The 72,089-nt window shown below is 45.5% G+C and overlaps 2 protein-coding genes across 2 annotated transcripts in view; both read right to left on the bottom strand.

Moving 5' to 3' along the window:
- Positions 1–32,375: 32,375 nt before the first annotated feature.
- Positions 32,376–42,603, bottom strand: LOC311244552 (lens fiber major intrinsic protein-like; the record flags this gene model as incomplete). Its single annotated transcript, XM_084334126.1, has 4 exons — positions 32,376–32,561; positions 40,239–40,319; positions 40,637–40,801; positions 42,244–42,603. The coding sequence occupies 4 exons, from the start codon at positions 42,601–42,603 to the stop codon at positions 32,376–32,378; spliced, it is 792 nt and encodes a 263-aa protein (XP_084190252.1).
- Positions 42,604–66,479: 23,876 nt separating this feature from the next.
- LOC311244227 (aquaporin) overlaps positions 66,480–72,089 on the bottom strand; it is a gene marked incomplete at both ends in the record, with an annotated part of 30,954 nt that continues 25,344 nt past the window's right edge. The window contains 3 exons of the mRNA XM_084333633.1: positions 66,480–66,695; positions 68,370–68,450; positions 70,968–71,132. Of these exons, the coding sequence (XP_084189759.1) occupies positions 66,480–66,695; positions 68,370–68,450; positions 70,968–71,132 (462 nt within the window). The remainder of the gene's footprint in view (positions 66,696–68,369; positions 68,451–70,967; positions 71,133–72,089) is intronic.

Here is a 72,089-nt window from a genome sequence, read left to right as displayed (position 1 = left end):
GCTACTCTGGTGACCAGACTACCAACCTTTTCCTGTTCCTCCCGCAGGTTGTTGGTGCAGTGTGGATGATAATATGGCCTGGTGTGCCAAACTCGGGGTGCACAAGGATCTGCAGTGCATCCTCTAATGTGGGGCACCAGATTTTGGACACTTTTGTGTTGGGAAAAGTTTTTTCTCTCTCTCCACCTCCTCTCAATTCAATTCAATTCAATTCAAATGGGCTTTATTGACATGGGAAACATACGTTTACATTGCCAAAGCCAAACAAAACAAAACAATCAAACAGAGAAAACAAAATAAATCAGTACATTACAGACGGAATTTCTTGTACAGTCTTTATGGTGGTTGCATTCCGCTGGATGTCCTTTTCTTGTCACAGCAGCTCACAAAACTTGCTGTTGTGTTTGCACATTGCTTGTATTTCTCCCAGTAGGTATGGGAGTTTTGAGTATTGTCCATGTTTTCAAAGTCTCTTTGGGTGTTTGCAATTTGTGGGAAGTATTATGTCTCTGAGTCTTGGTATAGTGGGCAGGTTGTTAAGAAGTGGAGCTCGGTTTCCACCTCATCTTGTGTGCAGTGGGTGCATAGTCTGTAGGTATGTGGAAGAGTGAGAGATGGAGAGAGAGAGAGAGAGGGAGAGAGGGGGAGAGAGAGAAATAAAGAGAGGGAGAGAGGGGGAGAGAGAAATAAAGAGAGGGAGAGAGAGAGGGGGGGGGGCGAGAGAGGGAGAGAGGAGGGGGAGAGAGAAATAAAGAGAGGGAGAGAGAGAGAGGGGGGAAAGAGAGAGAGGGAGAGAGAGAGGGGGGGGAGAGAGAGAGGTCGGGAGGAGACCTCGAGTCGAGGGTCGAGATCTCGCGAGTCTCTCTCTCACCCTCTCTCTTCTCTCTCTCTCTCTCTCTCTCTCTCTCTCTCTCTCTCTCTCTCTCTCTCTCTCTCTCTCTCTCTCTCCTCTCTCTCTCTATCTCTCTCGCCCAGAGGCCCACAGAACACTGGAAGTTTACTCGACATAATAATAATAATAATAATAATAATAATAATAATAATAATAATAATAATAATAATAATAATAATAATAATAATAATAATAATAAAATAATAATAATAATTAATAATAATAATAATAATAATAATAATAATAATAATAATACTAATAATAATACTAATAATAATACTAATAATAATATAATAATAATAATAATAATAATAATAATAATAATAATAATAATAATAATAATAATAATATAATAATAATAATAATAATAATAATAATAATAATAATAATAATAAACTATGGGCGGAGCCAGTAGCGGCTGCTGGTTCTCTCTCCACTAGGGGCGCTTATACCAAAAACATTTTGCAAACATGTACAGTACCACGCAACCGACTCATGGCAAGACGTGAGCGATTCGACTCACGCTCACGGCAATGATCGGCTCTTATGAACGAGTCGCTCAGCTGTTACTACAACAACACACAACCAGTCAAATAAAGTATAGTCTAATTCACAACTTGAAACACAATATATAAATAGAAAAGTTAGAAACAAAACTCGCTCCGTCTCCAAACACACGCAGATCTCTCCCTCTCTCTCCTTCTCTCTCTCACCACACAGCGCACGTGGAATCGATTCATTACACAATCAGACCTACCGAGAATAACTTCAGTATGAGTACAGGGCTGTACACATATTTTGGCATATCGTTTTAAACGAGCCAAGGCTAGCTATTAAACTATCGATATGAATCTAAAATCTGGGACCCTGATGTAAACAAGACAAACGTCTTTCTCTGTGCCCTATTCCCCGTACCTGGTTCAACTAAGTCGATCAAGAGTCACATTATCCAGATTCAGTTAACCCGATGTTTGAAGCCGGGATTTTTCCTGTTCCTCGAAGGTGGATTCAGTCTCGTTAACTCAAACCAGACTTGAGACCCAGGATAAATGCGCGCGAGCCCGCCTTCAGTTGAAAAGCCAGCACGTATCGATAGCAGAGATCCTGATTCTCTAGCGGCATTGATTGATTAATTGATTTAAAACTTTATTAACATATTGCAGTACGGCTCAATCGCCTCGCCGACAAGTTAAATGCGTTATCTATAGGCTAATTTTAAGTCCCTCATTACCTCAATCAATCAGATTATATTCCTTTAAACTTGCCTGCTGGATTGAATAATCAAATGAGATCTTGCTAGCGAAAATAATTAGTTAAACTGTTATACAGAATAACGATACGGCTCTCTTACCCATTGATTGATGTATGGTCGATCTTTTACTTATCTCCACTGTGGTGTAACGGGTTCTTCTTTTGACTTTCACGCAGACGACCGGGGTTCGAAACCTAGTCTTTTCCTTCTCTTTGCAATGTAGGAATAATTCAATTTGGTGCACGTTGAGAGCTATATAAAGAATGACATCCTCAATGCATGTAGATTTATAATATTTTAACTTAAAACTAGGCTACTTCTGCGTATAATCATTAATATTATATTCCAAAAAATTATATTGGAAACACGGGGTTTCGAACACCGGTCGCCGGGTTGCCAGGATTGAGCACTACCGCTACGCCACTGTGCCAGATAGGATAAATTCATTGTTTATACATTAATGAACGAGAGACCCGTGTTTAGAATATTCTTTATTTTGAATGAAGTTTCATCTCTTTATTCTCATTCATTAATGTGACGTCAACGGCTCATTCAATTTCTCAAATCCGTCAAACAGCGGGATTCACATTTGCAATGCTGCGCGTTGTTAAAATAACCACATAATGTGTACATCGCACCGAGCGAGCGCCACGGTATATAACGTGCATTATTTAGGACAAAGTGAATTTAGTATCAGCATTTTGGGTCTATTTTACATTTCAAAAGCCCCCTCTGGAAGAATGGAGCACAAAAACGTAATTCAGAATGGTATAATGCAGATCCTAGACTGTGGGAATAATTTCAGGAAACGCGCTGTCACTTCTTTGCGGGGGCGTGGCGATGGTTCATCCGGCTAACTTGAACTTAAACCCTGCTCTCGACCAGGCTCAAACTTTTTGATCTGTTGTCATGGTGATTTAGACAATCCAGCTTCGGGGAACGGGAAAGTCCGGCTTAAGTCAGACTTCACCGAAAGTTATCCGGCTAACTCAGTTATCCAGGTACGGGGAACGGGGCCCATGGTCTGCATCCCCTTAACAATTGTGTGTATTGAGCCGTACTGTATTGTACCCATTCTGCAATCTGTTAATAAAGTTTTCATTCATTCATTCATTCAAACATAGACGATATTGAACAAGCCATAATCCACGTATTTTCAATCCAAAAGAAAAAGAGAGAGAGAGAGAGAAGCGTTATCTGAGTGGCTGAGAGAGAGAGAGAGAGAGAGAGAGAGAGAGAGAGAAAGAGCATTTTAGTAACGTTACATTTTCAACAAGATTGCTGCTATTTAAACACTTCATGGAAACGGGGTAACGTTAACCTTATGTCGACTGTAGTATTGTATGACCTCGACATAACGTTTAAACGTTAACGTTACTCCGTTTCCATGCAGTAATTATAAAAGTGGCCAGCTAAGCTAACGGAGCTAACAGCTAGCAGTAGCTAACGTTAGCTGAAAGCTGTAACGTTACAACGAATCAGCTGTTGATATTATGCGGCATCAGTAGACAACGTATCATGTATTAAACTAGAGTTAAGATCGCTAATCTACCTTGTTGTTGGCTTGTTGATAAAGTATATCCACTCCATGGCATTGTCCATCCAGCCTGTGTTGATGTCCATCCATTGTCCATGCATGTCCCTCCACACTGCATCCATAATATAGCTTGTTAATAGCCAACAAGTACTGTGAGTGCCTTTGTCCATGTCCGCCTCGAACAGCCTGCAAACTACCTGGTGTTCTATCGCCATGCTCTAAGACAAACTCTAACCTTAACCAACTTTGAAAGAGTGCCTAAGCCTAACCGTTGAAAGAACTTGCCATCACGCTCCAAGACAAATATCTGCATCACATAACACAACAACAGCATAAACTCATGTTGCAAACTGCGGTTACGGAAAGTACCGCGTCGGCCAATCAGAGAGCTTTTAGACGCTCGGCTGCTTGCTAGGTCGTTTCAAACCAGCGCCCGAGTTCCATCATAATACATCATATTCAACGCAAAGCGCGTGGCTGCGACGGATACAGCGATGAACCAGTGCACGGCGGGGAGAAAGGCGAGGAGAAATGCCTGCGGCTACGTAATGAAAAGGTCTATATCAGACAGAATCGTCACTTCCTGTTCAGGAAAACTATTATTAATCTTTGTAAAATTAAGTAATATTGTGCATTGGAAACACAAACATACTTAAAATGAGTAAATATTATTCATTTTAAACATGTTTATATTATTTATAGGGCTATAAAACAAAAAACAAAAACGTTTTTTTTTCTTCTTCTCTCAATTAACAAGTGGGTCGGCGCCCTAGCGCCCCCGGTGGCGAGCCGCCACTGGGCGGAGCCCAGCCTCAAAATGGCTTAAAGTTTTTAGGTAGAAAATGCAGTTTTTGAGTACTTGATTAAAAATACAAAACAATGATTTTTTTTGAAAAAAACATACAGATGTGTTCCATAAACTCACAGGAATTGTGTAAAATATCCCAAATAGTGAAAGAAATAGTAAAATAGTTCCCCTTTAAAAAAAAAAGTAATACAACATTTTATCATTTTTTTTAGAACCGAAATGCAAACATCTTTGGAACCAGAAGTTAGGAACCGGTTCCTATTGGAACCGGTTCTCGTGCCCAACCCTACCAGTGACACAACTGAGGACCATTGAACTTCAAAAAACCTGTGATGAAAACCAACCTGAAAATAATGTGTGTCTCCTCTTGCGGAGCCACCCTGTGGAATGGGCTACAGGATGAACTAAAATATTGTGAAAACATAATAAATCAATTCAAATCTAGACTAAACAAATCTATTTTTCGATAGATACAAAAGGGAAGAAGGGCTTTAATTGCATATTAATAAAAAAAATACATATGATACTGTATTGTACGTTATATCATATTACATTATATAATCTTATATAAAAATAGGGAAACAATGTCCAGGCACGCACTCCAGGTTTTTCCAAATTTATTGGCAGCCTGTAATAAGATAAGATAAGATAAGATATTCCTTTATTGATCCCCTTGGGGAAATTCAGGCATCATAGCAGCATGGGGGGGAGGGGGGAGGGGTACAGGTAGTAAAACAACACAGTATACAGGTAGTAAAAGACAACACAGGCAGTGTAAACAATTTGATCAATATGGTCAATATAATTTACTATCTGACTAGCTGAGGAATATTCACATTATTCACAGTGTCACATAAGGTGCAGTATCATGTAATGTAAGTAATGTAAGTAATCATGACGCTTGCAAGCCATTCTGAAGAAGGTGTGTTCACACCGAAACGTCATGATTACAGGCAGGGCCGCCTGGGAGAAATGCGAGGCCCTGTGCGATATTTTTTTTTTTATTTATATTTTTTTAATACAGTCAACATATTCTTAAATAATAGCGCTGCCCGAGGCGGGGCATGATACAGTCAACATATAGCAAGAGAGAGAGCGAGAGAGAGCTCCCGTTCTACAGTCAATATACAGTGTACAGAGAGAGAGAGAGAGAGAGAGACACATTGGAAAGAAATTGAAATGCTATTTGGCCCTAAACAGAGAGTACACAGTGGCAGAATACCTGAGCACTGTGACTGAAGATCCTTGACTATGTACAGACTCAGCGAGCACAGCCTAGCCATCGAGAAAGGCCGCCATAGGCAGACTGTGTGTGTTAGAAAGAGAGAGAGAGAGAGAGAGAGCATGTGTGTTTGTCATGTGTGTGTGTGTTAGAGAGAGAGCATGTATGAGAGATCCAAAAGGACAAAGATCAACACTTAAATCCAAAGAGAGAGAGAGAGAGACACATTGGAAAGAAATTGAAATGCTATTTGGCCCTAAACAGAGAGTACACAGTGGCAGAATACCTAAGCACTGTGACTGAAGATCCTTGACTATGTACAGACTCAGCGAGCACAGCCTAGCCATCGAGAAAGGCCGCCATAGGCAGACTGTGTGTGTTAGAAAGAGAGAGAGAGAGAGAGCATGTGTGTTAGAGAGAGAGCATGTATGAGAGAGAGAGAGAGAGAGAGAGAGAGAGAGAGAGCATGTGTGTTTGTCATGTGTGTTAGAGAGAGAGCATGTATGAGAGATCCAAAAGGACAAAGATCAACACTTAAATCCAAAGAGAAGAGGGTCTATACCAGAGAAACCAAAGCAGCAAGGAGCCAATGGCTGACATCAGCTAAATAGGCTAGCCAGGTACTGTGACACCAGGCCACACACAGCTTTGGCCAACGGCCCAACGCTACCCAAGCTACACAAACGACCAAGACATTCACACACAGCACATGTCGTATCTCCAAATGTTGTGAAGTAGCATATGTTTTGCCTGGAAAAAAACATCGTTATTAACAAAACATTCGGGAGGGGAAGGAAGGAAGAGTGGGGTAATGTCATGACATTTTCATTAATCTTACCTGCACCAAGGAACGCAGGGCGAAAGGCCGCAACACAGGTCTCCACGTTGACGAAAGGCCTCTCGCTGGCGGGACAAAATAAGCCAGAACCCCCTGCTATTCTCACGGCTAATGTCAATGGTCGACTCGTAGCACAAGCTAACAGCTAACTCTAGCCTAGGCTAACTGATAGCATCAAAGTAACGTGCGCAGCCGGCAGCTAGCCGGCAGCTAGCTACGACGTTAGCTGCTGGCTGCGCACGTTACTTTGATGCTATCAGTTAGCCAGTTAGCTCAACCCGGCTATCGCTAACCATTAGCTAACGCACTACCACTGAAACTACAACATGAGAAAAGCAATACAGGCGCTGACACCAGGCCACACACCGTTAGCTACTAACTCCATACTACAACAGGCTACAGCTAGTCGACCAGTTTGGCTCCAGAGAGAGAGAGAGAGAGAGAGAGAGATCCACGGCGGGAATATAATAATAGGTTGCATGAACTCACCATAACGCAGTATCAATGCCAATGGTAAAGTTGGAAGGAGACTTTCTTGGCCCACGGTGTAATTTCTTCTGATCCATGCTGCTTTTGAAAAGACATCCACTCGCTCCTCTGAATAGCGCTGAATTAGATCATCCCTCTACCTCGTGTGTCTTCTTCTTCTTCTTCTTCTTCTTCTATTTGGTGTATTACGGCGGACGGGAGAAGAGCCCGGAAACACTATCCTAAAATCTGTAGAGCAGCAAAGCCGCAGAAACCGGAACACTGCAGTCTGCAGAGCCGCAGAGGCAGGAACAAGTCAGACACATTCTACAAACGTGTCTAATGTGAAATATATAAGCATATAAGCAAAACTAGATTTTAGGTCTGTGATGAAAAAGGGCCTCGCGGGAAGGGGGGCCTCGCAAAAAATAAATAATTTTTTTTTTTTTTTTTTTTTTTTGCGAGGCCCCCCTTCCCGCGAGGCCCTGTGCGACCGCACTTCTCGCACACCCCCTGAGGCGGCCCTGATTACAGGCTGTTACAGGCTGCCAATAAATTTGGAAAAACCTGGAGTGCGTGCCTGGACATTGTTTCCCTATTTTTATGTATGATATCAGAGGTTACAGCACCCAGTGTCAAGTCTAGTGAGGTGAGCGCGTTCTACTACTATTTTCATTATATAATCTTATTACATGGCGTTTTCACATTCACCGAAATGCTTGCTTGTGATTGGTCAATAGCGCTCGTCAGAGGTCCGATATTACTCGATAACGGACCTCTGCCGAACAATAATGACCGCTGTGCGCAGCTGGACCAATCAAGCCCACTACACACACTGTATCAGTGCTGCTCAGCATATGCACAGCTGCACTCAGTCATGCAATCAGACCAGAGACCTGCCGGCTGCCGATAATAAGAATCACTTTATTTGGGCTGACAGAGCCACAGAACAACTGCGTCTGCATTTTATCTCGTCTTGTCGATGAATTAGGTATATTGTTAGTAAGTTAGCCATGTAATAAGCGGGATAATGTATAGCCTATACTCGGTCATTGTCGCAAAATAATTGACCTTCACTGACGTTCTAAACTCCGTGTCGGTCAATTCTTTTGCGACAATGACCTCGTAGCTATACATTATCCCTTACATATTATAATTAATTTGTATATTATATTAAACTATATTTACACTATATACTGTTATATTATGGTACTATATTGTATTGTATATATCATGTACTATATATCTCATATCACAATATATATGTGTTGTATACACTATTATATACTGATATGATATAATACTGTAATGATGTTGGATATCAGACCGATAGCAGGCTAAAACATTTAGTAATTGGTGTCACCGAATTTCTCAGATACTAAAACCTGCTAACCAGGAGAGCCATGATACTAAAACCTGCTACCAGGAGAGCCATGATACTAAAACATGCTAACCAGGAGAGCCATGATACTAAAACATGCTACCAGGAGAGCCACGATACTAAAACCTGCTAACCAGGAGAGCCATGATACTAAAACCTGCTACCAGGAGAGACATGATACTAAAACCTGCTAACCAGGAGAGCCATGATACTAAAACATGCTACCAGGAGAGCCACGATACTAAAACCTGCTAACCAGGAGAGCCATGATACTAAAACCTGCTACCAGGAGAGACATGATACTAAAACCTGCTACCAGGAGAGCCACAATACTAAAACCTGCTATCAGGAGAGACATGATACTAAAACCTGCTACCAGGAGAGCCATGATACTAAAACCTGCTACCAGGAGAGCCATGATACTAAAACCTGCTACCAGGAGAGACATGATACTAAAACCTGCTACCAGGAGAGCCATGATACTAAAACCTGCTAACCAGGAGAGCCATGATACTAAAACCTGCTACCAGGAGAGCCATGATACTAAAACCTGCTAACCAGGAGAGCCATGATACTAAAACCTGCTACCAGGAGAGCCATGATACTAAAACCTGCTACCAGGAGAGACACGATACTAAAACCTGCTAACCAGGAGAGCCATGATACTAAAACCTGCTACTAGGAGAGCCATGATACTAAAACCTGCTACCAGGAGAGCCACGATACTAAAACCTGCTACAAGGAGAGCCACGATACTAAAACCTGCTACCAGGAGAGCCACGATACTAAAACCTGCTACCAGGAGAGCCACGATACTAAAACCTGCTACCAGGAGAGCCATGATACTAAAACCTGCTACCAGGAGAGACATGATACTAAAACCTGCTACCAGGAGAGCCACGATACTAAAACCTGCTATCAGGAGAGACATGATACTAAAACCTGCTACCAGGAGAGCCATGATACTAAAACCTGCTACCAGGAGAGCCATGATACTAAAACCTGCTACCAGGAGAGACATGATACTAAAACCTGCTACCAGGAGAGCCATGATACTAAAACCTGCTAACCAGGAGAGCCATGATACTAAAACCTGCTACCAGGAGAGCCATGATACTAAAACCTGCTAACCAGGAGAGCCATGATACTAAAACCTGCTACCAGGAGAGCCATGATACTAAAACCTGCTACCAGGAGAGACACGATACTAAAACCTGCTAACCAGGAGAGCCATGATACTAAAACCTGCTACTAGGAGAGCCATGATACTAAAACCTGCTACCAGGAGAGACACAATACTAAAACCTGCTAACCAGGAGAGCCATGATACTAAAACCTGCTACCAGGAGAGCCATGATACTAAAACCTGCTACCAGGAGAGCCATGATACTAAAACCTGCTAACCAGGAGAGCCATGATACTAAAACCTGCTACCAGGAGAGCCATGATACTAAAACCTGCTACCAGGAGAGACACGATACTAAAACCTGCTACCAGGAGAGCCACGATACTAAAACCTGCTACCAGGAGAGCCACGATACTAAAACCTGCTACCAGGAGAGCCACGATACTAAAACCTGCTACCAGGAGAGCCACGATACTAAAACCTGCTACCAGGAGAGCCACGATACTAAAACCTGCTACCAGGAGAGACATGATACTAAAACCTGCTACCAGGAGAGCCACGATACTAAAACCTGCTATCAGGAGAGACATGATACTAAAACCTGCTACCAGGAGAGCCATGATACTAAAACCTGCTACCAGGAGAGACACGATACTAAAACCTGCTACCAGGAGAGCCATGATACTAAAACCTGCTACCAGGAGAGACACGATACTAAAACCTGCTAACCAGGAGAGCCATGATACTAAAACCTGCTACTAGGAGAGCCATGATACTAAAACCTGCTACCAGGAGAGCCACGATACTAAAACCTGCTACAAGGAGAGCCACGATACTAAAACCTGCTACCAGGAGAGCCACGATACTAAAACCTGCTACCAGGAGAGCCACGATACTAAAACCTGCTACCAGGAGAGCCATGATACTAAAACCTGCTACCAGGAGAGACATGATACTAAAACCTGCTACCAGGAGAGCCACGATACTAAAACCTGCTATCAGGAGAGACATGATACTAAAACCTGCTACCAGGAGAGCCATGATACTAAAACCTGCTACCAGGAGAGCCATGATACTAAAACCTGCTACCAGGAGAGACATGATACTAAAACCTGCTACCAGGAGAGCCATGATACTAAAACCTGCTAACCAGGAGAGCCATGATACTAAAACCTGCTACCAGGAGAGCCATGATACTAAAACCTGCTAACCAGGAGAGCCATGATACTAAAACCTGCTACCAGGAGAGCCATGATACTAAAACCTGCTACCAGGAGAGACACGATACTAAAACCTGCTAACCAGGAGAGCCATGATACTAAAACCTGCTACTAGGAGAGCCATGATACTAAAACCTGCTACCAGGAGAGACACAATACTAAAACCTGCTAACCAGGAGAGCCATGATACTAAAACCTGCTACCAGGAGAGCCATGATACTAAAACCTGCTACCAGGAGAGCCATGATACTAAAACCTGCTAACCAGGAGAGCCATGATACTAAAACCTGCTACCAGGAGAGCCATGATACTAAAACCTGCTACCAGGAGAGACACGATACTAAAACCTGCTACCAGGAGAGCCACGATACTAAAACCTGCTACCAGGAGAGCCACGATACTAAAACCTGCTACCAGGAGAGCCACGATACTAAAACCTGCTACCAGGAGAGCCACGATACTAAAACCTGCTACCAGGAGAGCCACGATACTAAAACCTGCTACCAGGAGAGACATGATACTAAAACCTGCTACCAGGAGAGCCACGATACTAAAACCTGCTATCAGGAGAGACATGATACTAAAACCTGCTACCAGGAGAGCCATGATACTAAAACCTGCTACCAGGAGAGACACGATACTAAAACCTGCTACCAGGAGAGACACGATACTAAAACCTGCTACCAGGAGAGACACGATACTAAAACCTGCTACCAGGAGAGACATGATACTAAAACCTGCTACCAGGAGAGCCATGATACTAAAACCTGCTACCAGGAGAGACATGATACTAAAACCTGCTACCAGGAGAGCCATGATACTAAAACCTGCTAACCAGGAGAGCCATGATACTAAAACCTGCTACCAGGAGAGCCATGATACTAAAACCTGCTAACCAGGAGAGCCATGATACTAAAACCTGCTACCAGGAGAGACACGATACTAAAACCTGCTACCAGGAGAGACACGATACTAAAACCTGCTACCAGGAGAGACACGATACTAAAACCTGCTACCAGGAGAGACACGATACTAAAACCTGCTACCAGGAGAGACACGATACTAAAACCTGCTACCAGGAGAGACATGATACTAAAACCTGCTACCAGGAGAGCCATGATACTAAAACCTGCTAACCAGGAGAGCCATGATACTAAAACCTGCTACCAGGAGAGCCATGATACTAAAACCTGCTAACCAGGAGAGCCATGATACTAAAACCTGCTACCAGGAGAGCCATGATACTAAAACCTGCTACCAGGAGAGACACGATACTAAAACCTGCTAACCAGGAGAGCCATGATACTAAAACCTGCTACTAGGAGAGCCATGATACTAAAACCTGCTACCAGGAGAGACACGATACTAAAACCTGCTACCAGGAGAGCCACGATACTAAAACCTGCTACCAGGAGAGCCACGATACTAAAACCTGCTACCAGGAGAGCCACGATACTAAAACCTGCTACCAGGAGAGCCACGATACTAAAACCTGCTACCAGGAGAGCCACGATACTAAAACCTGCTACCAGGAGAGCCATGATACTAAAACCTGCTACCAGGAGGCCTATTCTTTAATCCCAGCCGAAGAGTGCTGCCGAGTGCTTCAGCGTTTTCCCTGATTGGCTGCGACACGCCCCGCGGCAGCGCGGCAGCCGCAGAGCGGAGCGTCAGAGCTTGCGGCATTATGTAGCCGTAATCCCTGCTGTTTTTCCATCGACGCTTAGCTCAACTGGTACGCCGCCGTGCTGTGGAGCCTGTGGTGCGGTTGGTCACAAGTTCGAATCACTTAAACTTTTTTTTCTTTCTTTTTTACGTTTAACATCTCTCGCTATAAACGTGCATTCTTTCGCTGGTTAAGTTTAGGCATTCTTTCGGAGTTGGTTAAGGTTAGGGTTAAGTTAAGGTTAGGGTTAAGATTAGGCATTATTTCGGAGTTGGTTAAGGTTAGGGTTAAGTTAAGGTTAGGGTTAAGGTTAGGCATTCTTTCGGAGTTGGTTAAGGTTAGGGTTTGTCACAGAGAATGCCTGTCTGTCTTTCTTGACGTGGAGGATGCAGCCTATTTCCGCACTGCCGCTCTCTCGCGCTGCCGCGGTCACATGGCCGTCATGGCCAATCAGAGAAACGCGACGCACTCTTCGGCTGTGATAAATATAGACGCCCCCCGCCCCCCCCCCCCCCCCTCTCTCTCTCTCTCTCTCTCTCTCTCTCTCTCTCTCTCTCTCTCTCTCTCTCTCTCTCTCTCTCACACACACACTCTCCCAGCTCTCTTTCTCTCTTGCCCCTTCCTCATCTCTCACCCCCCCTCTCTCTCTATCTCACACACACACACACACACACACACACACACACACACACACACACACACACACACACACACACACACACACACACACACACACACACACACACACACACACACACACACACACACACACACACACACACACACACACACACTCACTTTGAATTGAGTCAGAAATATAAATAGGGTATAAATATGTATGTATCTAGGGTATAAATAAATATGTATCTATGGTATAAATATGTATGTATCTAGGGTATAAATAGGTATGCATCTAGGGTATAAATATGTATGTATCTAGGGTATAAATAGGTATGTATCTAGGGTATACATATGTATGTATCTAGGGTATAAATAGGTATGTATCTATGGTATAAATATGTATGTATCTAGGGTATAAATAGGTATGTATCTAGGGTATAAATATGTGATTATCTAGGGTATAAATAGGTATGTATCTAGGGTATACATATGTATGTATCTAGGGTATAAATAGGTATGTATCTATGGTATAAATAGGTATGTATCTAGGGTATAAATATGTATGTATCTAGGGTATAAATATGTATGTATCTAGGGTATAAATTAGGGCTGTCAGTTTATCGCGTTAATTAGATTAATTAATTACACAGCAAATAATCGCGTTATGAAAATTAACTCAAAATTAATTACATTTTTTTTTATTTTTATTTTTTTTATAATAATATTTTTTTTGTATCTCATTCATTCCATAATCATGTAGAATACACATTTACAGATTTCTTTTTAATATGGTCCATTTGCATTTTCTTGGTATCTGATTCTAGGGACATCTATGAATCTCAGGGAATGTATTCCCAGTGTCAGAAATACTGTGGGCTAGATCCACAAAGAATGGATTGCACGGTGCAAGTTGCACCCTTACTTACAATTCATTAGGAATTGAAAATGGGGGGCCCTGATGTAAACAAGACGAAAGTCTTTCTCTGGTCTGCATTCCCTTAACAATTGTGTGTATTGAGCCGTACTGTATTGTACCCATTCTGCAATCTGTTAATAACATTTTCATTCAATCAATCAATCTGCGCGGTGATTGATTGAATGAAAATTTTATTTTGAGTAAATTGTAATGAACCAAATGAGAATATCAATACAAAAAAATTATCTTTGACTGTGAATAACACCATGCTCAAATTGACCAGACCTGAAAAATCTAAGCAAATTAATAGATGGAAGATGATTAAACAGAAGGTTTTGTAGATACAGTACTGAATTCTGCCATCCGGACACATGCAATTTGAAATATGATTATAGAATATAGAATATGAGGCATAAAATGGTAATGCGATTAAAATGCGATTAATTAGATTAATTAATTACAAATCCTGTAATTAATTAGATTAATTTTTTTAATCGCCTGACAGCACTAGTATAAATAGGTATGTATCTAGGGTATAAATATGTATGTATCTAGGGTATAAATATGTGATTATCTAGGGCAGGGGTGGCCAACCAGTCAGAGACTAAGAGCCACAAAAATGACTGTGGTACCACAAAGAGCCACACCATATACCAGCGTTTCTCAAGCTTTTTTTTCAGTCACGGCACCCTTCATGTGTTTATAGGTCTCACCCTCTGGCCTCTGAAGTTGCTAATGTCTTTTTTATGTGGGCCTCACAGGGTTAAAAGTACCCTGTGAGACCCACGGTTGCAAAATTACAAAATCACTTTTAGCCATTTAAAAAAAGAATGTTTATTTAAAAAATGTTAAAGGGGAACTATTTGACTATTTCTTTCACTATTTGGGCACTTTTACACAATTCCTGTGAGTCTATGGAACACCTAGGTTTAAAAAAAAAAAACGCATTGTTTTGTATTTCTAATCAAGTACTAAAAACCGCATTTTTCTACCTCAAGATCTTAAGCCGTTTTGAGGCTGGGCGCCAACCACTGTGTGGCCTGGTGCCAACTGCCACATCAACTGCCACATTATTATGCAGCTGAGAAATCTCTGACATCACAGATATGCACATTTTCAGATGACTCAGTTCAGTGAGGGTGAATATTGTGAGAGGAGAATTGGAAGAATGCGCCAATATTAGAATTAGAGACATATATCCTATTAATATAAGTCCACATAGCTAAGAAACAATGGTAAACACTGAAAAAGGCCATTTATAAGATAGTTCCCCTTTAAGCACATGTATAGTCAAGTGGTCCTGTTGTTCAGCCTCACAATGCTATTTTATATTATACAACGGCATGCAAATTTCTCGATTCTGATTGGCCATTCACACGTCTTTATTGGCAACAATCCACGGTCCTGGGCTCAGGACCCGCCCACAACCGAATCACATAACCCTCCCCGGCTCACTCCGGGAGAAAACAAGATCGCGGACAACAAATGGTTATGTTGAAAGCACCATAACGACTAAATATGAAGCGATTCTGTCAAGGGGAATGTGTTAGTCCTTTAAACAATGTTGGATGATGTAATTGATGGGTCTTGGGTCAATCTAGAACAAAAGAAAAATCGCGGTTTGATTGATAGATTAATTGATTGATTTAAATTTCTACTTCCTTCTTTCTACTGACTGCAGCGTTCTCTCTCACACTGTCCGACGCTGGCGTACCCACAAACACACACACACACATACACACACACACACACACACACACACACACACACACACACATACACACACACACGCACGCACACACACACACACACTGTGACACACACACACACACACACACACGCACACACACACACACACACACTCCTGTCTGCAACAGCGGGGGAGTCAGACTGAGAGAGAAGCAGCGCTGTTTTAAGTGAGCATGGTCTATTGAATTGATTGATTGGTTGATTGCTAATTTTATTACTGTACCCCTGGTTTCCAACTGGTTAAGTTTAGGCTAAAAGAAATAAATAAAAAAATAGGGCGAAGAAAACGTTTTTTTCCTATAGGGCAAAGAAAACGTTTTAATTTGTTTTACCTACTTTATATAGAAGCATCTAAGAATGAAGTTCTATGGAAAGTAGGTCTGCATTCCCTTAACAATTGTGTGTATTGAGCCGTACTGTATTGTACCCATTCTGCATCTGGTAATAAAATTTTCAATCAATCATTCCAATAATACACAGTTGGATGTGTTAGTTGGTTGGATGCACTTCAAGCTGCTTCCACATGAGGCAACTTCTCTCAATCATTCCAATAATACACAGTTGGATGTGTTAGTTTGGTTGGATGCACTTCAAGCTGCTTCCACATGGAGGCAACTTGTCTTTTTTGTAGTTGTGGGAACTACTTTTTCTGGCGGATGGTTTTTTCAATAAATCTTCGATTAATGTGTGTTTATTGTATAGAAATAAGGTTGGATGAATCTGGCAGTTGTATAAAAGCTTTACACCACGTGCAGTCGTGGTTTGTGACCAATAAACCATGCCTAGGGGGGTCTAACGACCCTCGGCTGCGCCTCGGGCCTAACGACCACCCCTAGGCATGGTTTATTGGTCACAAACCACTCCTGCGTGTGATGTAATGCTTAAGTAAATGTGTTTATATGTCCCACCCTCTGGCCTCTGAAGTTGCTAATTTCTTTTTAATTTGGGCCTCACAGGGTTAACCTCTTAAGCCCGAGATATACAGTAAAAGTGTATATTTTCAGCATTACGTTTGTTTACCAATTATTTTAACTGTTATTAGTGAAATATAAGATTATAGAAATCTCAGGGCATTGAGTCGGAAACCGGTGCATATTGACAGGAGGAAGTGGCACAGCCAAAAGTGAGTGTAGTCTTTTGAAGGAAGAGACTCAGGGCTTTCAAATTTCGAAAAACTACCCTACCCAGCTCACACCAGCTTCTGTCAATCATCTGACTTCTGGATTAACTTTTTAATTTCTCTTATTTTTTCGGATTATCTCCCACAAACCTGAACGTTATTGCCATAAAACAGAACACAGTTAGTTTCTCTACCTTTCTGTGAACGTCTTGCAAAAAACGGTGTTGCAATATGATGAAAAATGGTGGAGAAATTTACATTATAAAAAAGATGGCAGAATTCAGTACTGTATCTACAAAACCTTCTGTTTAATCATCTTCCCTTTATTCATTTGCTTAGATTTTTCAGGTCTGGTCAATTTTAGCATGGTGTTATTCACAGTCAAAGATAATTTTTTTTTAAATAGAATTGATATTCTCCTTTGGTTCATTACAATTTACTCAAGCCTAGTAACAGACACACTATTTCTGACACTGATCCATATATGTCCCTAGATTCAGATACCAAGAACATGCAAATGGACCATTTAAAAAAAATTGTAAATGTTTATTCTACGTCCTTATGGAATGAGTGACATAAAAAAAAAAGCAAAAAAAAAAAAAAAAAAAGTAAAAATAAAAATATTAAAAAAAAATATTTTTTTTAAATTTTTTTTAATTTTTTTTTATGGATGGAAGAGCCGCACATTGACGGGCAAAGAGCCGCATGCGGCTCGCGAGCCGCGGGTTGGCCACCCCTGATCTAGGGTATAAATATGTATGTATCTATGGTATAAATAGGTATGTATCTAGGGTATAAATATGTATGTATCTAGGGTATAAATATGTATGTATCTAGGGTATAAATATGTATGTATTTATGGTATAAATAGGTATCTATGGTATAAATATGTGATTATCTAGGGTATAAATATGTTATGTACGTATCTAGGGTATAAATATGTATGTATCTATGGTATAAATATGTATGTATCTAGGTATAAATATGTATCTAGGTATAAATATGTATATCTAGGTATGTATATAGGTCTATCGGTATGTACTGTATAATGTAAGTTTATAGGAGAGGATACCTCTCTCGCTCTCTCTCTAAAATCTCTTAGCTGGCACTTTACGAGGAGTTTTAGTGGGACTTGTGTGTGTGTGTGTGTGTGTGTGTGTGTGTGTGTGTGTGTGTGTGTGTGTGTGTGTGTGTGTGTGTGTGTGTGTGTGTGTGTGTGTGTGTGTGTGTGTGTGTGTGTGTGTGTGTGTGTGTGTGTGTGTGCGTGTGTGTGTGCGTGTGTGTGTGTGTGTGTGTGTGTGGGGCATTGTGTCAAGGTCAGCACTCGGAGGGGGCCAAAAACTCCCCACGCCAGCGGGTTCCACTGTGCCCCCCCTCCCAGCCCACACAGGAGGGCTTAGCTCCACAAAGGCATGGATAACGGTGCCTGTGGAGGGGGGGGGGGGGGGGGGGGGGGGGGGAAGGTCGTCCACCATAATGGGGCATGCTAACTCCTAACAGCTGTACCCCAAACATCTCTACATCCTAACAGCTGTACCCCAAACATCTCTACATCCTAACAGCTGTACCCCAAACATCTCTACATCCTAACACCTGTACCCCCAAACATCTCTACATCCTAACACCTGTACCCCAAACATCTCTACATCCTAACACCTGTACCCCCAAACATCTCTACATCCTAACACCTGTACCCCCAAACATCTCTACATCCTAACAGCTGTACCCCAAACATCTCTACATCCTAACAGCTGTACCCCAAACATCTCTACATCCTAACAGCTGTACCCCAAACATCTCTACATCCTAACACCTGTACCCCAAACATCTCTACATCCTAACACCTGTACCCCCAAACATCTCTACATCCTAACAGCTGTACCCCAAACATCTCTACATCCTAACACCTGTACCCCGAACATCTCTACATCCTAACACCTGTACCCCAAACATCTCTACATCCTAACAGCTGTACCCCGAACATCTCTACATCCTAACAGCTGTACCCCCAAACATCTCTACATCCTAACAGCTGTACCCCCAAACATCTCTACATCCTAACAGCTGTACCCCCAAACATCTCTACATCCTAACAGCTGTACCCCCAAACATCTCTACATCCTAACAGCTGTACCCCAAACATCTCTACATCCTAACAGCTGTACCCCAAACATCTCTACATCCTAACAGCTGTACCCCAAACATCTCTACATCCTAACACCTGTACCCCAAACATCTCTACATCCTAACAGCTGTACCCCCAAACATCTCTACATCCTAACAGCTGTACCCCAAACATCTCTACATCCTAACACCTGTACCCCCAACATCTCTACATCCTAACAGCTGTACCCCAAACATCTCTACATCCTAACACCTGTACCCCCAACATCTCTACATCCTAACAGCTGTACCCCAAACATCTCTACATCCTAACAGCTGTACCCTAAACATCTCTACATCCTAACAGCTGTACCCCAAACATCTCTACATCCTAACACCTGTACCCCAAACATCTCTACATCCTAACAGCTGTACCCCAAACATCTCTACATCCTAACAGCTGTACCCCAAACATCTCTACATCCTAACAGCTGTACCCCAAACATCTCTACATCCTAACACCTGTACCCCAAACATCTCTACATCCTAACAGCTGTACCCCAAAACATCTCTACATCCTAACAGCTGTACCCCAAACATCTCTACATCCTAACAGCTGTACCCCAAACATCTCTACATCCTAACAGCTGTACCCCAAACATCTCTACATCCTAACAGCTGTACCCCAAACATCTCTACATCCTAACAGCTGTACCCCAAACATCTCTACATCCTAACAGCTGTACCCCAAACACCTCTACATCCTAACAGCTGTACCCCAAACACCTCTACATCCTAACAGCTGTACCCCAAACATCTCTACATCCTAACACCTGTACCCCCAAACATCTCTACATACTAACACCTGTACCCCCAAACATCTCTACATCCTAACAGCTGTACCCCAAACATCTCTACATCCTAACAGCTGTACCCCAAACACCTCTACATCCTAACAGCTGTACCCCCAAACATCTCTACATCCTAACACCTGTACCCCAAACATCTCTACATCCTAACAGCTGTACCCCCAAACATCTACATCCTAACAGCTGTACCCCAAACATCTCTACATCCTAACAGCTGTACCCCAAACATCTCTACATCCTAACACCTGTACCCCAAACATCTCTACATCCTAACAGCTGTACCCCAAACACCTCTACATCCTAACAGCTGTACCCCCAAACATCTCTACATCCTAACACCTGTACCCCAAACATCTCTACATCCTAACAGCTGTACCCCCAAACATCTACATCCTAACAGCTGTACCCCAAACATCTCCACGTCCTAACAGCTGTACCCCAAACATCTCTACATACTAACAGCTGTACCCCAAACATCTCTACATCCTAACAGCTGTACCCCAAACACCTCTACATCCTAACAGCTGTACCCCAAACATCTCTACATCCTAACAGCTGTACCCCAAACATCTCTACATCCTAACACCTGTACCCCAAACATCTCTACATCCTAACAGCTGTACCCCAAATATCTCTACATCCTAACAGCTGTACCCCAAACATCTCTACATCCTAACAGCTGTACCCCAAACATCTCTACATCCTAACACCTGTACCCCAAACACCTCTACATCCTAACACCTGTACCCCAAACATCTCTACATCCTAACACCTGTACCCCAAACATCTCTACATCCTAACAGCTGTACCCCAAACATCTACATCCTAACAGCTGTACCCCAAACATCTACATCCTAACAGCTGTACCCCAAACATCTCCACGTCCTAACAGCTGTACCCCAAACATCTCTACATCCTAACAGCTGTACCCCAAACATCTCTACATCCTAACAGCTGTACCCCAAACATCTCTACATCCTAACAGCTGTACCCCAAACATCTCCACGTCCTAACAGCTGTACCCCAAACATCTCTACATCCTAACACCTGTACCCCAAACATCTCTACATCCTAACAGCTGTACCCCCAAACATCTCTACATACTAACAGCTGTACCCCAAACATCTCTACATCCTAACAGCTGTACCCCAAACACCTCTACATCCTAACAGCTGTACCCCCAAACATCTCTACATCCTAACAGCTGTACCCCAAACATCTCTACATCCTAACAGCTGTACCCCAAACATCTCTACATCCTAACAGCTGTACCCCAAACATCTCTACATCCTAACAGCTGTACCCCCAAACATCTCTACATCCTAACACCTGTACCCCAAACATCTCTACATCCTAACAGCTGTACCCCCAAACATCTACATCCTAACAGCTGTACCCCAAACATCTCTAACTCCTAACAGCTGTACCCCAAACATCTCTACATCCTAACACCTGTACCCCCAAACATCTCTACATCCTAACAGCTGTACCCCAAACATCTCTACATCCTAACACCTGTACCCCAAACATCTATACATCCTAACACCTGTACCCCCAAACATCTCTACATCCTAACACCTGTACCCCCAAACATCTCTACATCCTAACAGCTGTACCCCAAACATCTCTACATCCTAACAGCTGTACCCCAAACATCTCTACATCCTAACAGCTGTACCCCAAACATCTCTACATCCTAACACCTGTACCCCAAACATCTCTACATCCTAACACCTGTACCCCCAAACATCTCTACATCCTAACAGCTGTACCCCAAACATCTCTACATCCTAACACCTGTACCCCGAACATCTCTACATCCTAACACCTGTACCCCAAACATCTCTACATCCTAACAGCTGTACCCCGAACATCTCTACATCCTAACAGCTGTACCCCCAAACATCTCTACATCCTAACAGCTGTACCCCCAAACATCTCTACATCCTAACAGCTGTACCCCCAAACATCTCTACATCCTAACAGCTGTACCCCCAAACATCTCTACATCCTAACAGCTGTACCCCAAACATCTCTACATCCTAACAGCTGTACCCCAAACATCTCTACATCCTAACAGCTGTACCCCAAACATCTCTACATCCTAACACCTGTACCCCAAACATCTCTACATCCTAACAGCTGTACCCCCAAACATCTCTACATCCTAACAGCTGTACCCCAAACATCTCTACATCCTAACACCTGTACCCCCAACATCTCTACATCCTAACAGCTGTACCCCAAACATCTCTACATCCTAACACCTGTACCCCCAACATCTCTACATCCTAACAGCTGTACCCCAAACATCTCTACATCCTAACAGCTGTACCCTAAACATCTCTACATCCTAACAGCTGTACCCCAAACATCTCTACATCCTAACACCTGTACCCCAAACATCTCTACATCCTAACAGCTGTACCCCAAACATCTCTACATCCTAACAGCTGTACCCCAAACATCTCTACATCCTAACAGCTGTACCCCAAACATCTCTACATCCTAACACCTGTACCCCAAACATCTCTACATCCTAACAGCTGTACCCCCAAACATCTCTACATCCTAACAGCTGTACCCCAAACATCTCTACATCCTAACAGCTGTACCCCAAACATCTCTACATCCTAACAGCTGTACCCCAAACATCTCTACATCCTAACAGCTGTACCCCAAACATCTCTACATCCTAACAGCTGTACCCCAAACATCTCTACATCCTAACAGCTGTACCCCAAACACCTCTACATCCTAACAGCTGTACCCCAAACACCTCTACATCCTAACAGCTGTACCCCAAACATCTCTACATCCTAACACCTGTACCCCCAAACATCTCTACATACTAACACCTGTACCCCCAAACATCTCTACATCCTAACAGCTGTACCCCAAACATCTCTACATCCTAACAGCTGTACCCCAAACACCTCTACATCCTAACAGCTGTACCCCCAAACATCTCTACATCCTAACACCTGTACCCCAAACATCTCTACATCCTAACAGCTGTACCCCCAAACATCTACATCCTAACAGCTGTACCCCAAACATCTCCACGTTCTAACAGCTGTACCCCAAACATCTCTACATCCTAACAGCTGTACCCCAAACATCTCTACATCCTAACACCTGTACCCCAAACATCTCTACATCCTAACAGCTGTACCCCAAACACCTCTACATCCTAACAGCTGTACCCCCAAACATCTCTACATCCTAACACCTGTACCCCAAACATCTCTACATCCTAACAGCTGTACCCCCAAACATCTACATCCTAACAGCTGTACCCCAAACATCTCCACGTCCTAACAGCTGTACCCCAAACATCTCTACATACTAACAGCTGTACCCCAAACATCTCTACATCCTAACAGCTGTACCCCAAACACCTCTACATCCTAACAGCTGTACCCCAAACATCTCTACATCCTAACAGCTGTACCCCAAACATCTCTACATCCTAACACCTGTACCCCAAACATCTCTACATCCTAACAGCTGTACCCCAAATATCTCTACATCCTAACAGCTGTACCCCAAACATCTCTACATCCTAACAGCTGTACCCCAAACATCTCTACATCCTAACACCTGTACCCCAAACACCTCTACATCCTAACACCTGTACCCCAAACATCTCTACATCCTAACACCTGTACCCCAAACATCTCTACATCCTAACAGCTGTACCCCAAACATCTACATCCTAACAGCTGTACCCCAAACATCTACATCCTAACAGCTGTACCCCAAACATCTCCACGTCCTAACAGCTGTACCCCAAACATCTCTACATCCTAACAGCTGTACCCCAAACATCTCTACATCCTAACAGCTGTACCCCAAACATCTCTACATCCTAACAGCTGTACCCCAAACATCTCCACGTCCTAACAGCTGTACCCCAAACATCTCTACATCCTAACACCTGTACCCCAAACATCTCTACATCCTAACAGCTGTACCCCCAAACATCTCTACATCCTAACAGCTGTACCCCAAACATCTCTACATCCTAACAGCTGTACCCCAAACATCTCTACATCCTAACAGCTGTACCCCAAACATCTCTACATCCTAACAGCTGTACCCCAAACATCTCTACATCCTAACAGCTGTACCCCAAACACCTCTACATCCTAACAGCTGTACCCCCAAACATCTCTACATCCTAACAGCTGTACCCCAAACATCTCTACATCCTAACAGCTGTACCCCAAACATCTCTACATCCTAACAGCTGTACCCCAAACATCTCTACATCCTAACAGCTGTACCCCAAACATCTCTACATCCTAACAGCTGTACCCCAAACACCTCTACATCCTAACAGCTGTACCCCAAACACCTCTACATCCTAACAGCTGTACCCCAAACATCTCTACATCCTAACACCTGTACCCCCAAACATCTCTACATACTAACACCTGTACCCCCAAACATCTCTACATCCTAACAGCTGTACCCCAAACATCTCTACATCCTAACAGCTGTACCCCAAACACCTCTACATCCTAACAGCTGTACCCCCAAACATCTCTACATCCTAACACCTGTACCCCAAACATCTCTACATCCTAACAGCTGTACCCCCAAACATCTACATCCTAACAGCTGTACCCCAAACATCTCCACGTCCTAACAGCTGTACCCCAAACATCTCTACATCCTAACAGCTGTACCCCAAACATCTCTACATCCTAACACCTGTACCCCAAACATCTCTACATCCTAACAGCTGTACCCCAAACACCTCTACATCCTAACAGCTGTACCCCCAAACATCTCTACATCCTAACACCTGTACCCCAAACATCTCTACATCCTAACAGCTGTACCCCCAAACATCTACATCCTAACAGCTGTACCCCAAACATCTCCACGTCCTAACAGCTGTACCCCAAACATCTCTACATACTAACAGCTGTACCCCAAACATCTCTACATCCTAACAGCTGTACCCCAAACACCTCTACATCCTAACAGCTGTACCCCAAACATCTCTACATCCTAACAGCTGTACCCCAAACATCTCTACATCCTAACACCTGTACCCCAAACATCTCTACATCCTAACAGCTGTACCCCAAATATCTCTACATCCTAACAGCTGTACCCCAAACATCTCTACATCCTAACAGCTGTACCCCAAACATCTCTACATCCTAACACCTGTACCCCAAACACCTCTACATCCTAACACCTGTACCCCAAACATCTCTACATCCTAACACCTGTACCCCAAACATCTCTACATCCTAACAGCTGTACCCCAAACATCTACATCCTAACAGCTGTACCCCAAACATCTACATCCTAACAGCTGTACCCCAAACATCTCCACGTCCTAACAGCTGTACCCCAAACATCTCTACATCCTAACAGCTGTACCCCAAACAACTCTACATCCTAACAGCTGTACCCCAAACATCTCTACATCCTAACAGCTGTACCCCAAACATCTCCACGTCCTAACAGCTGTACCCCAAACATCTCTACATCCTAACACCTGTACCCCAAACATCTCTACATCCTAACAGCTGTACCCCCAAACATCTCTACATACTAACAGCTGTACCCCAAACATCTCTACATCCTAACAGCTGTACCCCAAACACCTCTACATCCTAACAGCTGTACCCCCAAACATCTCTACATCCTAACAGCTGTACCCCAAACATCCCTACATCCTAACAGCTGTACCCCAAACATCTCTACATCCTAACAGCTGTACCCCAAACATATCTACATCCTAACACCTGTACCCCAAATATCTCTACATCCTAACAGCTGTACCCCAAACATCTCTACATCCTAACAGCTGTACCCCAAACATCTCTACATCCTAACAGCTGTACCCCAAACATCTCTACATCCTAACAGCTGTACCCCAAACATCTCTACATCCTAACACCTGTACCCCAAACACCTCTACATCCTAACACCTGTACCCCAAACATCTCTACATCCTAACACCTGTACCCCAAACATCTCTACATCCTAACAGCTGTACCCCAAACATCTACATCCTAACAGCTGTACCCCAAACATCTACATCCTAACAGCTGTACCCCAAACATCTCCACGTCCTAACAGCTGTACCCCAAACATCTCTACATCCTAACAGCTGTACCCCAAACATCTCTACATCCTAACAGCTGTTCCCCAAACATCTCTACATCCTAACAGCTGTACCCCAAACATCTCTACATCCTAACACCTGTACCCCAAACATCTCTACATCCTAACAGCTGTACCCCAAACATCTCTACATCCTAACACCTGTACCCCAAACATCTCTACATCCTAACAGCTGTACCCCAAACATCTACATCCTAACAGCTGTACCCCAAACATCTACATCCTAACAGCTGTACCCCCAAACATCTCTACATCCTAACAGCTGTACCCCAAACATCTCTACATCCTAACAGCTGTACCCCAAACTCCTCTACATCCTAACAGCTGTACCCCCAAACATCTCTACATCCTAACAGCTGTACCCCAAACATCTCTACATCCTAACAGCTGTACCCCAAACATCTACATCCTAACAGCTGTACCCCAAACATCTACATCCTAACAGCTGTACCCCAAACATCTCCACGTCCTAACAGCTGTACCCCAAACATCTCTACATCCTAACAGCTGTACCCCAAACATCTCTACATCCTAACAGCTGTACCCCAAACATCTCTACATCCTAACAGCTGTACCCCAAACATCTCTACATCCTAACACCTGTACCCCAAACATCTCTACATCCTAACAGCTGTACCCCAAACATCTCTACATCCTAACAGCTGTACCCCAAACATCTCTACATCCTAACAGCTGTACCCCAAACATCTCTACATCCTAACAGCTGTACCCCAAACATCTCTACATCCTAACAGCTGTACCCCAAACATCTCTACATCCTAACAGCTGTACCCCAAACATCTCTACATCCTAACAGCTGTACCCCAAACATCTCTACATCCTAACAGCTGTACCCCAAACATCTCTACATCCTAACACCTGTACCCCAAACATCTCTACATCCTAACAGCTGTACCCCAAACATCTACATCCTAACAGCTGTACCCCAAACATCTACATCCTAACAGCTGTACCCCAAACATCTACATCCTAACAGCTGTACCCCAAACATCTACATCCTAACAGCTGTACCCCAAACATCTCTACATCCTAACACCTGTACCCCAAACATCTCTACATCCTAACACCTGTACCCCAAACACCTCTACATCCTAACACCTGTACCCCAAACACCTCTACATCCTAACACCTGTACCCCAAACATTAACCCTTTCACTGCCACACTACAGATATTTAATGAACATCTATCTCATTAGCGCCACTCTCTGTCACCACTGAACCCCCCGACACACACACACAAACACACACACACACACAAACACATTGTCGTGGAATATATTATCATGTCATTATAGATCTGTGTTGAGATATCATTTTATACAGCTTGACTTTCAGTGTGACCAGCTTGACTGGTTAATGTGTGTATGTCTCTTTAAGAAGACTCCAATGTACTAATATCTCCCCAGCCATAACCTCTTTGTTGTTGCTTCCAGTGACTGAGATTTTTGTTTACCTTCGTCATATGCTTGTGTATTAAAATATGTTCCACATAGACAGTTACAATGAGTATTCTATTATAAAGGCCCAGACTATAGGTCACAGGATTGTGTTTCTTCAGAGCCATAACCCAAAGTTATGGGAACAGTTAGACGAAGCTGTTTTCCTTCCAGGCTATAGCCATAATATAGTCGTATTATTAATTTCTCTAACCAGCCATTTTGTTTCTTCTACGTCATTTTCATGTATTTATTTGTATGTCTGACCAGAGCTCTTTATCATTTTATGGTCAGACGCTTGTGTGTGAACATTGTTGTCTCTGATTGTAAACTGATCTTTCATTTGTGGCCATGGATGAAATAAACTTTCCTATTATTAATAATGACTCAGAATCATTCATGTAAACGCCGTTCGTTTTGTCCCTTTAATATTTCCCATTACAACATGCACACACACACACACACACACACACACACACACACACACACACACACACACACACACACACACACACACACACACACACACACACACACACACACACACACACACACACACACACACACACACACACACACTACTCGCATTTACGCACTACTTAATTAAGACAACATTTGTTAGTTAAAAGACAAGCTAGTTAAAAGCTGAATTAGTATTGATACTTTATAAAGAATATTTTACATATTGTTCAAAATGCATCAGCTCTAACAATGTTCTCAATAACCAAACACACACATTTACAAAATACAGTTTTAGTTCAACGTTCGTACCTCTCTTGACAATCCAGTAGTTACTGTTTTATCTGTTCTACCTGTGCCATCTCTCTCGTATAATGAAATCATTGCAGCAATTCTCATACCGGTCATGGTGGATTTGTGTACATGGCCAAGACTTCTGAACACAAGTACACTATATCTACACCTATACCCAAGGTCAGCCATCACACTGAGCAGTGGTTGGTATTTGATATACTTGTCCCGGAAGGCCTGGTCCATGTACAGATCAAAGGTACAGCCTACTTCTATGACCAGCACCTCCCTGTGGCTGGTGTCAACAAAAACAACGTCCGGTGTATTTGGTATGTTAGCAAAAACATCGTTGGTAAGGCCAAACCACTCTGGTTTCACTCTGGCATGTTTGTACATTGCTGCACTAGATGGTGATATGTTCCGTACCACATCAGACACAATGTCCACAATACGGTCATGACACACACACACACACACACACACACACACACACACACACACACACACACACACACACACACACACACACACACACACACACACACACACACACACACACACACACACACACACACACACACACACACACACAAACACATGCACACACACACAAATGTGCGCACACACGCACAAATGCACACACACACACACGCACCAGGAACATAGGGTTTCCTTCAGCAGTCTGCATAGTTTGATCTCAATCTGAACTCATACAGCAGTCTATAGTTATCCTGTGTATATAGCCCACAGCTTGTAGATTGTTGTTACCATTGCACATTGTTTGCACTTTACAGTACATATTGTTCTATATTATACTGTGTTTCATTGCAACTAATTGTTAATAAAATTATCATTATATATACTCTCTTTTTTGAAAAATTTTGTATCACAAACAGTACTGTATTTGTAGATCTGGTATGTCATAAATGTCTAGATGTAGCAGTACAGTCTATCTGTATGTCATGTATGGACCCTTCGCAAATAAGCACGAAAAATGCTATAAGCTTATACAACGATTTAATAGGCTAAACTTCGTTTTAAATTCTTTAATTCACATTTGTTTATTTCATTTGATTTTTCCCGACATAATGCTACCTGCCCGACCAGATCCGTGACTCCATTGCGATACAGAAGAATTATCTACTCAGAATAGTATAAGTGGCTATCTTTTATGTGTATTTTTACCACTGGTTGAAAACCACTGCTGTAGATCACTGCCGGTAGGTGCGCTGGGGTGGCAAGCCTTTATTGCTACCGGGGAACATGGGACCCGGGGAACATAGGACCTTATTTCAGGATTTGGCAAGCCTTTATCACTACCGGGGAACATAGGACCCGGGGAACATGGACCCTTTTTTTGTTCGGGAGCGTTCAGGAGCGGGGAACATAGGACCCGGGGAACATAGAACCCTTTTTATCTCGACCGGGGAACATAGAACCCTTTTTATCTCGACCGGGGAACAACCCGGGGAACATAGAACCCGGGGAACATAGACATGCTCCCCCTGAAAGGACAGGAGAGGGTCCTCGGAAGGCTAGCACAGCTGGAGATCGGAACTGTTGTGATATATGTAATGTGAATACTAACCACTAGAGGGCCCCATCTACCAGCTACATGGGCCACACCCCAAACACAGTCAGTATAATTAGGAGGTAATGAGACACCTGTTTGATGCTGACCTGTACGCTACCGACTTGCTACCAGTACCTAAATAAAATGATATTGAAAGAACCCCAGTTTCTACATTGCTAGAAAGAAACATTACATAGTACCAGGAGTGATCACAAGTCGTCATGATGGAAAGTGTGAAGCCGCCGGACGCTGTGAATTGGACTGGTAATGTTGATTATGAGTGGCGTACCTTCAAACAGTGTTTCATGCTGTACCTGATGGCTGTAGGATGGCAAGCAACGTCTGAAACAGGGAGGATTGCACTGCTTCTGACCGTCGCATAGAGAAAACCAGTGACCAGCACGCAACTATACTAACTACTAACTGACCAGCACGCAACTATACTAACTACTAACTGACCAGCACGCAACTATACTAACTACTAACTGACCAGCACGCAACTATACTAACTACTAACTGACCAGAGACCACCCCTCTGCTCCCCTCACCCCTCTCCCATCACCCCCCACCCCCCACCCCTCTGATTGATTGATTGAAAACTTTATTAACAGATTGCAGAATGGGTACAGTACAGTACAGCTCAATACACACAATTGTTAAGGGGATGCAGACCAGAGAAATACTTTCGTCTTGTTTACATCAGGGTCCCCCATTTTCAATTCATCATAACATATATGACATACAGATAGACAGTACTGCTACATCTATACATTTATGACATACCAGATTTGCAAATACAGTACTGTTTGTGATACAAAAAGAGTCCAGAAAAGGGAGTATATACATTTGACGTAAAAACTGTACATTGGAGGAGGTTGGGTGGAGTTGGGTGGGGGGGGGGACACTGTACAACTGTACAAGCAAAACTGTACATTGGAATATTGACAACTCCCCCCACCCCTCTCCCCCCACCCCCCCACCACTCTGCTCCCCTCTCCCCCCTCCCCCCCACCCCTCTGCTCCCCTCACCCCTCTCCCCCCTCCCCTCTGCTCCCCTCACCCATCTCCCCCCTCTCCCCCCTCCCCCCCCTCTCCCATTATGATTGTAGTAGAAGTACCTCATCAGTGAGTGGCCCCTTTCTCATGTTATCTGGAGTGCTACACCACCTAGTGGCCACTCCTGTTTATTGCAGGATATTATAACCCCTCCCCTCCCCCGACTCATGACGGAACACAATGAACAGAACATGACACAGACCTTTTGTATCAACTTTTTGTGTTTATTATCATTTAAATATCGTTGAAACTGCCTTGTGCTCCCAGTTAGGATCAAATAATAATAATAATAAAACGAGACTCAATGAAAAGCTTGTAGTGAACAGACCCGGTCAGTCTGGGACACAACATCTCCTTTGGATTGCTGGGTCAGAACAAAAAAAAAGCAGATGGTTTGTGTAAAAATGTATATCATAGCAAATACCACAGTGAGGGGATAATGTCTTAAAAATCCATGACAAAATTAACAAAGTCATGATACGAACAGGAGAGTGGTAATGAAAACAAAATAAAAAGTACTGTATCTGCGAACTCGATCAAACACACACATTCACATACAGACACACACACACACACACACACACACACACACACACACACACACACACACACACACACACACACACACACACACACACACACACACGCACACACACACACTCACTCACTCACTTGCAAACACTCGTACGTACAGGCACACACACACACACACACACACACACACACACACACACACACACACACATGCACACGCTCACTCTCACCCAGGCACGCCCTCACACACATGCTGCAGAAGCTCACGCTGCACAAACACACAGATAAAATGTAGTGATTTTGAAAAATGAAACCCTGGTTAAAATCTAATGGTATCTTACATCCACGTCTCGTGTCTGAAGTGCAGAAAACGAAATGAAACTGGAGAAAAAAAATGATGGTGAAATAAATTCAGATGAATAATGAAAACTCCATCTCCACTGGTCTAACTCAACCTTAAACAAACCCCTTAAACAAACCCCTTAGTTCCAAACCCCTTAGTTCCAAACCCCTTAGCCCCAGCTACACCCCAACCCACCCTTCTCTACTGTGCCCCACCCGCATCCTCACCTAGACGCCCAGTTTACACCTCGCCCTGTCCTTCCCCCGCCCCCCCCCTCCTGGCCTCCCCCTCCCCAGAGGGCCCCCCCCCCTGTGGGTACAGGGCTGTGCACCACTCCTCTCCATCCTCACGGATCTCCTGGGGCGGCCCGTGCAGCGTCTCTGCCCAGAAGAAGAAGGCCTGGTTGGGGGGGGGCGGGGGGCGGTGGTTGGAGGAGAAGGCTATGGCGGCCTCCCTTTAGGATACAGAGCGAGGAGTGAGGAGGGGAGGAGTCTCGTTGCATGTTGAGGTCGAAGGTCGTCAGCCTGTGTGCGCGGGTGTGGGTGTTTGTTTACATGGAGTTGTATCGGTCATGTCATTTGTATGTGTTAGTCAGGTGTATCTAGCTGTGTGTATCTCTGGGTTAGTCTTGTGCGAGTGTTGTCTGGTTGGGTGGGGGGATGGGGGGGGCAGGGTGGGCGGACATAGGGCCTTGTCCCTCATCCCTCAGCCCTGCTCGGGTTTATAGGGCTTGCGTCTTGAGCTCGATGGGCTCCCCGCGCGCGTCCTGCTGGGCCTCTGTCTCTGGGGGCCGGCTGCCCTTCAGTGTGGCCAGGCGCTCGGACAGACCCCTCATACGGGGGAACAGCATGAAGTCGTACAGCAGCGCGCCCATAGCGCCTCCTATCATGGGCCCCACCCAGTACACCTGCCGAGACACACAGAGCAGTCAGTCACTTCAGTTCCACCTGTACACTGACCTGGGGTCAGATTCTATGAGACACTCGTGGTAAGTGGAGTGTCTTACCCAGTGTGACAGATTGTCTTACAGAGTGTGACAGAGTGTCTTACAGAGTGTCTTACAGAGTGTCTTACAGAGTGTGACAGAGTGTCTTACAGAGTGTCTTACAGAGTGTGACAGAGTGTCTTACAGAGTGTCTTACAGAGTGTCTTACAGAGTGTCTTACAGAGTGTCTTACAGAGTGTCTTACAGAGTGTCTTACAGAGTGTGACAGAGTGTCTTACCCAGTGTGACAGAGTGTCTTACAGAGTGTGACAGAGTGTCTTACAGAGTGTCTTACAGAGTGTCTTACAGAGTGTGACAGAGTGTCTTACAGAGTGTCTTACAGAGTGTCTTACAGAGTGTGACAGAGTGTCTTACAGAGTGTCTTACAGAGTGTGACAGAGTGTCTTACAGAGTGTCTTACAGAGTGTCTTACAGAGTGTGACAGAGTGTCTTACAGAGTGTGACAGAGTGTCTTACAGAGTGTGACAGAGTGTCTTACAGAGTGTCTTACAGAGTGTGACAGAGTGTGATGGAGTGTCTTACAGAGTGTCTTACAGAGTGTGACAGAGTGTGATGGAGTGTCTTACAGAGTGTCTTACAGAGTGTGACAGAGTGTCTTACAGAGTGTCTTACAAAGTGTCTTACAGAGTGTGACAGAGTGTCTTACAGAGTGTGACAGAGTGTCTTACAGAGTGTGACAGAGTGTCTTACAGAGTGTGACAGAGTGTCTTACAGAGTGTCTTACAGAGTGTCTTACAGAGTGTCTTACAGAGTGTGACAGAGTGTCTTACAAAGTGTGACAGAGTGTGACAGAGAGTCTTACAGAGTGTCTTACAGAGTGTCTTACAGAGTGTGACAGAGTGTCTTACAAAGTGTGACAGAGTGTGACAGAGTGTCTTACAGAGTGTCTTACAGAGTGTCTTACAGAGTGTCTTACAGAGTGTGACAGAGTGTCTTACAAAGTGTGACAGAGTGTGACAGAGTGTCTTACAGAGTGTGACAGAGTGTCTTACAGAGTGTCTTACAGAGTGTCTTACAGAGTGTCTTACAGAGTGTCTTACAGAGTGTCTTACAAAGTGTGACAGAGTGTCTTACAGAGTGTCTTACAGAGTGTCTTACAGAGTGTGACAGAGTGTGACAGAGTGTCTTACAGAGTGTCTTACAGTGTCTTACAGAGTGTCTTACAGAGTGTCTTACAGAGTGTCTTACAGAGTGTCTTACAGAGTGTGACAGAGTGTCTTACAGAGTGTCTTACAGAGTGTGACAGAGTGTCTTACAGAGTGTCTTACAGAGTGTCTTACAGAGTGTGACAGAGTGTCTTACAGAGTGTGACAGAGTGTCTTACAGAGTGTCTTACAGAGTGTCTTACAGAGTGTCTTACAGAGTGTGACAGAGTGTCTTACAGAGTGTCTTACAGAGTGTCTTACAGAGTGTCTTACAGAGTGTGACAGAGTGTCTTACAGAGTGTCTTACAGAGTGTCTTACAGAGTGTGACAGAGTGTCTTACAGAGTGTCTTACAGAGTGTCTTACAGAGTGTGACAGAGTGTCTTACAGAGTGTCTTACAGAGTGTGACAGATTGTCTTACAGAGTGTGACAGAGTGTGATGGAGTGTCTTACAGAGTGTCTTACAGAGTGTCTTACAGAGTGTCTTACAGAGTGTCTTACAAAGTGTGACAGAGTGTGATGGAGTGTCTTACAGAGTGTGACAGAGTGTCTTACAGAGTGTCTTACAGAGTGTGACAGAGTGTCTTACAGAGTGTCTTACAGAGTGTCTTACAGAGTGTGACAGAGTGTCTTACAGAGTGTCTTACAAAGTGTCTTACAGAGTGTCTTACAGAGTGTCTTACAGAGTGTCTTACAGAGTGTGACAGAGTGTCTTACAGAGTGTCTTACAAAGTGTCTTACAGAGTGTCTTACAGAGTGTCTTACAGAGTGTGACAGAGTGTCTTACAGAGTGTGACAGAGTGTCTTACAGAGTGTCTTACAGAGTGTCTTACAGAGTGTGACAGAGTGTCTTACAGAGTGTGACAGAGTGTCTTACAGAGTGTGACAGAGTGTCTTACAGAGTGTCTTACAGAGTGTCTTACAGAGTGTGACAGAGTGTCTTACAGAGTGTGACAGAGTGTCTTACAGAGTGTGACAGAGTGTCTTACAGAGTGTCTTACAGAGTGTGACAGAGTGTCTTACAGAGTGTGACAGAGTGTCTTACAGAGTGTCTTACAGAGTGTGTTACAGAGTGTGACAGAGTGTCTTACAGAGTGTGACAGAGTGTCTTACAGAGTGTGACAGAGTGTCTTACAGAGTGTCTTACAGAGTGTCTTACAGAGTGTCTTACAGAGTGTCTTACAGAGTGTCTTACAAAGTGTGACAGAGTGTCTTACAGAGTGTCTTACAGAGTGTGACAGAGTGTGACAGAGAGTCTTACAGAGTGTCTTACAGAGTGTGACAGAGTGTCTTACAGAGTGTCTTACAGAGTGTGACAGAGTGTCTTACAGAGTGTCTTACAGAGTGTGACGGAGTGTCTTACAGAGTGTCTTACAGAGTGTGACAGAGTGTCTTACAGAGTGTCTTACAGAGTGTCTTACAGAGTGTCTTACAGAGTGTGACAGAGTGTGACAGAGTGTCTTACAGAGTGTGACAGAGTGTCTTACAGAGTGTCTTACAGAGTGTGACAGAGAGTCTTACAGAGTGTCTTACAGAGTGTGACAGAGTGTCTTACAGAGTGTGACAGAGTGTCTTACAGAGTGTGACAGAGTGTCTTACAGAGTGTCTTACAGAGTGTCTTACAGAGTGTCTTACAGAGTGTCTTACAGAGAGTCTTACAGAGTGTGACAGAGTGTCTTACAGAGTGTCTTACAGAGTGTGACAGAGTGTCTTACAGAGTGTCTTACAGAGTGTCTTACAGAGTGTGACAGAGTGTCTTACAGAGTGTCTTACAGAGTGTCTTACAGAGTGTGACAGAGTGTCTTACAGAGTGTGACAGAGTGTCTTACAGAGTGTCTTACAGAGTGTCTTACAAAGTGTGACAGAGTGTCTTACAGAGTGTCTTACAGAGTGTCTTACAGAGTGTGACAGAGTGTCTTACAGAGTGTGACAGAGTGTCTTACAGAGTGTGACAGAGTGTCTTACAGAGTGTCTTACAGAGTGTGACAGAGTGTCTTACAGAGTGTGACAGAGTGTGACAGAGTGTCTTACAGAGTGTCTTACAGAGTGTGACAGAGTGTCTTACAGAGTGTCTTACAGAGTGTCTTACAGAGTGTCTTACAGAGTGTGACAAAGTGTCTTACAGAGTGTCTTACAGAGTGTCTTACAGAGTGTGACAGAGTGTCTTACAGAGTGTGACAGAGTGTCTTACAGAGTGTGACAGAGTGTCTTACAGAGTGTGACAGAGTGTCTTACAGAGTGTCTTACAGAGTGTCTTACAGAGTGTGACAGAGTGTCTTACAGAGTGTCTTACAGAGTGTCTTACAGAGTGTCTTACAGAGTGTGACAGAGTGTCTTACAGAGAGTGACAGAGTGTCTTACAGAGTGTCTTACAGAGTGTCTTACAGAGTGTCTTACAGAGTGTCTTACAGAGTGTCTTACAGAGAGTGACAGAGTGTCTTACAGAGTGTGACAGAGTGTCTTACAGAGTGTGACAGAGTGTCTTACAGAGTGTCTTACAGAGTGTCTTACAGAGTGTCTTACAGAGTGTGACAGAGTGTCTTACAGAGTGTCTTACAGAGAGTGACAGAGTGTCTTACAGAGTGTCTTACAGAGAGTGACAGAGTGTCTTACAGAGTGTGACAGAGTGTCTTACAGAGTGTCTCCCAGAGTGTCTTAGAGTGTCTTACAGAGAGTGACAGAGTGTCTTACAGAGAGTGACAGAGTGTCTTACAGAGTGTGACAGAGTGTCTTACAGAGTGTCTTACAGAGTGTCTTACAGAGTGTGACAGAGTGTCTTACAGAGTGTCTTACAGAGTGTCTTACAGAGTGTGACAGAGTGTCTTACAGAGTGTCTTACAGAGTGTCTTACAGAGTGTGACAGAGTGTCTTACAGAGTGTCTTACAGAGTGTGACAGAGTGTGACAGAGTGTCTTACAGAGTGTCTTACAGAGTGTGACAGAGTGTGACAGAGTGTCTTACAGAGTGTGACAGAGTGTCTTACATAGTGTCTTACAGAGTGTCTTGCAGAGTGTCTTACAGAGTGTCTTACAGAGTGTGACAGAGTGTCTTACAGAGTGTCTTACAAAGTGTCTTACAGAGTGTGACAGAGTGTCTTACAGAGTGTCTTACAGAGTGTGACAGAGTGTCTTACAGAGTGTCTTACAGAGTGTGACAGAGTGTCTTACAGAGTGTCTTACAGAGTGTGACAGAGTGTCTTACAGAGAGTGACAGAGTGTCTCACAGAGTGTGACAGAGTGTCTTACAGAGTGTATTACAAAGTGTCTTACAGAGTGTGACAGAGTGTCTTACAGAGTGTCTTACAGAGTGTGACAGAGTGTCTTACAGAGTGTCTTACAGAGTGTCTTACAGAGTGTGACAGAGTGTCTTACAGAGTGTGACAGAGTGTCTTACAGAGTGTCTTACAGAGAGTGACAGAGTGTCTTACAGAGTGTGACAGAGTGTCTTACAGAGTGTCTTACAGAGTGTGACAGAGTGTCTTACAGAGTGTCTTACAGAGTGTGACGGAGTGTCTTACAGAGTGTGACAGAGTGTCTTACAGAGTGTCTTACAGAGTGTGACAGAGTGTCTTACAGAGTGTGACAGAGTGTCTTACAGAGTGTCTTACAGAGTGTCTTACAGAGTGTGACAGAGTGTCTTACAGAGTGTGACAGAGTGTCTTACAGAGTGTCTTACAGAGTGTGACAGAGTGTCTTACAGAGTGTGACAGAGTGTCTTACAGAGTGTCTTACAGAGTGTGACAGAGTGTCTTACAGAGTGTCTTACAGAGTGTCTTACAGAGTGTGACAGAGTGTCTTACAGAGTGTCTTACAGAGAGTGACAGAGTGTCTTACAGAGTGTGACAGTGTCTTACAGAGTGTCTTACAGAGTGTGACAGAGTGTCTTACAGAGTGTCTTACAGAGTGTCTTACAGAGTGTGACAGAGTGTCTTACAGAGTGTCTTACAGAGTGTCTTACAGAGTGTCTTACAGAGTGTGACAGAGTGTCTTACAGAGTGTCTTACAGAGTGTCTTACAGAGTGTCTTACAGAGTGTGACAGAGTGTCTTACAGAGTGTGACAGAGTGTCTTACAGAGTGTCTTACAGAGTGTGACAGAGTGTCTTACAGAGTGTGACAGAGTGTCTTACAGAGTGTGACAGAGTGTCTTACAGAGTGTGACAGAGTGTCTTACAGAGTGTCTTACAGAGTGTGACAGAGTGTCTTACAGAGTGTGACAGAGTGTCTTACAGAGTGTGACAGAGTGTCTTACAGAGTGTCTTACAGAGTGTCTTACAGAGTGTCTTACAGAGTGTGACAGAGTGTCTTACAGAGTGTGACAGAGTGTCTTACAGAGTGTGACAGAGTGTGACAGAGTGTCTTACAGAGTGTGACAGAGTGTCTTACAGAGTGTGACAGAGTGTCTTACAGAGTGTCTTACAGAGTGTCTTACAGAGTGTCTTACAGAGTGTCTTACAGAGTGTCTTACAGAGTGTCTTACAGAGTGTCTTACAGAGTGTGACAGAGTGTCTTACAGAGTGTGACAGAGTGTCTTACAGAGTGTCTTACAGAGTGTGACAGAGTGTCTTACAGAGTGTCTTACAGAGTGTCTTACAGAGTGTCTTACAGAGTGTCTTACAGAGTGTCTTACAGAGTGTGACAGAGTGTCTTACAGAGTGTGACAGAGTGTCTTACAGAGTGTGACAGAGTGTCTTACAGAGTGTGACAGAGTGTCTTACAGAGTGTCTTACAGAGTGGCTTACAGAGTGTCTTACAAAGTGTCTTACAGAGTGTCTTACAGAGTGTCTTACAGAGTGTCTTACAGAGTGTCTTACAGAGTGTCTTACAGAGTGTGACAGAGTGTCTTACAGAGTGTGACAGAGTGTCTTACAGAGTGTCTTACAGAGTGTCTTGCAGAGTGTCTTACAGAGTGTGACAGAGTGTCTTACAGAGTGTGACAGAGTGTCTTACAGAGTGTCTTACAGAGTGTCTTACAGAGTGTGACAGAGTGTCTTACAGAGTGTCTTACAGAGTGTCTTACAGAGTGTCTTGCAGAGTGTGACAGAGTGTCTTACAGAGTGTCTTACAGAGTGTGACAGAGTGTCTTACAGAGTGTCTTACAGAGTGTCTTACAGAGTGTCTTGCAGAGTGTGACAGAGTGTCTTACAGAGTGTCTTACAGAGTGTCTTACAGAGTGTCTTGCAGAGTGTTACAGAGTGTCTTACAGAGTGTGACAGAGTGTCTTACAGAGTGTCTTACAGAGTGTGACAGAGTGTCTTACAGAGTGTCTTACAGAGTGTCTTACAGAGTGTGACAGAGTGTGACAGAGTGTCTTACAGAGTGTCTTACAGAGTGTGACAGAGTGTCTTACAGAGTGTGACAGAGTGTCTTACAGAGTGTCTTACAGAGTGTCTTACAGAGTGTGACAGAGTGTCTTACAGAGTGTGACAGAGTGTCTTACAGAGTGTCTTACAGAGTGTGACAGAGTGTCTTACAGAGTGTCTTACAGAGTGTCTTACAGAGTGTCTTACAGAGTGTCTTACAGAGTGTCTTACAGAGTGTGACAGAGTGTCTTACAGAGTGTGACAGAGTGTCTTACAGAGTGTGACAGAGTGTCTTACAGAGTGTGACAGAGTGTCTTACAGAGTGTCTTACAGAGTGGCTTACAGAGTGTCTTACAAAGTGTCTTACAGAGTGTCTTACAGAGTGTCTTACAGAGTGTCTTACAGAGTGTCTTACAGAGTGTCTTACAGAGTGTGACAGAGTGTCTTACAGAGTGTGACAGAGTGTCTTACAGAGTGTCTTACAGAGTGTCTTGCAGAGTGTCTTACAGAGTGTGACAGAGTGTCTTACAGAGTGTGACAGAGTGTCTTACAGAGTGTCTTACAGAGTGTCTTACAGAGTGTCTTACAGAGTGTGACAGAGTGTCTTACAGAGTGTCTTACAGAGTGTCTTACAGAGTGTCTTGCAGAGTGTGACAGAGTGTCTTACAGAGTGTCTTACAGAGTGTGACAGAGTGTCTTACAGAGTGTCTTACAGAGTGTCTTACAGAGTGTCTTGCAGAGTGTGACAGAGTGTCTTACAGAGTGTCTTACAGAGTGTCTTACAGAGTGTCTTGCAGAGTGTTACAGAGTGTCTTACAGAGTGTGACAGAGTGTCTTACAGAGTGTCTTACAGAGTGTGACAGAGTGTCTTACAGAGTGTCTTACAGAGTGTCTTACAGAGTGTGACAGAGTGTGACAGAGTGTCTTACAGAGTGTCTTACAGAGTGTGACAGAGTGTCTTACAGAGTGTGACAGAGTGTCTTACAGAGTGTCTTACAGAGTGTCTTACAGAGTGTCTTACAGAGTGTCTTACAGAGTGTGACAGAGTGTCTTACAGAGTGTCTTACAGAGTGTGATGGAGTGTCTTACAGAGTGTCTTACAGAGTGTGACAGAGTGTGATGGAGTGTCTTACCCAGTGGTTGAGGAAGTTTCTGAACAGCACAGCCGGGGCGAAGGACCTGGCAGGGTTCATTCCAGCGCCGGTGTAATACATCTATAAAAAGAGAGAGTTTTACTACACTGTGTATGTCGTGTGTGTGTGTGTGTGTGTGTGGTGTGTATGTCGTGTGTGTGTGTGTGTGTGGTGTGTATGTCGTGTGTGTGTGTGGTGTGTGTGTGTGTGTGGTGTGTGTGGTGTGTGTGTATGTCATGTGTGTGTGTGTGTGTGTGTGTGTGTGTGGTGTGTGGTGTGTGTGTGTGGTGTGTGTGTGGTGTGTGTATGTCATGTGTGTGTGTGTGTGTGGTGTATGTCATGTGTGTGTGTGTGTGTGTGTGCGGTGTGTGTATGTCATGTGTGTGTGTGTCCCTCACCCCCATCAGGTGTCCGATGGTGACGGAGAAGCCGATGGACAGAGCAGCGGAGCCCAGGCGCCCATTCCTCCTCTCGTCCGTCACGGCGAAGATGCAGACGACCAGCTGCATGGTGAGGAACACCTCCACGGTGGTGGCCATGCCCAGGGAGACGCCGGGCTGCAGCTGCAGAGAGACGCACAGCTTTAACCCTGAGATCTAATGGGATCTTTAACCTTGACCCTGAGATCTAATGGGATCTTTAACCCTGACCCTGAGTTATTTTAATTTAATTTTATTTATTTTTTTATTGATCTTTTTCCCCCTCCTTTTTCCTCCGATTTTCACCCATCCCAATGTTAGTCGTTATGCCAATTCCCAATCCCCTTCCTGGTCGCTGCGCACTTACCCCCCACAGTCAGATCATCTGGGAGAGTGGAGGCTACCACGTGCTTTCTCCGACACACGTCCAGCCAATCAACTGCTTCTTTTCACCTGGCAGCGCGGACTCTCACTGAGAGGGCGTAACGTGTGGAAGGATCACACTATCCCACTCAGGTCCTATCCGCGCTGAGCAGGCGCCCCGACCGAACTGTAGGAGTCGCTGTTTACAACGACCCGGACCCACCCCTCCAGCTTCTCCCACCCTCTAATACTGCCAATTGTATTAGTGTGAACGGCCAGCCAAGCTGGTGACGACGCCGGAGCTGTGAGCTGGATTCTCCGGTGTTGGTGACGAACGCAATCTCCGCTACGCCACCTGACCGCCTACTCTGACCCTGAGTTCTAATGGGATCTTTAACCCTGACCCTGCGATCTAATGGGATCTTTAACCCTGACCCTGAGATCTAATGGGATCTTTAACCCTGACCCTGCGATCTAATGGGATCTTTAACCCTGACCCTGCGATCTAATGGGATCTTTAACCCTGACCCTGCGATCTAATGGGATCTTTAACCCTGACCCTGCGATCTAATGGGATCTTTAACCCTGACCCTGAGATCTAATGGGATCTTTAACCCTGACCCTGAGATCTAATGGGATCTTTAACCCTGACCCTGCGATCTAATGGGATCTTTAACCCTGACCCTGCGATCTAATGGGATCTTTAACCCTGACCCTGCGATCTAATGGGATCTTTAACCCTGACCCTGAGATCTAATGGGATCTTTAACCCTGACCCTGCGATCTAATGGGATCTTTAACCCTGACCCTGCGGGGGGATCCCCGGGGATTTGAGATCCGGCTTGAGGTCGTCCACCTTCGTTTCAGTTGAACTAAATGCATTTGTAGATCTCCTCAATTGGTAGTTTTTTCAACCAATGAGTGGCTTTGTTCTGCTCATTGAACAGATGAATGGTTGCTGTATGAACGTTAGAGGCTTCCCACAGAAAGGTGGACCTCGGTGGGAATTCTCACTTTCCAGATTCTAATAGAATTGAAAAGGCATTACGTCCTCTATTGACATCGTTCTATGCACTTATTTCACCGATCAAATCCTCAGCAACTGAAACCCAAAACTTCTAAACACCGCTGGGACCGGTCTGAAGCTTTGAGTTCCTTACCGTGGTCATGGCCATGTTGCCCCTCATGTTGGGGGGTTAGGGTTAGGGGGACAGGTTCCTTACCGTGGTCATGGCCATGTTGCCCCTCATGTTGGTGGGGGTCACCCCGTAGAGCACGGCGGCCCCGGCGACGGCCCCCAGGCACTGGGCGGCCATGTAGAAGACGGCACGGAACAGGGACATCTGGGAGCCCACCAGGTAGGCGAAGGTGACGGCGGGGTTGATGTGGCCGCCGCTGATGTGGCCGATGGACTGGATGAGGGTGGCGGCCGCCAGCCCGAAGCACAGCGCCACGTGTAGAACGTGGTTGGGCCCGGCGGTCCAGCGCAGTGCGGCCCCCATGCCGAAGAACACGAAGAACATGGTCCCGAAGAACTCGGCGAAGACCGCCCGCCAGAAATTCATGGAGCGGAACTCCCACATGGCAACACTCGAGGCGGGTTCCCCACAGAACGAGAAAAGGTTCTTGGGGGGGGGGGGGAAGATATTCTGTCGGGGTGAGTTTTTCAGTTCCCTTCGCTCGCTTCGAATTGAAAGAAAAACAAAAAAAAATATCTCTCTTTTTTTTTTTACAGTCAGCTAACTCGGCCGGAACAGAATCGGCTAAAAGACGAAACAAAAACAAGTCAACAGAGGAATCCACTCAACGGAAGTCCACCAAGCCGTCAACTCAGCTGTGATCCACCCCTGTCCACCTGCCGCAAAGACATAGGTGAGAGCTGAGTGGGACTGTGTGTGTTGGTGGAGATCTCAGGTGGAAAATGAACTGTCAAGACGAGGTGGGCATCGATGCTAGATGGGGTGTTCCTGAAGTGGAGGCAGGGGATAGACGGTGTGTCCCGTGGACCTTTTAGCCTCTCTGACGGAGGGCAGAGGGCCAGACGGGGGCTTTATAACACCCCCCCAGAGGCCCCGTGTGACGCCATAATCCCCCCGCAGGAGGGGGGGGGGGGGGGGGGGGGGGGTTTGTGTGGCAACGCAGGACGTCCCAAATCAAACAAACTTAACCCCTCCGTTGCCCCCCCCCCCCCCTCCAGAGGAAGGGGCTGTACCAGAGGAGAGAGCAGCAGAGGGGACGCATGAGAGGAACTGGGAGGGAGGTGCAGACATTTTGAGAGTCACTGTGGTGTTGTTAGTGATGAAGGGCCTCGTAGTAGACCTGAGGGAAGGGCTGTGTTCCTGTTGTCTTTGGGCTGTGTGTGTGTGTGTGTGTGTGTGTGTGTGTGTGTGTGTGTGTGTGTGTGTGTGTGTGTGTGTGTGTGTGTGTGTCATCTGTTGACATAATCATTACACTCATAACCACGGAAACAAGTGCTGATGGCGAAGGACACGCATACATACACACACTACACACACATGCGTGCGTATACACACCACACACACACACACACACACCACACACACACACACACACACACACACACACAGACATAATACAGTGATCCACATTTGGGGCCCCCGGACGGAAGAGCCTAAAGCTAACAGCGTTGAACTGACCCACACACTGAAAGGCCTGACCTTGTGGAACCATTGTCTGTGTAACAAGCATGTGGTCTCCATGTGAACAGGGACTGGTTTGGTTACATCGCTTAGGTCTACAGAAGAGACTAAAGCATGTGGTCTCCATGTGAACAGGGACTGGTTTGGTTACATCGCTTAGGTCTACAGAAGAGACTAAAGCATGTGGTCTCCATGTGAACAGGGACTGGTTTGGTTACGTCTCTTAGGTCTACAGAAGAGACTAAAGCATGTGGTCTCCATGTGAACAGGGACTGGTTTGGTTACGTCTCTTAGGTCAACAGAAGAGACTAAAGCATGTGGTCTCCATGTGAACAGGGACTGGTTTGGTTACATCTCTTAGGTCTACAGGAGAGACTAAAGCATGTGGTCTCCATGTGAACAGGGACTGGTTTGGTTACGTCTCTTAGGTCTACAGGAGAGACTAAAGCATGTGGTCTCCATGTGAACAGGGACTGGTTTGGTTACGTCTCTTAGGTCAACAGAAGAGACTAAAGCATGTGGTCTCCATGTGAACAGGGACTGGTTTGGTTACATCTCTTAGGTCTACAGGAGAGACTAAAGCATGTGGTCTCCATGTGAACAGGGACTGGTTTGGTTACGTCTCTTAGGTCTACAGAAGAGACTAAAGCATGTGGTCTCCATGTGAACAGGGACTGGTTTGGTTACGTCTCTTAGGTCTACAGAAGAGACTAAAGCATGTGGTCTCCAACAGGGACGTGTTTGGTTACGTCTCTTAGGTCTACAGGAGAGACTAAAGCATGTGGTCTCCATGTGAACAGGGACTGGTTTGGTTACGTCTCTTAGGTCTACAGGAGAGACTAAAGCATGTGGTCTCCATGTGAACAGGGACTGGTTTGGTTACGTCTCTTAGGTCTACAGGAGAGACTAAAGCATGTGGTCTCCATGTGAACAGGGACTGGTTTGGTTACGTCTCTTAGGTCTACAGAAGAGACTAAAGCATGTGGTCTCCATGTGAACAGGGACTGGTTTGGTTACGTCTCTTAGGTCTACAGGAGAGACTAAAGCATGTGGTCTCCATGTGAACAGGGACTGGTTTGGTTATGTCTCTTAGGTCTACAGAAGAGACTAAAGCATGTGGTCTCCATGTGAACAGGGACTGGTTTGGTTACGTCTCTTAGGTCTACAGGAGAGACTAAAGCATGTGGTCTCCATGTGAACAGGGACTGGTTTGGTTACGTCTCTTAGGTCTACAGGAGAGACTAAAGCATGTGGTCTCCATGTGAACAGGGACTGGTTTGGTTACGTCTCTTAGGTCAACAGAAGAGACTAAAGCATGTGGTCTCCATGTGAACAGGGACTGGTTTGGTTACGTCTCTTAGGTCTACAGGAGAGACTAAAGCATGTGGTCTCCATGTGAACAGGGACTGGTTTGGTTACGTCTCTTAGGTCTACAGAAGAGACTAAAGCATGTGGTCTCCATGTGAACAGGGACTGGTTTGGTTACGTCTCTTAGGTCTACAGGAGAGACTAAAGCATGTGGTCTCCATGTGAACAGGGACTGGTTTGGTTACGTCTCTTAGGTCTACAGAAGAGACTAAAGCATGTGGTCTCCATGTGAACAGGGACTGGTTTGGTTAAGTCTCTTAGGTCTACAGGAGAGACTAAAGCATGTGGTCTCCATGTGAACAGGGACTGGTTTGGTTACGTCTCTTAGGTCTACAGAAGAGACTAAAGCATGTGGTCTCCATGTGAACAGGGACTGGTTTGGTTACGTCTCTTAGGTCTACAGGAGAGACTAAAGCATGTGGTCTCCATGTGAACAGGGACTGGTTTGGTTACGTCTCTTAGGTCTACAGAAGAGACTAAAGCATGTGGTCTCCATGTGAACAGGGACTGGTTTGGTTAAGTCTCTTAGGTCTACAGGAGAGACTAAAGCATGTGGTCTCCATGTGAACAGGGACTGGTTTGGTTACGTCTCTTAGGTCTACAGGAGAGACTAAAGCATGTGGTCTCCATGTGAACAAGGACTGGTTTGGTTACATCTCTTAGGTCTACAGGAGAGACTAAAGCATGTGGTCTCCATGTGAACAGGGACTGGTTTGGTTACGTCTCTTAGGTCTACAGAAGAGACTAAAGCATGTGGTCTCCATGTGAACAGGGACGCGTTTGGTTACGTCTCTTAGGTCTACAGAAGAGACTAAAGCATGTGGTCTCCATGTGAACAGGGACTGGTTTGGTTACGTCTCTTAGGTCTACAGAAGAGACTAAAGCATGTGGTCTCCATGTGAACAGGGACTGGTTTGGTTACATCTCTTAGGTCTACAGAAGAGACTAAAGCATGTGGTCTCCATGTGAACAGGGACTGGTTTGGTTACGTCTCTTAGGTCAACAGAAGAGACTAAAGCATGTGGTCTCCATGTGAACAGGGACTGGTTTGGTTACGTCTCTTAGGTCTACAGGAGAGACTAAAGCATGTGGTCTCCATGTGAACAGGGACTGGTTTGGTTACGTCTCTTAGGTCTACAGAAGAGACTAAAGCATGTGGTCTCCATGTGAACAGGGACGTGTTTGGTTACATCTCTTAGGTCTACAGAAGAGACTAAAGCATGTGGTCTCCATGTGAACAGGGACTGGTTTGGTTACGTCTCTTAGGTCTACAGGAGAGACTAAAGCATGTGGTCTCCATGTGAACAGGGACTGGTTTGGTTACGTCTCTTAGGTCAACAGAAGAGACTAAAGCATGTGGTCTCCATGTGAACAGGGACTGGTTTGGTTACGTCTCTTAGGTCTACAGGAGAGACTAAAGCATGTGGTCTCCATGTGAACAGGGACTGGTTTGGTTACGTCTCTTAGGTCTACAGGAGAGACTAAAGCATGTGGTCTCCATGTGAACAGGGACTGGTTTGGTTACATCTCTTAGGTCTACAGAAGAGACTAAAGCATGTGGTCTCCATGTGAACAGGGACTGGTTTGGTTACGTCTCTTAGGTCTACAGGAGAGACTAAAGCATGTGGTCTCCATGTGAACAGGGACTGGTTTGGTTACGTCTCTTAGGTCTACAGGAGAGACTAAAGCATGTGGTCTCCATGTGAACAGGGACTGGTTTGGTTACGTCTCTTAGGTCTACAGAAGAGACTAAAGCATGTGGTCTCCATGTGAACAGGGACTGGTTTGGTTACGTCTCTTAGGTCTACAGAAGAGACTAAAGCATGTGGTCTCCATGTGAACAGGGACTGGTTTGGTTACGTCTCTTAGGTCTACAGAAGAGACTAAAGCATGTGGTCTCCATGTGAACAGGGACGCGTTTGGTTACATCTCTTAGGTCTACAGAAGAGACTAAAGCATGTGGTCTCCATGTGAACAGGGACTGGTTTGGTTACCTCTCTTAGGTCTACAGGAGAGACTAAAGCATGTGGTCTCCATGTGAACAGGGACTGGTTTGGTTACATCGTTTAGGTCTACAGGAGAGACTAAAGCATGTGGTCTCCATGTGAACAGGGACTGGTTTGGTTACGTCTCTTAGGTCTACAGAAGAGACTAAAGCATGTGGTCTCCATGTGAACAGGGACTGGTTTGGTTACGTCTCTTAGGTCTACAGAAGAGACTAAAGCATGTGGTCTCCATGTGAACAGGGACTGGTTTGGTTACGTCTCTTAGGTCTACAGGAGAGACTAAAGCATGTGGTCTCCATGTGAACAGGGACTGGTTTGGTTACATCTCTTAGGTCTACAGGAGAGACTAAAGCATGTGGTCTCCATGTGAACAGGGACTGGTTTGGTTACATCTCTTAGGTCTACAGAAGAGACTAAAGCATGTGGTCTCCATGTGAACAGGGACTGGTTTGGTTACATCTCTTAGGTCTACAGGAGAGACTAAAGCATGTGGTCTCCATGTGAACAGGGACTGGTTTGGTTACGTCTCTTAGGTCTACAGGAGAGACTAAAGCATGTGGTCTCCATGTGAACAGGGACTGGTTTGGTTACATCTCTTAGGTCTACAGGAGAGACTAAAGCATGTGGTCTCCATGTGAACAGGGACTGGTTTGGTTACGTCTCTTAGGTCTACAGAAGAGACTAAAGCATGTGGTCTCCATGTGAACAGGGACTGGTTTGGTTACGTCTCTTAGGTCTACAGGAGAGACTAAGGGTGGTTTCCCACTCACTGCTCTGTGTCGAATCAGAGCCGGCTCGCGTCAGAAAAGGGTGTGTCTGTCTGAGTGAGAACGCTGTCCCCCGTCCCCGCCCCCCGCTGATTCGTCCCCGGGGGCGCTGAACCTGGACCGCTGAAATAGGTGGTCTCAGGTGCGCGCTGAGTGGGGGCGGTTAGGCCTGGCAATTTTGTTTGCCATTACTATGTCTATACATTGTTCAATGCATTTATTTCTATAGACCAGTGGTGCCCAACCAGTCGGCCGTGGTCGACCAGTAGATCAATGACATGCAATATAATTGCCACAAGCGATGGGATAATGTTAGCTTCTGAACAGGCTAGCTAACTAGCGTTTAGCCGTTAGCCATTGCTGTATACTATACTTTCTTGTTCGAATGCATTTATTTCTATTAGACCAGTGGTGCCCAACCAGTCGGCCGTGGTCGACCAGTAGATCGTTAAAACGCTCAAAAGCGGACTCTACAACACCATCCATTCGTGATAAAAATGGGGTGGGTTATTATATATTGACAAGGCTTGACAACAGAGGTTCAACTATAACTTCATATTTATTGGCAATTTGTTCATTTTATATCAACATCCAGAGTCCGCAGTCGTGTTAAGACATTCCCGTTTACATTACATTTTCGGTCGACCAGTAGATCAATGACATTCAATATAATCGATGCGAGCAATGTTACTAGTATGTTGCATGCAGTAACGTTAACGTTAGCCGTTAGCTTAGCATTATTGTTAACCCTGCAAAACGATCAAAAGCGGACTCTACAACAGAGTTCCATTCGTGAGAAAAGGGGGGTGGGTTATATTGACAAGGCTTGACAACAGAGGTTCAAATATAACTTCATATTTATTAGTTATTTGTTTCTTTATATCGACATCCATTCTCCAGTCTCCGTGTTCTGTGTTTACATTTCGAGCGTGACATCATCGACTACGGCAAGCTTACAAGCTCAAAACGCAAACCGTAAACAAAACCCAGAGCGCACCCAGACTGAAGTGTGTACACAAACTAGAGGGGGGAGAGGGGGGGGGGAGTTCGGCACGGAACTCTGAATGAGGACGGCACGGAGCTGATTTCGACCCCGATGTTGAGTGAGAAAGCCCCCTAAAGCATGTGGTCTCCATGTGAACAGGGACTGGTTTGGTTACGTCTCTTAGGTCTACAGAAGAGACTAAAGCATGTGGTCTCCATGTGAACAGGGACTGGTTTGGTTACGTCTCTTAGGTCTACAGGAGAGACTAAAGCATGTGGTCTCCATGTGAACAGGGACTGGTTTGGTTACGTCTCTTAGGTCTACAGGAGAGACTAAAGCATGTGGTCTCCATGTGAACAGGGACTGGTTTGGTTACGTCTCTTAGGTCTACAGAAGAGACTAAAGCATGTGGTCTCCATGTGAACAGGGACTGGTTTGGTTACGTCTCTTAGGTCTACAGAAGAGACTAAAGCATGTGGTCTCCATGTGAACAGGGACTGGTTTGGTTACGTCTCTTAGGTCTACAGAAGAGACTAAAGCATGTGGTCTCCATGTGAACAGGGACTGGTTTGGTTATGTCTCTTAGGTCTACAGGAGAGACTAAAGCATGTGGTCTCCATGTGAACAGGGACTGGTTTGGTTACGTCTCTTAGGTCTACAGAAGAGACTAAAGCATGTGGTCTCCATGTGAACAGGGACTGGTTTGGTTACGTCTCTTAGGTCTACAGAAGAGACTAAAGCATGTGGTCTCCATGTGAACAGGGACTGGTTTGGTTACATCTCTTAGGTCTACAGAAGAGACTAAAGCATGTGGTCTCCATGTGAACAGGGACTGGTTTGGTTACGTCTCTTAGGTCTACAGAAGAGACTAAAGCATGTGGTCTCCATGTGAACAGGGACTGGTTTGGTTACGTCTCTTAAGTCTACAGGAGAGACTAAAGCATGTGGTCTCCATGTGAACAGGGACTGGTTTGGTTACGTCTCTTAGGTCTACAGGAGAGACTAAAGCATGTGGTCTCCATGTGAACAGGGACTGGTTTGGTTACGTCTCTTAGGTCTACAGAAGAGACTAAAGCATGTGGTCTCCATGTGAACAGGGACTGGTTTGGTTACGTCTCTTAGGTCTACAGAAGAGACTAAAGCATGTGGTCTCCATGTGAACAGGGACTGGTTTGGTTACGTCTCTTAGGTCTACAGGAGAGACTAAAGCATGTGGTCTCCATGTGAACAGGGACTGGTTTGGTTACGTCTCTTAGGTATACAGAAGAGACTAAAGCATGTGGTCTCCATGTGAACAGGGACGTGTTTGGTTACGTCTCTTAGGTCTACAGAAGAGACTAAAGCATGTGGTCTCCATGTGAACAGGGACTGGTTTGGTTACGTCTCTTAGGTCTACAGAAGAGACTAAAGCATGTGGTCTCCATGTGAACAGGGACTGGTTTGGTTACGTCTCTTAGGTCTACAGAAGAGACTAAAGCATGTGGTCTCCATGTGAACAGGGACTGGTTTGGTTACGTCTCTTAGGTCTACAGAAGAGACTAAAGCATGTGGTCTCCATGTGAACAGGGACTGGTTTGGTTACATCTCTTAGGTCTACAGAAGAGACTAAAGCATGTGGTCTCCATGTGAACAGGGACTGGTTTGGTTACGTCTCTTAGGTCTACAGAAGAGACTAAAGCATGTGGTCTCCATGTGAACAGGGACTGGTTTGGTTACGTCTCTTAGGTCTACAGGAGAGACTAAAGCATGTGGTCTCCATGTGAACAGGGACTGGTTTGGTTACGTCTCTTAGGTCTACAGAAGAGACTAAAGCATGTGGTCTCCATGTGAACAGGGACTGGTTTGGTTACGTCTCTTAGGTCTACAGGAGAGACTAAAGCATGTGGTCTCCATGTGAACAGGGACTGGTTTGGTTACGTCTCTTAGGTCTACAGAAGAGACTAAAGCATGTGGTCTCCATGTGAACAGGGACTGGTTTGGTTACGTCTCTTAGGTCTACAGAAGAGACTAAAGCATGTGGTCTCCATGTGAACAGGGACTGGTTTGGTTACGTCTCTTAGGTCTACAGAAGAGACTAAAGCATGTGGTCTCCATGTGAACAGGGACTGGTTTGGTTACATCTCTTAGGTCTACAGAAGAGACTAAAGCATGTGGTCTCCATGTGAACAGGGACTGGTTTGGTTACGTCTCTTAGGTCTACAGAAGAGACTAAAGCATGTGGTCTCCATGTGAACAGGGACTGGTTTGGTTACGTCTCTTAGGTCTACAGGAGAGACTAAAGCATGTGGTCTCCATGTGAACAGGGACTGGTTTGGTTACGTCTCTTAGGTCTACAGGAGAGACTAAAGCATGTGGTCTCCATGTGAACAGGGACTGGTTTGGTTACATCTCTTAGGTCTACAGAAGAGACTAAAGCATGTGGTCTCCATGTGAACAGGGACTGGTTTGGTTACGTCTCTTAGGTCTACAGAAGAGACTAAAGCATGTGGTCTCCATGTGAACAGGGACTGGTTTGGTTACGTCTCTTAGGTCTACAGGAGAGACTAAAGCATGTGGTCTCCATGTGAACAGGGACTGGTTTGGTTACATCTCTTAGGTCTACAGGAGAGACTAAAGCATGTGGTCTCCATGTGAACAGGGACTGGTTTGGTTACATCTCTTAGGTCTACAGAAGAGACTAAAGCATGTGGTCTCCATGTGAACAGGGACTGGTTTGGTTACATCTCTTAGGTCTACAGAAGAGACTAAAGCATGTGGTCTCCATGTGAACAGGGACTGGTTTGGTTACGTCTCTTAGGTCTACAGGAGAGACTAAAGCATGTGGTCTCCATGTGAACAGGGACTGGTTTGGTTACGTCTCTTAGGTCTACAGGAGAGACTAAAGCATGTGGTCTCCATGTGAACAGGGACTGGTTTGGTTACGTCTCTTAGGTCTACAGGAGAGACTAAAGCATGTGGTCTCCATGTGAACAGGGACGTGTTTGGTTACGTCTCTTAGGTCTACAGAAGAGACTAAAGCATGTGGTCTCCATGTGAACAGGGACTGGTTTGGTTACGTCTCTTAGGTCTACAGGAGAGACTAAAGCATGTGGTCTCCATGTGAACAGGGACTGGTTTGGTTACGTCTCTTAGGTCTACAGGAGAGACTAAAGCATGTGGTCTCCATGTGAACAGGGACAGGTTTGGTTACGTCTCTTAGGTCTACAGAAGAAACTAAAGCATGTGGTCTCCATGTGAACAGGGACTGGTTTGGTTACATCTCTTAGGTCTACAGAAGAGACTAAAGCATGTGGTCTCCATGTGAACAGGGACTGGTTTGGTTACGTCTCTTAGGTCTACAGGAGAGACTAAAGCATGTGGTCTCCATGTGAACAGGGACTGGTTTGGTTACATCTCTTAGGTCTACAGAAGAGACTAAAGCATGTGGTCTCCATGTGAACAGGGACTGGTTTGGTTACGTCTCTTAGGTCTACAGAAGAGACTAAAGCATGTGGTCTCCATGTGAACAGGGACTGGTTTGGTTACGTCTCTTAGGTCTACAGAAGAGACTAAAGCATGTGGTCTCCATGTGAACAGGGACTGGTTTGGTTACGTCTCTTAGGTCTACAGGAGAGACTAAAGCATGTGGTCTCCATGTGAACAGGGACTGGTTTGGTTACGTCTCTTAGGTCTACAGAAGAGACTAAAGCATGTGGTCTCCATGTGAACAGGGACTGGTTTGGTTACATCTCTTAGGTCTACAGAAGAGACTAAAGCATGTGGTCTCCATGTGAACAGGGACTGGTTTGGTTACGTCTCTTAGGTCTACAGGAGAGACTAAAGCATGTGGTCTCCATGTGAACAGGGACTGGTTTGGTTACATCTCTTAGGTCTACAGGAGAGACTAAAGCATGTGGTCTCCATGTGAACAGGGACTGGTTTGGTTACATCTCTTAGGTCTACAGAAGAGACTAAAGCATGTGGTCTCCATGTGAACAGGGACTGGTTTGGTTAAGTCTCTTAGGTCTACAGAAGAGACTAAAGCATGTGGTCTCCATGTGAACAGGGACTGGTTTGGTTACGTCTCTTAGGTCTACAGGAGAGACTAAAGCATGTGGTCTCCATGTGAACAGGGACTGGTTTGGTTACGTCTCTTAGGTCTACAGGAGAGACTAAAGCATGTGGTCTCCATGTGAACAGGGACTGGTTTGGTTACGTCTCTTAGGTCTACAGAAGAGACTAAAGCATGTGGTCTCCATGTGAACAGGGACTGGTTTGGTTACATCTCTTAGGTCTACAGAAGAGACTAAAGCATGTGGTCTCCATGTGAACAGGGACTGGTTTGGTTACGTCTCTTAGGTCTACAGGAGAGACTAAAGCATGTGGTCTCCATGTGAACAGGGACTGGTTTGGTTACGTCTCTTAGGTCTACAGGAGAGACTAAAGCATGTGGTCTCCATGTGAACAGGGACTGGTTTGGTTACGTCTCTTAGGTCTACAGGAGAGACTAAAGCATGTGGTCTCCATGTGAACAGGGACTGGTTTGGTTACGTCTCTTAGGTCTACAGAAGAGACTAAAGCATGTGGTCTCCATGTGAACAGGGACTGGTTTGGTTACGTCTCTTAGGTCTACAGAAGAGACTAAAGCATGTGGTCTCCATGTGAACAGGGACTGGTTTGGTTACGTCTCTTAGGTCTACAGGAGAGACTAAAGCATGTGGTCTCCATGTGAACAGGGACTGGTTTGGTTACGTCTCTTAGGTCTACAGGAGAGACTAAAGCATGTGGTCTCCATGTGAACAGGGACTGGTTTGGTTACGTCTCTTAGGTCTACAGGAGAGACTAAAGCATGTGGTCTCCATGTGAACAGGGACTGGTTTGGTTACGTCTCTTAGGTCTACAGAAGAGACTAAAGCATGTGGTCTCCATGTGAACAGGGACTGGTTTGGTTACGTCTCTTAGGTCTACAGGAGAGACTAAAGCATGTGGTCTCCATGTGAACAGGGACTGGTTTGGTTACGTCTCTTAGGTCTACAGAAGAGACTAAAGCATGTGGTCTCCATGTGAACAGGGACTGGTTTGGTTACGTCTCTTAGGTCTACAGGAGAGACGAAAGCATGTGGTCTCCATGTGAACAGGGACTGGTTTGGTTACGTCTCTTAGGTCTACAGAAGAGACTAAAGCATGTGGTCTCCATGTGAACAGGGACTGGTTTGGTTACATCTCTTAGGTCTACAGGAGAGACTAAAGCATGTGGTCTCCATGTGAACAGGGACTGGTTTGGTTACATCTCTTAGGTCTACAGAAGAGACTAAAGCATGTGGTCTCCATGTGAACAGGGACTGGTTTGGTTACGTCTCTTAGGTCTACAGGAGAGACTAAAGCATGTGGTCTCCATGTGAACAGGGACTGGTTTGGTTACGTCTCTTAGGTCTACAGAAGAGACTAAAGCATGTGGTCTCCATGTGAACAGGGACTGGTTTGGTTACATCTCTTAGGTCTACAGGAGAGACTAAAGCATGTGGTCTCCATGTGAACAGGGACTGGTTTGGTTACGTCTCTTAGGTCTACAGGAGAGACTAAAGCATGTGGTCTCCATGTGAACAGGGACTGGTTTGGTTACGTCTCTTAGGTCTACAGGAGAGACTAAAGCATGTGGTCTCCATGTGAACAGGGACTGGTTTGGTTACGTCTCTTAGGTCTACAGAAGAGACTAAAGCATGTGGTCTCCATGTGAACAGGGACTGGTTTGGTTACGTCTCTTAGGTCTACAGGAGAGACTAAAGCATGTGGTCTCCATGTGAACAGGGACTGGTTTGGTTACGTCTCTTAGGTCTACAGAAGAGACTAAAGCATGTGGTCTCCATGTGAACAGGGACTGGTTTGGTTACGTCTCTTAGGTCTACAGGAGAGACGAAAGCATGTGGTCTCCATGTGAACAGGGACTGGTTTGGTTACGTCTCTTAGGTCTACAGAAGAGACTAAAGCATGTGGTCTCCATGTGAACAGGGACTGGTTTGGTTACATCTCTTAGGTCTACAGGAGAGACTAAAGCATGTGGTCTCCATGTGAACAGGGACTGGTTTGGTTACATCTCTTAGGTCTACAGAAGAGACTAAAGCATGTGGTCTCCATGTGAACAGGGACTGGTTTGGTTACGTCTCTTAGGTCTACAGGAGAGACTAAAGCATGTGGTCTCCATGTGAACAGGGACTGGTTTGGTTACGTCTCTTAGGTCTACAGAAGAGACTAAAGCATGTGGTCTCCATGTGAACAGGGACTGGTTTGGTTACATCTCTTAGGTCTACAGGAGAGACTAAAGCATGTGGTCTCCATGTGAACAGGGACTGGTTTGGTTACATCTCTTAGGTCTACAGGAGAGACTAAAGCATGTGGTCTCCATGTGAACAGGGACTGGTTTGGTTACGTCTCTTAGGTCTACAGAAGAGACTAAAGCATGTGGTCTCCATGTGAACAGGGACTGGTTTGGTTACGTCTCTTAGGTCTACAGGAGAGACTAAAGCATGTGGTCTCCATGTGAACAGGGACTGGTTTGGTTACATCTCTTAGGTCTACAGGAGAGACTAAAGCATGTGGTCTCCATGTGAACAGGGACTGGTTTGGTTACATCTCTTAGGTCTACAGAAGAGACTAAAGCATGTGGTCTCCATGTGAACAGGGACGTGTTTGGTTACGTCTCTTAGGTCTACAGAAGAGACTAAAGCATGTGGTCTCCATGTGAACAGGGACTGGTTTGGTTACGTCTCTTAGGTCTACAGGAGAGACTAAAGCATGTGGTCTCCATGTGAACAGGGACTGGTTTGGTTACGTCTCTTAGGTCTACAGGAGAGACTAAAGCATCTGGTCTCCATGTGAACAGGGACTGGTTTGGTTACGTCTCTTAGGTCTACAGGAGAGACTAAAGCATGTGGTCTCCATGTGAACAGGGACTGGTTTGGTTACATCTCTTAGGTCTACAGGAGAGACTAAAGCATGTGGTCTCCATGTGAACAGGGACTGGTTTGGTTACGTTTCTTAGGTCTACAGGAGAGACTAAAGCATGTGGTCTCCATGTGAACAGGGACTGGTTTGGTTACGTCTCTTAGGTCTACAGGAGAGACTAAAGCATGTGTTCTCCATGTGAACAGGGACTGGTTTGGTTACGTCTCTTAGGTCTACAGAAGAGACTAAAGCATGTGGTCTCCATGTGAACAGGGACTGGTTTGGTTACGTCTCTTAGGTCTACAGAAGAGACTAAAGCATGTGGTCTCCATGTGAACATGGACTGGTTTGGTTATGTCTCTTAGGTCTACAGAAGAGACTAAAGCATGTGGTCTCCATGTGAACAGGGACTGGTTTGGTTACGTCTCTTAGGTCTACAGGAGAGACTAAAGCATGTGGTCTCCATGTGAACAGGGACTGGTTTGGTTACGTCTCTTAGGTCTACAGAAGAGACTAAAGCATGTGGTCTCCATGTGAACAGGGACTGGTTTGGTTACGTCTCTTAGGTCTACAGAAGAGACTAAAGCATGTGGTCTCCATGTGAACAGGGACTGGTTTGGTTACGTCTCTTAGGTCTACAGAAGAGACTAAAGCATGTGGTCTCCATGTGAACAGGGACTGGTTTGGTTACGTCTCTTAGGTCTACAGGAGAGACTAAAGCATGTGGTCTCCATGTGAACAGGGACTGGTTTGGTTACGTCTCTTAGGTCTACAGAAGAGACTAAAGCATGTGGTCTCCATGTGAACAGGGACTGGTTTGGTTACATCTCTTAGGTCTACAGAAGAGACTAAAGCATGTGGTCTCCATGTGAACAGGGACTGGTTTGGTTACGTCTCTTAGGTCTACAGGAGAGACTAAAGCATGTGGTCTCCATGTGAACAGGGACTGGTTTGGTTACATCTCTTAGGTCTACAGGAGAGACTAAAGCATGTGGTCTCCATGTGAACAGGGACTGGTTTGGTTACATCTCTTAGGTCTACAGAAGAGACTAAAGCATGTGGTCTCCATGTGAACAGGGACTGGTTTGGTTACATCTCTTAGGTCTACAGAAGAGACTAAAGCATGTGGTCTCCATGTGAACAGGGACTGGTTTGGTTACGTCTCTTAGGTCTACAGGAGAGACTAAAGCATGTGGTCTCCATGTGAACAGGGACTGGTTTGGTTACGTCTCTTAGGTCTACAGGAGAGACTAAAGCATGTGGTCTCCATGTGAACAGGGACTGGTTTGGTTACGTCTCTTAGGTCTACAGGAGAGACTAAAGCATGTGGTCTCCATGTGAACAGGGACTGGTTTGGTTACGTCTCTTAGGTCTACAGGAGAGACTAAAGCATGTGGTCTCCATGTGAACAGGGACTGGTTTGGTTACGTCTCTTAGGTCTACAGGAGAGACTAAAGCATGTGGTCTCCATGTGAACAGGGACTGGTTTGGTTACGTCTCTTAGGTCTACAGAAGAGACTAAAGCATGTGGTCTCCATGTGAACAGGGACTGGTTTGGTTACATCTCTTAGGTCTACAGGAGAGACTAAAGCATGTGGTCTCCATGTGAACAGGGACTGGTTTGGTTACGTCTCTTAGGTCTACAGGAGAGACTAAAGCATGTGGTCTCCATGTGAACAGGGACTGGTTTGGTTACGTCTCTTAGGTCTACAGGAGAGACTAAAGCATGTGGTCTCCATGTGAACAGGGACTGGTTTGGTTACGTCTCTTAGGTCTACAGAAGAGACTAAAGCATGTGGTCTCCATGTGAACAGGGACTGGTTTGGTTACGTCTCTTAGGTCTACAGAAGAGACTAAAGCATGTGGTCTCCATGTGAACAGGGACTGGTTTGGTTACGTCTCTTAGGTCTACAGGAGAGACTAAAGCATGTGGTCTCCATGTGAACAGGGACTGGTTTGGTTATGTCTCTTAGGTCTACAGAAGAGACTAAAGCATGTGGTCTCCATGTGAACAGTGACTGGTTTGGTTACGTCTCTTAGGTCTACAGGAGAGACTAAAGCATGTGGTCTCCATGTGAACAGGGACTGGTTTGGTTACATCTCTTAGGTCTACAGGAGAGACTAAAGCATGTGGTCTCCATGTGAACAGGGACGTGTTTGGTTACGTCTCTTAGGTCTACAGAAGAGACTAAAGCATGTGGTCTCCATGTGAACAGGGACTGGTTTGGTTACGTCTCTTAGGTCTACAGGAGAGACTAAAGCATGTGGTCTCCATGTGAACAGGGACTGGTTTGGTTACGTCTCTTAGGTCTACAGGAGAGACTAAAGCATGTGGTCTCCATGTGAACAGGGACTGGTTTGGTTACGTCTCTTAGGTCTACAGAAGAGACTAAAGCATGTGGTCTCCATGTGAACAGGGACTGGTTTGGTTACATCTCTTAGGTCTACAGAAGAGACTAAAGCATGTGGTCTCCATGTGAAAAGGGACTGGTTTGGTTACGTCTCTTAGGTCTACAGGAGAGACTAAAGCATGTGGTCTCCATGTGAACAGGGACTGGTTTGGTTACGTCTCTTAGGTCTACAGAAGAGACTAAAGCATGTGGTCTCCATGTGAACAGGGACTGGTTTGGTTACGTCTCTTAGGTCTACAGAAGAGACTAAAGCATGTGGTCTCCATGTGAACAGGGACTGGCTTGGTTACGTCTCTTAGGTCTACAGGAGAGACTAAAGCATGTGGTCTCCATGTGAACAGGGACTGGTTTGGTTACGTCTCTTAGGTCTACAGGAGAGACTAAAGCATGTGGTCTCCATGTGAACAGGGACTGGTTTGGTTACGTCTCTTAGGTCTACAGGAGAGACTAAAGCATGTGGTCTCCATGTGAACAGGGACTGGTTTGGTTACGTCTCTTAGGTCTACAGAAGAGACTAAAGCATGTGGTCTCCATGTGAACAGGGACTGGTTTGGTTACGTCTCTTAGGTCTACAGGAGAGACTAAAGCATGTGGTCTCCATGTGAACAGGGACTGGTTTGGTTACGTCTCTTAGGTCTACAGGAGAGACTAAAGCATGTGGTCTCCATGTGACAGGGACTGGTTTGGTTACGTCTCTTAGGTCTACAGGAGAGACTAAAGCATGTGGTCTCCATGTGAACAGGGACTGGTTTGGTTACGTCTCTTAGGTCTACAGAAGAGACTAAAGCATGTGGTCTCCATGTGAACAGGGACTGGTTTGGTTACGTCTCTTAGGTCTACAGGAGAGACTAAAGCATGTGGTCTCCATGTGAACAGGGACTGGTTTGGTTACGTCTCTTAGGTCTACAGGAGAGACTAAAGCATGTGGTCTCCATGTGAACAGGGACTGGTTTGGTTACGTCTCTTAGGTCTACAGGAGAGACTAAAGCATGTGGTCTCCATGTGAACAGGGACTGGTTTGGTTACGTCTCTTAGGTCTACAGAAGAGACTAAAGCATGTGGTCTCCATGTGAACAGGGACTGGTTTGGTTACGTCTCTTAGGTCTACAGGAGAGACTAAAGCATGTGGTCTCCATGTGAACAGGGACTGGTTTGGTTACGTCTCTTAGGTCTACAGAAGAGACTAAAGCATGTGGTCTCCATGTGAACAGGGACTGGTTTGGTTACATCTCTTAGGTCTACAGGAGAGACTAAAGCATGTGGTCTCCATGTGAACAGGGACTGGTTTGGTTACATCTCTTAGGTCTACAGAAGAGACTAAAGCATGTGGTCTCCATGTGAACAGGGACTGGTTTGGTTACGTCTCTTAGGTCTACAGGAGAGACTAAAGCATGTGGTCTCCATGTGAACAGGGACTGGTTTGGTTACGTCTCTTAGGTCTACAGAAGAGACTAAAGCATGTGGTCTCCATGTGAACAGGGACTGGTTTGGTTACGTCTCTTAGGTCTACAGAAGAGACTAAAGCATGTGGTCTCCATGTGAACAGGGACTGGTTTGGTTACGTCTCTTAGGTCTACAGGAGAGACTAAAGCATGTGGTCTCCATGTGAACAGGGACTGGTTTGGTTACATCTCTTAGGTCTACAGGAGAGACTAAAGCATGTGGTCTCCATGTGAACAGGGACTGGTTTGGTTATGTTTCTTAGGTCTACAGGAGAGACTAAAGCATGTGGTCTCCATGTGAACAGGGACTGGTTTGGTTACGTCTCTTAGGTCTACAGGAGAGACTAAAGCATGTGGTCTCCATGTGAACAGGGACTGGTTTGGTTACGTCTCTTAGGTCTACAGAAGAGACTAAAGCATGTGGTCTCCATGTGAACAGGGACTGGTTTGGTTACGTCTCTTAGGTCTACAGGAGAGACTAAAGCATGTGGTCTCCATGTGAACAGGGACTGGTTTGGTTACGTCTCTTAGGTCTACAGGAGAGACTAAAGCATGTGGTCTCCATGTGAACAGGGACTGGTTTGGTTACGTCTCTTAGGTCTACAGGAGAGACTAAAGCATGTGGTCTCCATGTGAACAGGGACTGGTTTGGTTACGTCTCTTAGGTCTACAGGAGAGACTAAAGCATGTGGTCTCCATGTGAACAGGGACTGGTTTGGTTACGTCTCTTAGGTCTACAGAAGAGACTAAAGCATGTGGTCTCCATGTGAACAGGGACTGGTTTGGTTACGTCTCTTAGGTCTACAGGAGAGACTAAAGCATGTGGTCTCCATGTGAACAGGGACTGGTTTGGTTACGTCTCTTAGGTCTACAGAAGAGACTAAAGCATGTGGTCTCCATGTGAACAGGGACTGGTTTGGTTACATCTCTTAGGTCTACAGGAGAGACTAAAGCATGTGGTCTCCATGTGAACAGTGACTGGTTTGGTTACGTCTCTTAGGTCTACAGAAGAGACTAAAGCATGTGGTCTCCATGTGAACAGGGACTGGTTTGGTTACATCTCTTAGGTCTACAGGAGAGACTAAAGCATGTGGTCTCCATGTGAACAGGGACTGGTTTGGTTACGTCTCTTAGGTCTACAGGAGATACTAAAGCATGTGGTCTCCATGTGAACAGGGACTGGTTTGGTTACATCTCTTAGGTCTACAGGAGAGACTAAAGCATGTGGTCTCCATGTGAACAGGGACTGGTTTGGTTACATCTCTTAGGTCTACAGGAGAGACTAAAACCCACGAACAGACGAGCAGGTGAAAACAGGGAAGCCTTTCTCTTATTCTCGTCTTAATGGTTAGGGTTAGAGACAGAGAGACAGAGAGACAGAGAGACAGTGAGACAGAGAGACAGTGAGACAGAGAGACAGAGATACAGGGAGACAGAGAGACAGAGAGACATATAGACAGAGAGACAGGGAGACAGGGAGACAGAGAGACAGAGAGACAGGGAGACAGGGAGACAGGGAGACAGAGAGACAGAGAGACAGAGAGACAGAGAGACATATAGACAGAGAGACAGGGAGACAGGGTGACAGAGAGACAGAGAAACAGAGAGACAGGGAGACAGGGAGACAGAGAGACAGGGAGACAGGGTGACAGAGAGACAGAGAAACAGGGAGACAGGGAGACAGGAGGACAGAGAGACAGAGAAACAGAGAGACAGGGAGACAGAGAGACAGAGAGACAGAGAGACAGAGAGACAGAGAGACAGAGAGACAGTGAGACAGAGAGACAGGGAGACAGGGAGACAGAGAGACAGAGAGACAGAGAGACAGAGAGACAGGGAGACAGAGAGACAGAGAGACAGGGAGACAGAGAGACATAGAGACAGAGAGACAGGGAGACAGGGAGACAGGGAGACAGAGAGACAGAGAGACAGGAGGACAGAGAGACAGAGAAACAGGGAGACAGGGAGACAGGGAGACAGAGAGACAGAGAGACAGGGAGACAGAGAGACATAGAGACAGAGAGACAGGGCGACAGGGAGACAGGGAGACAGAGAGACAGGGAGACAGAGAGACAGAGAGACAGAGAGACAGAGAGACAGGGAGACAGAGAGACAGAGAGACAGAGAGACAGGGAGACAGGGAGACAGAGAGACAGAGAGACAGAGAGACAGGGAGACAGAGGGACAGAGAGACAGAGAGACAGAGAGACAGGGAGACAGAGAGACAGAGAAACAGAGAGACAGGGAGACAGAGAGACAGAGAGACAGAGAGACAGGGAGACAGAGAGACAGAGAGACAGAGAGACATGGAGACAGAGAGACAGGGAGACAGAGAGACAGGGAGACAGAGAGACAGTGAGACAGAGAGACAGGGAGACAGAGAGACAGAGAGACAGAGAGACAGAGAGACAGGGAGACAGAGAGGGAGACAGAGAGACAGGGAGGCAGGGAGACAGAGAGACAGGGAGGCAGGGAGACAGGAGGACAGGGAGACAGTGAGACAGAGAAACAGGGAGACAGGGAGACAGGGAGACAGAGAGACAGAGAGACAGGGAGACAGAGAGACAGGGAGAGAGAGAGACAGGGAGACAGGGAGACAGAGAGACAGGGAGACAAGGAGGGAGACGGGGAGACAGGGAGACAGAGGGACAGGGAGACAGAGAGACAGGGAGACAGGGAGACAGAGAGACAGAGAGACAGAGAGACAGAGAGACAGGGAGACAGGGAGACAGAGAGACAGAGAGACAGGGAGACAGAGAGATAGGGAGGCAGGGAGACAGGGAGACAGGGAGACAGAGAGACAGAGAGACAGGGAGACAGAGAGACAGAGAGACAGGGAGACAGGGAGACAGAGAGACAGAGAGACATGGAGACAGGGAGACAGAGAGACAGGGAGACAGGGAGACAGAGAGACAGAGAAACAGAGAGACAGGGAGACAGAGAGACAGAGAGACAGAGAGACAGAGAGACAGAGAGACAGGGAGACAGGGAGACAGAGAGACATAGAGACAGAGAGACAGGGAGACAGGGAGACAGGGAGACAGAGAGACAGAGAGACAGGGAGACAGGAGGACAGAGAGACAGAGAAACAGGGAGACAGGGAGACAGAGAGACAGAGAGACAGGGAGACAGAGAGACAGGGAGACAGAGAGACAGAGAGACAGAGAGACAGGGAGACAGAGAGACAGAGAGACAGAGAGACAGAGAGACAGAGAGACATGGAGACAGAGAGACAGGGAGACAGAGAGACAGAGAGACAGAGAGACAGGGAGACAGGGAGACAGAGAGACAGGAGGCAGGGAGACAGAGAGACAGAGAGACAGAGAGACAGAGAGACAGGGAGACAGGGAGACAGGGAGACAGAGAGACAGAGAGACAGAGAGACAGAGAGACAGGGAGACAGAGAGACAGGGAGGAAGGGAGACAGGGAGACAGAGAGACAGGGGGGATGGGGAGGGGGGCAGGGGGGCAAGGGGAAGAGGGAGGGCCAGTTGGGGCTGTGTGTGTGTGTGTGTGTGTGTGTGTGTGTGTGTGTGTGTGTGTGTGTGTGTGTGTGTGTGTGTGTGTGTGTGTGTGTGTGTGTGTGTGTGTGTGAAGGGGGGGGGGGGGGGGGGGTTATTGACCAGCGGTGGAGCATAGCGCTGACCAGTCGAGAGCCGTCACTGTGGCGGGGGGGAGGGGGGGGGGGGGGGGGTCATGAAAGAAGAACGCTGAGATCAACATTTTAACTCTCTTTTATACATGTTAGAAAAAAACACACAATGCAAAATGCTGGCAGCACAGAGGCAGTTATATAGCTATTGTGTGTGTGTGTGTGTGTGTGTGTGTATGTGTGTGTATGTGTGTGTGTGTGTGTGTGTGTGTGTGTGTGTGTGTGTGTGTGAGCGTGTGTGTGTGTGTGTGTGTGTGAATAATTTAGTGCAGATCGACATGTGTGTTTGAGAGAAGGAGCGAGTTAGATGTGCATGTGCCGTGCGTGAGAGGGTGTGTGATGCAAGGTGTGTGTGTCGGTGTGTGTATCTCTGTGTCGGTGTGTGTATCTGCATGCGTGCACGTGCATTCAGACAATTAAATCACAATGCAATTGTAATAATGGTCACTAATGTGGTTTATTCTAGAAGACAGGCCAACAGATCCCGGTCACACAGTATCCAGTATGTTATAACAACACATGATGGACTCAGAAAACATGGCATTTTCACATATAATATACAACTATGAATACAGGTTACGTGATGCAAATAATTTTGTCACATAATTATAATGAATAAAGTACCAAAACAAGCACAAGGCCTTAATCATAAGCTTATAAACACCTTATAGTTAGGTGCTAACACACACACACCCACACCCACACACACACACACACACACACACACACACACACACACACACACACACACACACACACACACACACACACACACACACACACACACACACACACACACACACAGAGATAGAGAGATAGAGAAAGGACAAAATGCAAATGACAAAGCTCCTAATTACAATGTGCTTGTTAGGGCCGCACAGCCTGCCGTCCCAGAGCCTTGATGTCCCTCTCAGAGCCACGCAGCCAGACAGAGATGACAGAGAGAGCAGCACTGAGAGCACCATTGAACCCAAGGACAAGGGCCTTTTTAGCATTTCAAAGCGTTCACGTGCGTGGGACATAATGTGTAACGGACGGAAAGGTTTACAAAAGACAGATATTTGGATGGTTTGTGTTGGTGTTTGTATGAGTTTACATAACGTGTAATAATGAATGAATAAGAGTTACCACTGACGGCCACATGCTTTTCTCAACTATATGTGCTATTATGATTATTAGCACCTAAACCGTCCTGGATTACAGGATTCATAAACCTACAATATGCACGTATATCTGGTTTAGTTGGTTTTGGTTTTGTTTGTTTTGTTGTGTCATCAGTGTTACATCTACTGTTAGTATGACCGCTTGTTTCCTTTTCCTTATTATATACCGTTAATATGTTATTCTCCTCTTCTTTGCCCTCTTGTTACCTACTCGTGTCAATCTTCCATGTTTTCGCTATAGTGTCTGCCTTATGTCTCTGTTCCTGTATTGTAGTTTATTTTGTAGACCATGCTACACATTTTCGTATTTCGTTCATATTGTTTATGGACAATGGGATGGGAGTGGAACTTTGTACAAGCCCTTTGGGCTTCGTTCCCTCCTAGCACTGTATTTTTTATATTTTATAATGTGCTAAATAAATAAACTAAACTAAGGCAAACCTTTAGTTATTTTTATGTCAGTTATATATTCTGTTACCTCACTAATGTGTGTCGTCTCTCAGCGAGAAAGGCTATGTTGTATAATGGAGGTTCAATCTAAAACCTAACTCCTACTCTGCGTGTGTGTTAGAGACCACTGGTCTCAAATGCAAATGTAGGCGTGCGAATAAAGAAAGACGTCTGACGACTGCTTCTTAGTGCATAAATGCCAGGAGATTTAATGATTCTCCTAGAAAACGTGCACAAATTTTGGTTGATCCCAACAGAAAGCCACTAGGACAAGGTATTTTGTTAAGATTGTCTAATAACATTAGTGTGTGTGTGTGTGTGTGTGTGTAACGGATATGTACCGCGATAGTGTGACCAGAGACGTGGCTGGCTCGGTAGCGGTACATAGAAGTAAAACTCACTCCCCTGATCCTCAGAGACAGGATAGACATGGTTGGTTAGAAGGGAATTCCTTTCTTGGCACAGCGGTCTCTGTTGCGGGTTCGACTCCCACTCAAGGCATGGTCGAAGTGTTTGGCAGGTACAGTGTTGTACCGGCTACCGTGGTGCCGTGACCCGGATGCCTGAGTGGTGTGAGTTTAGGGGGGGTGAATGTAACGGATAGGTACCGCGATAATGTGACTACGGTACCAGGAAGTAAAACTCACTCCCCTGAGGCATCCAGACTGAGCGCTAAGGAGGGAATTCCTTCCTAGCGCAAAGGTCTGTGGTGTCACCCGCGGTGCGGGAGACCGGGGTTCGAATCCCACTCAAGGCATCCAAGTGCCTTGGGTGGAGTGGAGTGAGTGTAGGGGGGGTGGATGTAACGGATATGTACCGCGATAGTGTGACCAGAGAAGTGGCTGGCTCGGTAGCGGTACATAGAAGTAAAACTCACTCCCCTGATCCTCAGAGACAGGATAGACATGGTTAGTTAGAGAGGGAGTTCCTTTCTTGGCACAGCGGTCTCTGTTGCTGGCCCCGGTGCAGACGCCCGTGGGTTCGACTCCCACTCAAGGCATGATCGAAGTAGTAGGCAGGTACAGTGTTGTACCGGCTACATGTGCATGTGTGTGTGTGTGTGTGTGTGTGTGTGGGGTACGTGTGTGTGTGGGGTACGTGTGTGTGTGCATGAGTGCTAATAATAATAATAATAATAGATTGAATTTTAAGAGAGAAGCGCCTTTCTCAGACTCAAGGACACTGTACAAGGAAAGGATGGAAAAAATAAAAGTAAGTAATAAAATTGAAAATATATATATAATAAAATACATAAAAGATCTGTGTATAGTAACAACAAGAAAAAACAAATAAGATAAGAGATAAAAATAAATAAAAAAAGGAGGCAAGTTCTGTCCAATTGGATGAAGTGGTTAAAATTAACAAACAAACAAACAACAAAACAAAACAAAACAACGGAATCTGTGGCTTAAAAAGAGTCAGGGGTGGGCTACTTGGGAGCGGGGCCGTGTTGCGTGAAGGCAAGTGTGAACAGGTGGGTTTTTAGCTTGGTTTTGAAGAGGTTGATGGTGTCAGAGCCTCGGATGAGGGGGGAGAGGGAGTTCCACAGTCTGGGGGCTGCTGCAGCGAAAGCTCGGTCTCCCAGTGTGGAACGCCTGGTGCGGGGGATGGTGAGGAGGTCGGAGTTGGAGTGCTCAGTTGTTGTCCTGCTTGCCGGCCTGCTTGGCCCTCATGGCGTTCTGTGTGACGGTGGAGAGTGAGGAGCGAGACAGGCTGGCCGTCTCCACCATCTCGATGTCCTTACAGGTCAGACAGGCCACCAGCTTCTGGCGAGACGCACTGGGAGCGAAGAAGAACTCGTGGGACACCCCGGCCAACACGGCGCCAAGCACCGGCCCGATCCAGTACACCTGGCGGTGACAGGGGAGAGGCAAAAGGGTTAAAGGGATATTTCACGCAACAAACAGTGTTGTTCATTTTAAGGCCCTTATTGGTAAGCTACCTCATTATACTACATCATTATTGGGTAAGCTACCTCCTTATACTACATCAGTATTGGTAAGCTACCTCCTTATACTACATCAGTATTGGTAAGCTACCTCCTTATACTACATCATTATTGGTAAGCTACCTCCTTATACTACATCAGTATTGGTAAGCTACCTCCTTATACTACATCATTATTGGTAAGCTACCTCCTTATACTACATGATTATTGGTAAGCTATCTCCTTATACTACATCATTATTGGTAAGCTACCTCCTTATACTACATGATTATTGGTAAGCTATCTCCTTATACTACATCCTTTTTGGCAGTGATGGGAATAACGTTACTGACAGCGTACTAACAGCGTAACTTTTTTCAGTAACGAGTAATCTAATGGATTACTCTTCCAATCTTAATAACGCTGTTACCGCTACTGCCAAAAAATGCGGCGTGTTACTATGATTGAAGCAGTTTTTTTCATCAGACAAACTAGATCTCTGAGCCAAGAGGCAATCCTTTTTTTTAACTGTTCTTCCTTGGTTAGTGGGCAGTGCGCGAGACAAGCGCATACATGCTGACGATTGGCTGAGGTTGAGTAAAATGTCATGGTAAGCCAATCAGAGGTAGAGTTGGGCGGGTGTTCGAAAGCATGCAGAGTCGGACACACAACGAAAACACAAGCAAGTCAGTCAACGAGAGACCGCGGGTCCGTGTACGTTTGGATAGTTTGTTTCGCAAGCCCAAATAATCCAAAACGAATCCAACAAACAACACAAGCGAGTCAGTCAACGAGAGACGGGTCCATGAGCGTTTTTAGTTCGCTTTTAGTCTTGTGTTTGTTGTGTTGCAGCGCAGGGCACTGCAGTAGTGGAGGCTGACAGCCTTATCAACATAGTGCTGCACTTCCTGGTTTAATAGCAGTCTTCAGGTGCTCAGAGAGAGAGAGAGAGAGAGAGAGAGAGAGAGAGAGAGAGAGAGAGAGAGAGAGAGAGAGAGAGAGAGAGAGAGAGTGAGGGACACACACACAACACAACACATCTGTTTTTTAGTTTTATTTGCACTATAAAGAGTGTATACTGTATCTGTATGTCATGTATGTCTTAAATGTCATGATTAGATTAGTTTAGATGATTAGATTAGATTCTTATATCTGTATGTTGTGTACGTCATGAATGTCATTATGAATTGAAAATGGGGGACCCTGATGTAAACAAGACAAACGACTTTCTCTGGTCTGCATCCCCTTAACACTATCCCGCCCAAGCACGGAGATCTCCGTGTTTCGATTCCACCCGTTGTGGACAGAGGCACGGATAAATCCGTGGCAAGTTGTTATTGCTTTTATTCCATATTAATAACCTATTCAAGGTCGCCGAGCGGCACTGCAGATGTACCCTATTCTTTGAATTTTAAAGATTGTTTTCAAGACATTTCTGCTTTATTAGATAACATACAGTGGAGAGAGAGACATAAATGATGGGAGGGAGGGGGGATGATATATGAAAAAGACCATGAGCTGGATTCAAACCCACAACCCACAAGCGAGTACACGGTAACATACTCAGTCCACTCAGTCTCTGGAGGGTTCTTCTTACCCAGTGGTTCTCCCAGAAGCCTGTGATGAGAGCGGGTCCGAAGGAGCGAGCCGGGTTCATACTGGCTCCGGAGAACCGGGCCTGGAGGAAGACAACACAGAACATGAGCGAGCCGGGTTCATACTGGCTCCAGAACATGAGGAGGGAGCCGGGTTCATACTGGCTCCACAGAACATGAGGAGGGAGCCGGGTTCATACTGGCTCCACAGAACATGAGGAGGGAGCCGGGTTCATACTGGCTCCACAGAACATGAGGAGGGAGCCGGGTTCATACTGGCTCCAGAACATGAGGAGGGAGCCGGGTTCATACTGGCTCCAGAACATGAGGAGGGAGCCGGGTTCATACTGGCTCCAGAACATGAGGAGGGAGCCGGGTTCATACTGGCTCCAGAACATGAGGAGGGAGCCGGGTTCATACTGGCTCCACAGAACATGAGGAGGGAGCCGGGTTCATACTGGCTCCACAGAACATGAGGAGGGAGCCGGGTTCATACTGGCTCCAGAACATGAGGAGGGAGCCGGGTTCATACTGGCTCCACAGAACATGAGGAGGGAGCCGGGTTCATACTGGCTCCACAGAACATGAGGAGGGAGCCGGGTTCATACTGGCTCCACAGAACATGAGGAGGGAGCCGGGTTCATACTGGCTCCACAGAACATGAGGAGGGAGCCGGGTTCATACTGGCTCCACAGAACATGAGGAGGGAGCCGGGTTCATACTGGCTCCACAGAACATGAGGAGGGAGCCGGGTTCATACTGGCTCCACAGAACATGAGGAGGGAGCCGGGTTCATACTGGCTCCAGAACATGAGGAGGGAGCCGGGTTCATACTGGCTCCAGAACATGAGGAGGGAGCCGGGTTCATACTGGCTCCACAGAACATGAGGAGGGAGCCGGGTTCATACTGGCTCCACAGGACATGAGGAGGGAGCCGGGTTCATACTGGCTCCACAGAACATGAGGAGGGAGCCGGGTTCATACTGGCTCCAGAACATGAGGAGGGAGCCGGGTTCATACTGGCTCCAGAACATGAGGAGGGAGCCGGGTTCATACTGGCTCCACAGAACCGGGCCTGGAGGAAAACAACACGGACATGACCACTTGATGTCTTTGAGTCAGTGTCGCTAAAAACCTAGCATTGGACAAACTTCTACTTCTTAATGGCAATCTCCATTGAACAGATTGTATCAGTCTCCTGGGCCCAGTAGGCAAACACTTTGAATCCCTATCTGATCGGATCAGATTTGGATTTTGGGTAGTTCAAAACCAAAAAACAGGATTAGGATCACTTTGATATCAGATCAGGAAATCAAATCCAAGCTTTAATCTGGATCAAATCTTCAAAACGGGTAGTTCAAACCGACACAGGATTGGGATCAGTTTGATCCCAAAAAACAGGATTATCGTGAACCCACCAGATGGGTGAATTTCCAGAGCAAAATGTACTATATTGTTAACAGAACTCGCTTTAGGGCGTCAATAATGTGGTCAAGAGACATGGATTCTATCTTGTGCCTGAACTGGCTTGGCTTCTTTTATTCACACATGAGCAATAGTTATACAACACTCTACTCTCTTTGAGAGCCGTTGGAGGAGAGAAAGAAAGGTGTGGGGACCTTCCCTTTTATAGTCGCCCCTAAGGTAGAATACCTGGGTAGCTACGCCCAGAGCGCCCTCCAGTGGAGACAGATATATATGCACCAATGGCAATCTCTGGTGGAGACAATGATCTACACAGGTAAACAGCTACAAGTGTAAACAGTCATATGTACAGTTGGACAGTCACTAACATATTCTCAACATATATAATTCATTTAAAAATATAATGTCAATCTATAATGTCTAATTATATTGTTAAATACATAAAGGACATAACATCACAATGGAATTGTAATAAGAAAAATACTCCCACTAGGGTAACAACAAAAAAACATTAATTTAAAGGCAGCTGATCATCCAGACGTGCTTTTAGGAGCTGAATTGGACAGATGGACTTTTTTTGTTGAAGATATTTTTTCTTTAATCTAAATTACATTTGTGATTGACAATCTTTGTTGTGATACTTTTATGAGCATAAACATTTATGTCATCAGCATTTGGTTGAAAACAAAATAGGCCACCACAAATGTGACCAAAAGATAAAAAATTCAATTGATTTGCCATGAAGGCTAAAATGTTGTATTTTTTCAGTTAACAAATTTTGCCATCTTATTTATATTGAAACATATTTTTAAATAAATTGTATAGTACATTTTGCTCTGGTAATCCACTGGAAATCCACCCCTCTAGTGGGATCAAGATAATCCAGTTTTTTGGGATCAAACTGATCCCAATCCTGTGTTGTCGGTTTGAACTACCCGTTTTGAAGATTTGATCCAGATTAAAGCTTGGATTTGATTTCCTGATCGGATATCAAAGTGATCCTAATCCTGTTTTTTGGTTTTTAACTACCCAAAATCCAAATCTGATCCAATCAGATAGGGATTAAAAGCATCTGCTAAACGTCTAGAATGGCATGTAAATATAATGAAAATGTAAAACGGAATATATTATTATTATATATTATATTGTATTTTATATAACCCCTTATATATTACCCCTATAAAAACTCCAGCACTGTGGGCGGCTCCCAGGGCGATGTTGCCTGGTTCAGTGCTCTCCCTCCGCCGCTGGTCCCCCACGGAGAACACGGTGAACACCATCTGGAAGGTGCAGAGCGCCTCGATACCCAGGGCCTGCGCTGCGTTCACACCCAGGGGCACCTGCAAGAGAGAGACCAGTCAGACCCACCTGGAGGAGAGAGACCAGTCAGACCCTCCTGGAGGAGAGAGACCAGTCAGACCCACCTGGAGGAGAGAGACCAGTCAGATCCTCCTGGAGGAGAGAGACCAGTCAGATCCTCCTATAAGAGAGAGACCAGTCAGACCCTCCTGGAGGAGAGAGACCAGTCAGACCCACCTGGAGGAGAGAGACCAGTCAGATCCTCCTGTAAGAGAGAGACCAGTCAGACCCACCTGCAAGAGAGAGACCAGTCAGACCCACCTGGAGGAGAGAGACCAGTCAGACCCACCTGGAGGAGAGAGACCAGTCAGATCCTCCTGTAAGAGAGAGACCAGTCAGACCCACCTGGAGGAGAGAGACCAGTCAGACCCACCTGCAAGAGAGAGACCAGTCAGACCCACCTGGAGGAGAGAGACCAGTCAGACCCACCTGGAGGAGAGAGACCAGTCAGATCCTCCTGTAAGAGAGAGACCAGTCAGACCCACCTGGAGGAGAGAGACCAGTCAGACCCACCTGTAAGAGAGAGACCAGTCAGACCCACCTGTAAGAGAGAGACCAGTCAGACCCACCTGGAGGAGAGAGACCAGTCAGACCCACCTGTAAGAGAGAGACCAGTCAGACCCACCTGTAAGAGAGAGACCAGTCAGACCCACCTGTAAGAGAGAGACCAGTCAGACCCACCTGTAAGAGAGAGACCAGTCAGACCCACCTGGAGGAGAGAGACCAGTCAGACCCACCTGTAAGAGAGAGACCAGTCAGACCCACCTGGAGGAGAGAGACCAGTCAGACCCACCTGTAAGAGAGAGACCAGTCAGACCCACCTGTAAGAGAGAGACCAGTCAGACCCACCTGGAGGAGAGAGACCAGTCAGACCCACCTGTAAGAGAGACCAGTCAGACCCACCTGTAAGAGAGAGACCAGTCAGACCCACCTGTAAG

This window comes from Notolepis coatsorum (genome assembly GCF_963971535.1).
Source record: "Notolepis coatsorum genome assembly, chromosome: 17".
Taxonomy (NCBI): Eukaryota; Metazoa; Chordata; class Actinopteri; order Aulopiformes; family Paralepididae; genus Notolepis; species Notolepis coatsorum.
Note: the sequence above shows the minus strand (reverse complement) of the source record. Positions and strands in the feature narration are given on the sequence as shown.